At 36.7% G+C, this 56,792-nt stretch overlaps 1 protein-coding gene across 1 annotated transcript; it reads left to right on the plus strand.

Annotated features, from left to right (window-relative positions):
- Positions 1-605: 605 nt before the first annotated feature.
- LOC140237046 (putative ferric-chelate reductase 1) lies at positions 606-47,414 on the plus strand. The gene is made up of 12 exons (XM_072316987.1): positions 606-727; positions 2,097-2,279; positions 2,960-3,061; positions 4,465-4,624; positions 5,792-5,902; positions 9,293-9,408; positions 10,921-11,032; positions 11,718-11,808; positions 17,859-17,917; positions 19,524-19,679; positions 21,185-21,261; positions 47,299-47,414. Exons 1-12 carry the CDS (start codon positions 626-628, stop codon positions 47,389-47,391), a joined length of 1,362 nt encoding a protein of 453 aa, XP_072173088.1. The 5' UTR covers positions 606-625; the 3' UTR covers positions 47,392-47,414.
- The last annotated feature ends 9,378 nt before the right edge of the window (positions 47,415-56,792 follow it).

The raw sequence follows: 56,792 nt of genomic DNA on the forward strand, positions 1-56,792 counted from the left end.
TAAAGGAGTCTTGATATGTGTCATTCCGAGTGATAGGCAAAGATTCCAATATCTCACCAATATATTGGAAGAAAATATACCCCAAGTGATGTAAAAAATCAGTGCGGTGAACTTTAATGGAGTGTGTTGTTTACATGGTGAATGACAAAGCAATATTTCTCAAAGATGACAAAGCAAAATTTCTCTCTCCCTCTCTTTAAAAAAAAAAAAAATAACACACTCCTGAATGAAGACTTTAAGTGCTTCCAAAATATGAGACAGAACCCAGGCGTGAAAATATATTTCATAATGTTTGAATTTTTAAAAATCTATCCTCTCACCTCCATGATACTACCAACTTCTATATCTTGACTTGCAAAGACAACATGAATTCTAAAACCCGCGAAAATATCTTCACATTTTTATCTGCACAATTTGAATGGGTTGGCAGGTGTGCAGCTCGAATTCAAGAACCCATCAATATTTTTTGAGCCGCTCAACGCGAAAAATTAAGCACACAAAAATATGGATGTTTACAGTATACAGTATGTATATCTCATGATTGTGCATTCATGCGTGTCTTTATCATATGTTGGTCTGTTTGTGTTTCCCTACTCAGATGAGGGTTGAGATAAAGACCTTTGACATGAAACACGTGCGAGTGTTCCTCCTCCACCTCAGCGTCCTTCTGGTCATCCAGCTGGTCATCGCTCATGGTCAGGAGGATGCCAACGATGGCAGTATATCGGTAAGGAGTCTCACAGCATGTCGGTCTTGACCTCTTGTACCTTTCCCTTGAGCCATCAAATCCCATAAACCACGTTCGTGGTGTTTATTTGGTGCTATATCTTTTATAATGATTTTGATTATTGTTGCTTTTTGGTAGCTTTAGAGTGGAAAATGAACAGATTGAAACAATTTTTTTTTTTTACTCTTTGTTGTGTATAAAAAATTTCCTTTTGCAATTGTAGGATTTCAAAAAGCCTCGTAATTGCTGAATTTATAAATGAACCTTAAATTCGCAATGTGTTTTAAAAAGTTTGATATCCACTTTTGTTATTTGGCATTTTTTCTTATTTTGAAGGTTGAATGAATCTTCTCAGTTTTGTCTAATTGTTCTTTGATGAAGGATATGCAGGGAAATTAAGAGGTGCCTAATTGAAATCATTTGACAAGATGGTAATTTCTGTTTGGAAAATTCCCCAGGATTTGATTGCCTAATATTGCACATGTTTTTTTAAATCACACTGTCCAGTGGTATCATGGCTTTTCCATTTATCTGATCTTCATGCTCTCCTTCCATATTCTCTTGACGATGATGATGATGATGCTGATTGTGATGATGAAGATGATAAGAAACAGTGAAAATGACGATAATGACAATAATAAATGACTTTATCCATTGTTTGTGCATTGCATCATTTGGATTGATAGCAATAGGCATAATAACAGTATTGATAAAAGTTACAATAATCTTTACTCAGTGCTGTGTTGCTGTATTGTAATGCTCAATGTGCTGTAAAATAGGAGTTTAAAAGATATTATCTTTCTACCCAAGTGCAATTTACTCCATGGTGAAGTAAACATCAATGAGACAGAGTGATGGATGTTTCATTTAGAGTTGGACCTAAAATAAAAACATTTGTTACAGGTCTACACATAACAGATAAGGTGAGTTGATGATATCATTACCACACATTACATCTGTGTATTTGTCTTCAAAATCTAAAATCATCTTATGGGGGAGAACTCCATATGTGATGCTCGTTAACATCCTCACAAGATTGTGAAATAAAAACAAAGTTTCGAACAGTAAGACAATGTTACTATATAATGTTCCTCCAGTTTCACACAATGTTTTCCACAGTCTTAACTCTTTGAAATCTTTGGCTGAGATGTGCAGAAACTGATTATTAACCCATTTAAGACTAGTCTGGAGTGTATACTCAGGTAGGTGTTTGTAATGGGAAATGCAGGTTGTAGCAAAATCAGCCCATCCTCTACGGGTTAAAGAATCTGTATACTAGAGTAAATTTGATGTGTAGTATGTTTACTGCCTGTCTATGTCCCTGTCTCTCTCTGTTTCTCTCAATCCTTTGTATCATCTCTTGTGATAGGATCCTTTCAGTGAAGAAGGCTGCAATGAAATACGGGGCTGCTTCTTCTGTGACGATTCGGCCGGAACAAGGGTATCCTGGATCCCCGATCCGGAAGAGAATGCCATCAATTTTACCCTCTGGGGGAGTGTGGAGGGCAATTCTGGGTATGTGGCCGTTGGCATCACTACTACTAAAAACATGGTGAGTATATTTGTACACCTTAGAGGTTTATTACTGTGCTTAAAGTGATATTTTTCAGTGACAACTTCACGCCAGGGATGTCCTGTCACTGTGTTGTTATTTGGTGATTAGGGATGTCTTGTCACTCTGTTGTTATTTGGTGATTAGGTTTGAAATGCACAAACAGATATACTGCCTTCTTATGACATGCTGTCATGTCTAAGATTTGATTAAATTCTCATACAGTGAATCAAATGCCCAATCCATTCTCAGAATCAATTGGTGAGTAATTCTGTTAATGAGACAGAATTACTGGCAGTGTTTGGCACATAACCTGTCATGTCTTTTATTTATCCCGCAAAACCTGACCATATTTTAATTAGACAGTCCACTCATGTGTTGTAACAATGCATCAGTCTGAATTGAAGACCAAGGTGACGCAATTAGACTTGAGGGATAAGGAAATCTGTATTCTATGATAGTGACCATACTTTCTAAACATCGGTGTCAATTGGGGAAGAAATTGCTCTGGCAAGAATGTGCCAACTTGGCCAGTAAGAGCAGTTAAGTTTCAACAGCTACAGATATATAGCAGACAAAATATGTCCAGTCAATCCTGATGGGAGTCATTGATTTGTTTCTTTGGAATGGAAAGGAAAGGTTCTCTTATTGTCTCTGTCCCCCACTATGACTTCATGTAGTTGAGTGGTGATGTCTATGCGTGCACCTTGGATGCAGGGACCGCATCCTTTGAGCGATACTGGACGCCTGCTGTGGGAAGGGGTGCAGAACCACGTACATTGGTAAGTCATTTCCAGCATACGAGTGGCATTTTTGGTAGTATGCCTTTTACCCGCCCTATTTTTGCCATCTTTTGTGGCACAAGACTTCCTAGGACTGGGCGTATCCAGTTCACATGGGCATGCCCTCTTTCTGAGCCGATTTGCGAAACCCTTGTTTACTACGTGTAGCCTACGTACTTTGCAACTCTGTGCTAGACCTCCACAGGTAGCCCTTTTCAGCTTTAAGTTTGTGCTTAACCAGTTCCACAATCAATTTTGAAATCCCTGTAGACTTTATACACAAGCCACCAGGTTTTTGTAAAGAACGGGTGAACAAAAGGGGCAAGTAAGCAAGGGATTTGCTTGTCATGTGTGAGGGTGTGTGTGTGTGTGTGTGTGCGTGTGTGTGTGTTATCCATCATGAAATTGTCTGTTTTGTGTCATCCATAAGCTGTTTACACTTGTGTCTTCAGATCCATCTTCAGATTTTGACCAAAATTGTCATGAATCGTTTGTTGAGGTAGAGTAAGCATTGTTGTTCAAATGGTCCAGGCGACCCTGTGAGGTCCAAAAGGTCCCAAACTGTGAACCATTCTTTCCCAGATCAAGAAGTAGTTTGTTTGTTTGGTTTTTTTTTTTTCCTGAAGTTCAAGTTTGTGGGCTCTTTTGAAGTTTGAACTTGTGTGCGTAGGATTTGCACTTATCAAGTTTTTTAACAAAGTTCTGATTTTGCCTTTTGATTTTATATGTTACTTTGTTTTGATGCTGAATGGCCCAAGTGAGGTATTGCAGTCATTCATGTCTGCCAATACTTGTGCAACTTGTGTAAACTGTTTCATGTTTTCATCATCTTTTTGAAATCTGGTGCCCTGGATTTTGATCAAACTTGGCAGGAATCATCAATGGGTGAAAAATTATAATGTGGACAAATTGTGGTAGTGCCCAATTAGTTTGAAGGCATAAACCCTTGTTGGTCATAAAGGAGTCTGCGCCAAAACTACTACATGCACCACTGGCAATGTCCCTAAGGCCCTGTACTGTAGCCTCTCTTTGGGAGAGGCTGCTATGCCAGAGGTGCATGTAGAAGTCTTGGCACAGACTCCTTTACAACCAACAGGGGTTTGTAGTGTCTGCAAAAATATAGTGCCCAATAGAGTGCCAAATATGGGCCCCATGGAGGCCAAAATATGCCAAATAAGCTGTTTAGAAATTGCTTTCAGTATAACAGGTCTGCGCTGTAGATGTATTGTGCTAATAATTTGGTGTGACTTGCAACTGAGATTAGAGGCATAAAGTCCTTGGTAGCATCATTTTCAAAGATGTTGGAAAATATCAAAGGTACTGTTTGTTCTATCATTTTGCTGTCTATCAAAATGATTTTTGAATCTCTTCTTTCGTGTCCCATCTCTTCTCTTGCCTGACAGAAAGGAGTTCCCGACTATCAGGCAGAGGTAGTTGATGGGGAACTCCGATGCCAGTTTCGCCGCGTCATGTCTCTGAATGATGGGGACGCAGAATTTTATGACGTTAGCGGGAACGAAAACATATCCTATCTCATCATGGCTAAAGCCAACTCGTTTTCAGGTACATCTGATCTTTGTAACATTTTGCCAACTTTACACAGATGCAACTTCAGCAACTGTGCACCTCGTGCTTTTCACTGAGTAGCAAAACTGCATGCTCCAATGTTAATAATCATTATGATAAAGATTATGATAATTATGATGATAATAATAATAATAATAATAATAATAATAATAATAATGATAATGTTAATAATAATGATAATAATAATAATAATAATAAAAATAGTAATAGTAATAGTATTGATAACAATACTACTACTGCTAGTACTGCTACTACTGATAATAATAATGATAATGACACACACTTATGTGACGCCATCTATCTAGTACAACTTTTCTGAGGTGCATTGTGAAGAAAGAGGAGAAAAAAGCACAAAAAACAAAACAAAGCAAATGTTAAATGCTGCATTGCTGTCAACTCCTGAAGAATTACACCCGACCAACTTTGTGTGTAATCTTTGGTTTACACATGCGGCTTTGGCATGATCAGAGCTAACTTTGTTCACACACAAAAGAAATCTCCTGTGGGAGAGTGATGTAAGTGATATACTATCATGTGATCATGTTTATCACACCTACAAAGATTCTTGCCATCTGATTGGTTAACTACTCATCACTTGACATGCAGTTAAAAGTACCGTTTCTCGCTGTCGCTGTTGAGTGTGCAATTTTTGTCGTCCAGTTTTAGATATTGAACTCTGACGTTATCAACAATGTTTATCCATAATGGTTTCTTATCAAACTTGTAGTTTTGCACCATCAGACACCTCTGACATCACAATATACAAACTTCTGCAGCATACTTTTAATCAGTAAACAAGCATGTGCTCAATTACTTGACTGATCACTTCCTTGTACAACTGTGCTAGAATACAATTGTTTGCCTTTCATGAAAACCAAAAGTTGTCATTTCTGTACTATACTTAACAAGCTGCGTAGATCATGTTCGTTGACGATCAAGATTTTGGAGTCTGTGAAAGATGAGGTGCTGTATTCAACAAGGCAAAGCCTCAAATAGAGCGCCTCATCTGTCACCTCGTGCGAAATCTAGTACCATCGCACTTGTGAAAATTCCCTTTTAGAATGATATCCACTGGTATTTGACAAAACTTACATATTATTTTTCTTAAAAATTTCTTGTTTTATTTCTCTTCTTGATGTACAGGGAGTATTGGGTTCCATCAAAATTTCTATTGTGTATCGGAAGACCTTGTCTTAGCGAATTCCACCTCCGCTGAAGCAGAGGAAGAAAGTCCAGTTCTGATGCAAATCCACGGTAAGCAAGCTCCTTTAGGGGTCAAAGGTCAGGAGGAAAGAGTTATGAGTCGTCAATCTATCCCCCCATTCAGATGGTAGAAAAATCTCTCTTGTAATCATTCTTGTAATCCGGAGTAAGGGGAATCATGGTTGTAATCAAGATGTTTCTTGCATCTGAAAGCAAATTATTGTAGTCATGATTCTAGAATCTCAATTTGCAAATCAATGTCCGCAGGTGGTTTTAAGCTCACCTGAGCCAAAGGCTCAAGTGAGCTATTGCGATCGTTCTTCGTCTAGCGTCCGGCGTCCATCGTGCGTGAACTTTTTACATTTTTATCTTCTTGAAAACCCCATGACCCATTTTCACCAAACTTGGCAAGTAGCATCCACTGGGGATTTGGATCTCAATTTGTTAAAATGGGAACCATGCCCCATCCAGGGGGCCCCCAGGGGGGCTCAAACCCTCCAAATTAAGGAATCTTTAAAAATCTTCTTTAAAACCAGAAATGATAGATCTAAGTTAATACTAAGAGTTAGTACATTGATGACATTAGTTTCAAGTTTGTTCATGGCAGAATCAGGGGTGCCCCCCACCCTTCCTTTGGGGGGTGGGGAGGACCAAATGGGGCCTAAATTGTACATTTCCATCTTCTTCTTGAAAACTTCTTGATGGATTTTAACCAAACTTGGCAGGTAGCATCCCTAGGGGTTAGGATCTCAATTTTTTTTTTTTAAATGGCCACAATGCCCCACCCCGTCGACCCCCAAGGTGGTGTAAACCCCCCTAAATTAAGGTATCTTTAAAAATCTTCTTCTCTAGAACCACAAATGATAGAGCTAAGTTAATACTAAGAGTTAGTACATTGATGACAGTAGTTTCAAATTTATTCATGGCGGAATCAGGGGTGCCCCCCTTGGGACCCAGGGGAGGGGGTGGGGAGGGGTCCAAATGGGGCCTAAATTGTACATTTTCATCTTCTTCTTCAGAACCCAATGACCCATTTTCACTAAACTTGGCAGGTAGCATCCCTAGGGGCACAGGATCTTAATTTGTTCAAATGGGCACCACCTGGAGGGTCCCAAGGAACCCAAACCTCCCAAAATTAAGGATTCTTAAAAACCTTCTCTAGAATCAGAAGTGATAGAGCTAAGTTAATACTATGAGTTAGTACATTAATGACTGTAGTTTCAAGTTTGTTCATAGCAGATCCAGGGGTGCCCGACTTGCGGGCAGGGGGAGGTCCAAATTGGGGCCTAAATTGTACATATTTATCTTCTTCTTGAAAATCTCATGATGGATGTGCACCAAACTTGGTAGGTAGCATCCCTAGTCTCACTTTGTTAAAATCATGCTCCGCCAAGGGAGGCCCCGGGGGGCCCAATCCCCCCAAAATTAAGGAATCTTTTAAAAAGTGCTCTTCTAGAACCTGAAGTGATAGAGCTAAAATTGATACTATGAGTGGGGGGGGGGGGGGTCCGAATTTGGGCCCTACTCATCTTCTACTGGAGAATGCCTGGTCAAATTTTTGTAGAGCTGTGTGTAAAATTTTTAGATTAGTGACTGCGTGAAAGGTGAACTTGCGATACTCGGGATGATCCTGTCGTAAAGCATGACTGCTAAATCAGGATTGAGGAGATGGAGCTTATTGAGACCCTATTTTTATTTCCGCCCACAGAGTGCATGAACCGTAATGCGATCTGTCTGCCCTGCACGAGCTAGTGTGCGCTTTGCGAGTTTGATTGACTGGTCAGGATGCTTGTTCCTCTGAAGCACAAATCAAGATAACAATCACGATTCATAAACATGATTACAACATAGATGTTTCTTTCCTTTGAAAGAGCTTTTTCTTTTTGTGTTCAAGCATATGAATGTTCCATAACTCAGTGATTATTTATGATTACAAGAGAGATAGACTGTATTTCTATCATCTGAAAGAGCTCTTCATTGTGCTATACAGGTGCTCTCTTTCATTTGAATCCTATTTTGGTTGTATACTATTATATAATTCTCCTGGAGAATTATCATAAACATCTTAATCACTTAAAGATAATAAAAAGTTTTGGTACGTCAAAAGTTTCCCTGAATTTCCGTGTTTCAGGTTAAAGTATCTATCATATAACTAACACTGTGAGACTTACTCGCCCCAAAGTGCTCTCATTTCTTAGTAATCATGCAATTAACTGCGACCAGTAGCCCCATACGCATAGCGACCAGCAGCCCCATACGCATAGCGTAATGGGGCTTCGCATTGTAGCATCCAGGATCATGACAGATTTAGTATCTCGGGCAAATATCAACTTAAAATCCACAAAATTCTTCAATTTGAAGACTTACCAATTAAGTTGAAGTCTTGAAAACAGGCTTCGGGCAACGTTTGGTTCTGCCAATAGTCCCTTTCTGTTCGAATTGATGACTGAAAGTGACTCTGTCGAGAGGACCGTGGGAGAGCTACATACACTGATTACTACGGCCAGCGCATACGCACACATCACATGCGAACAAATTTCAAATCCATGAACGGATAAGATGTTTGTGTGCGCATGCGCTGGCCGTCAATTCAGTGTACGTAGCTCTCCCAAGGTCCTCTCGACCGAGTCACATTCAGTCATCAATTCGAACAGAAAGGGACTATTGGCAAAACCAAACGTTGCCCAAAGCCTGTTTTCAATACTTCAACTTAACTGGTAAGTCTTTAAATTGAAGAAATTTTTGGATTTTAAGTTGATATTTACCCGCGATACTAAATCTGTCATGATCCTGTAAGCTACAATGCGAAGCCCCATTTAGCTATGCGTATGGGGCTGCTGGTTGCAGTTAGCTACACAGTATGCGTATGGGGCTGCACGCTGCTGGTCGCAGTGATATTCGCACAATACGTGTACTACCTCGCCGCCGCCGTACGGCGGCGGCTCTGGTACGAAACCATTATTGCACGATTACTAAGACATGAGAGCACTTTGGGGCGAGTAAGTCTCGCAGTGTTAGTTATATGAAAGGTACTTTAACCTGAAACACAAACTAAGACAAGGAAATTCAGGGAAACTTTTGAGGTAATACCAAAACTATATATTATCTTTAATCTATGGTTGATCCTCGAAATGGCAACACAAATTATTAGATTTGGTTCAGTGTTTCTGTCGTAAATTGGCAATGTAATTTTTTCCTGAATTTGTGCACACTAAATCTAGTCAATTCCATCTAATCTTTCCCCAGTAAAGATTATACAATTCAAATTTTAGAGTTGCCTATTTAATTGGGACAAAATAGTAAGTTAGGCAGCAGAATTACTCCAGAAATTGATAGCAAAGGTTGAATTTCAGTGGTGCCCAGACCGTCTCATGGCCATGGACATATAAGGACAAGTGTGTTATCTGAATTCTCATCTTGTTGAACCAATGTACAATGTAGGTTGCCTCATGATCATTGCCTGGATGGGGTTTGCTAGCATCGGCATCACGGTAGCTCGCTTCTTCAAGCCGATGTGGCCCAATAGCACACTCTGTGGAGAGAAGGTCTGGTTTTCGGTAAGTTCCATCCGCTAGCCACAATTCCTTTGTACAGCCATACACTGCATTGTCCTTGTTCTTGTTTTTGTTTGTTTTTTCCTTGTTAGAGTATCCTAAATGCAATCTCAGTGTAAAGGCTGTTGTACTATAGCAGCTTCTGTTATCGTAAGACAGGCCCATTGAATATGACAGTGACTGTCCAGTGTGTTACCCGGCAACATGACATTTGCTCCTGCAGCAGTTGCTCCTGTCTTATCATCTCCCAGGACTTAGGGTTAGGGTTGGGGTTGTGATAGATTTTAAGGTTTAGTTTGATGTCATAATTAGGATTATGGTCAGGATCATGTTCGTGGGTAGAATTTATGCTTGTCTTAGCATGTAGATATTGCGTGGGAGCAATTGTCGCAGGAGCTTATGTCATTAAACTGTTTACCCCAAAGAAGTTATATGCCAGTTAGTTTCTAGAGTGCTTACTTGCATATATCCTGTACAATTCCTCTGTGAGTGCACGTAATGAGCGCTAGGCTTGTCCCCCTTGGCGGACAGTATACAAATGACGCACAGGTCTGAGTGCGTCAGTCGGAATTGTGTGCATAAGGTAACTATGGAATGCTTAACCCACGAGGCGAAGCCGAGAGTGTTTAGGCTCAATTCCATAGTTACCACATGCACACTATATATTCCGACGTACGCAAAGATGTCTGCATCATCTGTGTTATAGAATGGGTAATTTTCTTGCCAAAAATCCATTTTTCCATCATGTTACTTGATGACAAATCTGGATGCCTTTCCTTTTGGCTTGCCATAGACGAGATCCCGAAAATCATGCATCCAGCATTTAATGGATGCATGATTTTTTAGCCAATAGGTGTCTCATACTGAGTGCGTGAACGCTTGCTTAGTGCGCGAACCTTTGTTACAAGTGCACATACTCTTCCTAAAAGTGCACGATAACATGTTTACCACTGTGACTCAGCGTGCGGCCAGTACAAAATCAATACATAGCTCTCGACCAATGAGATCGCAGGATTCTCGCTACCCATTCTAGCTGATCACTAGCAGCCAAAGAGCAGTCAGTACGTCCTCTACAATTGTTTTGTGAACGTGCAGAGCGAAGTCCGTCACGATTAGAAGGACACTTTCATGTCTTCTTGTGATCACAGAAATGTTGCATAGTCCGCCCTCTATAGGTAGTGAGTATATAACTTCATTAGTTTGCCCAGACAGCATCCTGTGGTTGTTTGTGCACTGCTGCCTGCATGGGGAATGTGGTTATCTTATGATAAATTTCAAGATTAAAGGAGATTAAAGAGGATTAAAAAGCTCCTGTCATATTACAGCCACCCAGAATGCATTACAAACAAGGGTTGTCAACCTGTGGCCTTGATGATGGTGAGTAAGAATTCAATTGTAGCATAAGTTTCACATGTACCTTCCTTGTCATTAACCCAGTTTGAGATGACTCTTTCAGAGGTTTGGGCGAGCTTGACTCACTCCATTTCACAAATCTGAAAATATTGCTCACGACAGATACATCGGACCTGTATGTTGTCTGCATTTGGGCTCTTCATTATGGGCTTCATCATCATCTTTGTCCACGTAGGAGGTATCATAGGTCGGAATGAGGAGGTGGGTAGACTCTGTTCTTTTCTTCTTATTCTTTTTTTTTTTTAACCATCAGTGCTGGAAGTTTTGTGAAATAAAATGCTGGCTGAATTCATAAAGTCCACTTATGTGAGAAGAAATTCAGAGCAACAAAATTGTGGTTTGGTATTTGGCAGTCTTTTGTCCCCACCCCCCCCCAAAAAAAAAAAAAATGTATAGACATGTATATATATATGCCAATTAAGAATACAATTCACCAATGAACTTCAGTACAGATGTCTCTATATCCATGCCATCCTTTGTAGACAAGTTCTCATGCAGTTTGAAAGCAATCAGAAAAGAATTCTCTCGATAAAAGTTGAGTTCCAGTGACTGCTCATAAATGATTATCTGATATTTCCATTTATGCGACTAAATTACAAGACAGCAAAAACTATCTCCATTACATGGTTGAATTTGTAAGAAACAATTAAAACTATTTCCATCTTGAAGTTGAATTGCAACTTTTAAGACAACTGTTTAGTTATTTTGTTCTTTTAATGCCATGAATAATGGCAAAACTTACATTAAATGACTTACACTGTACCCCAAATGGGGAGATATAAATTTGCATCATATGTTATCATTTTGACAAATGCTATCTTTGAGGTCATGCAATTCCACTACTTCTTGTCATACCAATGCCTAACGCTTTCCATCTTGTCTTCAGCCCACACGGACAGTCGCCCACACTATCTGTGGCATTCTGGCCACTGCCTGTGGTGTAATCAACCCCATCATGGCCATATTCAGACCCCACCCTGGCACTGAATAGTAAGTCAATCTCACAAGCACATAGTTATGCTTTAGAACATATTTAGGATGCCTGAATAGTTATTTTTTCATCTAGGGCACATTCTCCATGTACATGTACTTAGTATCAAGTATATTCAGAAGTAGCACTAACTGATTGAATGGTACTGCCAGGCAAGCCCTTAATGTTTGGTATATGACAGATAGACCATAAACGATCATGACAATTACTTTCATCTCTAAAAGTCCTTCTACCTTTAACATTTGTACAGTATTTTACCTCATTGATGTTCTGTAGTGATACATTACTCAATGAGTATCATTAAAACACAAGTACAGACAAAAGTCACACAAAACTGTGTAATCCTTGATAAATTCTATGAACACCATTAATCATATCTTGGCTTTCTCTTTATAGAAATCATAGCCATGCTATAGATATTTCATTAACATAATGTGTTTAAAGTAGAAAGATGAATGAAAGTCTTCCTTGGCTTACTAAAAATGACACAGTATCTTTACCAGGACAGTTGACTGCAGTGTAAAGAAATTAGATAGTGAGAACATTAGATTTTACATGTAATTTCATATTATTCTGTCTTGCAATTTATGTCATTGATTATAAAAGTAGAAGAGTACTCAAGAGAGTGCATTGGCGGCAAGCACACCTGTGATAAACTATTAGAAATACTCAGCAGCGCTTCACTTTCTATCATATCATGGTTATTTGAGTGAAGATATAATGGTTACATATGCAGCCAGTGTATAGACAAGAAGTAGTTTCAATAGTCCTGTACCTAGTTTGGTCAGAGTTAGGATCAAGCAAACAAGAAATCTAGAGCATTAGAGCAAATTGTGAATGATTGATGTCGCCCAGTATTGTAATTTGATGATATTTCTAAAATGTATGATGATCAACTTAGTTCTCGAAAGGCTTGCTTTTCAATTCTTCTATTTCTAAAATGTATGATGATCAACTTAGTTCTTGAAAGGCTTGCTTTTCAATTCTTCTATTTCTAAAATGTATGATGATCAACTTAGTTCTTGAAAGGCTTGCTTTTCAATTCTTCTATTTCTAAAATGTATGATGATCAACTTAGTTCTTGAAACGCTTGCTTTTCAATTCTTCTATTTCTAAAATGTATGATGATCAACTTAGTTCTTGAAAGGCTTGCTTTTCAGTTCTTCTATTTCTAAAATGTATGACGATCAACTTAGTTCTTGAAAGGCTTGCTGTTCAATTCTTCTGTTTCTAAAATGTATGATGATCAACTTAGTTCTTGAAAGGCTTGCTTTTCAATTCTTCTATTTCTAAAATGTATGATGATCAACTTAGTACTTGAAAGGCTTGCTTTTCAATTCTTCTATTTCTAAAATGTATGATGATCAACTTAGTTCTTGAAAGGCTTGCTTTTCAATTCTTCTATTTCTAAAATGTATGATGATCAACTTAGTTCTCGAAAGGCTTGCTTTTCAATTCTTCTATTTCTAAAATGTATGATGATCAACTAAGTTCTTGAAAGGCTTGCTTTTCAATTCTTCTATTTCTAAAATGTATGATGATCAACTTAGTTCTTGAAAGGCTTGCTTTTCAATTCTTCTATTTCTAAAATGTATGATGATCAACTTAGTTCTTGAAAGGCTTGCTTTTCAATTCTTCTATTTCTAAAATGTATGATGATCAACTTAGTACTTGAAAGGCTTGCTTTTCAGTTCTTCTATTTCTAAAATGTATGATGATCAACTTAGTTCTTGAAAGGCTTGCTTTTCAATTCTATTTCTAAAATGTATGATGATCAACTTAGTTCTTGAAAGGCTTGCTTTTCAATTCTTCTATTTCTAAAATGTATGATGATCAACTTAGTTCTCGAAAGGCTTGCTTTTCAATTCTTCTATTTCTAAAATGTATGATGATCAACTTAGTTCTTGAAAGGCTTGCTTTTCAATTCTTCTATTTCTAAAATGTATGATGATGAACTTAGTTCTTGAAAGGCTTGCTTTTCAATTCTTCTATTTCTAAAATGTATGATGATCAACTTAGTTCTTGAAAGGCTTGCTTTTCAATTCTGCTATTTCTAAAATGTATGATGATCAATTTAGTTCTTGAAAGGCTTGCTTTTCAATTGTTCTATTTCTAAAATGTATGATGATGAACTTAGTTCTTGAAAGGCTTGCTTTTCAATTCTTCTATTTCTAAAATGTATGATGATCAACTTAGTTCTTGAAAGGCTTGCTTTTCAATTCTTCTATTTCTAAAATGTATGATGATCAACTTAGTTCTTGAAAGGCTTGCTTTTCAATTCTTCTATTTCTAAAATGTATGATGATGAACTTAGTTCTTGAAAGGCTTGCTTTTCAATTCTTCTATTTCTAAAATGTATGATGATCAACTTAGTTCTTGAAAGGCTTGCTTTTCAATTCTTCTATTTCTAAAATGTATGATGATCAACTTAGTTCTTGAAAGGCTTGCTTTTCAATTCTTCTATTTCTAAAATGTATGATGATCAACTTAGTTCTTGAAAGGCTTGCTTTTCAATTCTTCTATTTCTAAAATGTATGATGATCAATTTAGTTCTTGAAAGGCTTGCTTTTCAATTGTTCTATTTCTAAAATGTATGATGATCAACTTAGTTCTTGAAAGGCTTGCTTTTCAATTCTTCTATTTCTAAAATGTATGATGATCAACTTAGTTCTTGAAAGGCTTGCTTTTCAATTCTTCTATTTCTAAAATGTATGATGATCAACTTAGTTCTTGAAAGGCTTGCTTTTCAATTCTTCTATTTCTAAAATGTATGATGATGAACCTAGTTCTTGAAAGGCTTGCTTTTCAATTCTTCTATTTCTAAAATGTATGATGATCAACTTAGTTCTTGAAAGGCTTGCTTTTCAATTCTTCTATTTCTAAAATGTATGATGATCAACTTAGTTCTTGAAAGGCTTGCTTTTCAATTCTTCTATTTCTAAAATGTATGATGATCAACTTAGTTCTTGAAAGGCTTGCTTTTCAATTCTTCTATTTCTAAAATGTATGATGATCAATTTAGTTCTTGAAAGGCTTGCTTTTCAATTGTTCTATTTCTAAAATGTATGATGATCAACTTAGTTCTTGAAAGGCTTGCTTTTCAATTCTTCTATTTCTAAAATTTATGATGATCAACTTAGTTCTCGAAAGGCTTGCTTTTCAATTCTTCTATTTCTAAAATATATGATGATCAACTTAGTTAGTTTGAAAGGCTTGCTTTTCAATTCTTCTATTTCTAAAATGTATGATGATGAACTTAGTTCTTGAAAGGCTTGCTTTTCAATTCTTCTATTTCTAAAATGTATGATGATCAACTTAGTTCTTGAAAGGCTTGCTTTTCAATTCTTTTTCTAAAATGTATGATGATCAATTTAGTTCTTGAAAGGCTTGCTTTTCAATTGTTCTATTTCTAAAATGTATAATGATGAACTTAGTTCTTGAAAGGCTTGCTTTTCAATTCTTCTATTTCTAAAATGTATGATGATCAACTTAGTTCTTGAAAGGCTTGCTTTTCAATTCTTCTATTTCTAAAATGTATGATGATCAACTTAGTTCTTGAAAGGCTTGCTTTTCAATTCTTCTATTTCTAAAATGTATGATGATCAACTTAGTTCTTGAAAGGCTTGCTTTTCAATTCTTCTATTTCTAAAATGTATGATGATCAACTTAGTACTTGAAAGGCTTGCTTTTCAGTTCTTCTATTTCTAAAATGTATGATGATCAACTTAGTTCTTGAAAGGCTTGCTTTTCAATTCTATTTCTAAAATGTATGATGATCAACTTAGTTCTTGAAAGGCTTGCTTTTCAATTCTTCTATTTCTAAAATGTATGATGATCAACTTAGTTCTCGAAAGGCTTGCTTTTCAATTCTTCTATTTCTAAAATGTATGATGATCAACTTAGTTCTTGAAAGGCTTGCTTTTCAATTCTTCTATTTCTAAAATGTATGATGATGAACTTAGTTCTTGAAAGGCTTGCTTTTCAATTCTTCTATTTCTAAAATGTATGATGATCAACTTAGTTCTTGAAAGGCTTGCTTTTCAATTCTTCTATTTCTAAAATGTATGATGATCAATTTAGTTCTTGAAAGGCTTGCTTTTCAATTGTTCTATTTCTAAAATGTATGATGATGAACTTAGTTCTTGAAAGGCTTGCTTTTCAATTCTTCTATTTCTAAAATGTATGATGATCAACTTAGTTCTTGAAAGGCTTGCTTTTCAATTCTTCTATTTCTAAAATGTATGATGATCAACTTAGTTCTTGAAAGGCTTGCTTTTCAATTCTTCTATTTCTAAAATGTATGATGATGAACTTAGTTCTTGAAAGGCTTGCTTTTCAATTCTTCTATTTCTAAAATGTATGATGATCAACTTAGTTCTTGAAAGGCTTGCTTTTCAATTCTTCTATTTCTAAAATGTATGATGATCAACTTAGTTCTTGAAAGGCTTGCTTTTCAATTCTTCTATTTCTAAAATGTATGATGATGAACTTAGTTCTTGAAAGGCTTGCTTTTCAATTCTTCTATTTCTAAAATGTATGATGATCAATTTAGTTCTTGAAAGGCTTGCTTTTCAATTGTTCTATTTCTAAAATGTATGATGATCAACTTAGTTCTTGAAAGGCTTGCTTTTCAATTCTTCTATTTCTAAAATGTATGATGATCAACTTAGTTCTTGAAAGGCTTGCTTTTCAATTCTTCTATTTCTAAAATGTATGATGATCAACTTAGTTCTTGAAAGGCTTGCTTTTCAATTCTTCTATTTCTAAAATGTATGATGATGAACTTAGTTCTTGAAAGGCTTGCTTTTCAATTCTTCTATTTCTAAAATGTATGATGATGAACTTAGTTCTTGAAAGGCTTGCTTTTCAATTCTTCTATTTCTAAAATGTATGATGATCAACTTAGTTCTTGAAAGGCTTGCTTTTCAATTCTTCTATTTCTAAAATGTATGATGATGAACTTAGTTCTTGAAAGGCTTGCTTTTCAATTCTTCTATTTCTAAAATGTATGATGATGAACTTAGTTCTCAAAAGGCTTGCTTTTCAATTCTTCTATTTCTAAAATGTGTGATGATCAACTTAGTTCTCGAAAGGCTTGCTTTTCAATTCTTCTATTTCTAAAATGTATGAAGATCAGCTTAGTACTTGAAAGGCTTGCTTTTCAATTCTCCTATTTCTAAAATGTATGATGATCAACTTAGTTCTTTAAAGGCTTGCTTTTCAATTCTTCTATTTCTAAAATGAATGATGATCAACTTAGTTCTTGAAAGGCTTGCTTTTCAATTCTTCTATTTCTAAAATGTATGATGATCAACTTAGTTCTTGAAAGGCTTGCTTTTCAATTCTTCTATTTCTAAAATGTATGATGATCAATGTAGTTCTTGAAAGGCTTTTCAATTCTTCTATTTCTAAAATGTATGATGATCAACTTAGTTCTTGAAAGGCTTGCTGTTCAATTCTTCTATTTCTAAAATGTATGATGATCAACTTAGTTCTTGAAAGGCTTGCTTTTCAATTCTTTTATTTTGCAAGGCTTGGCTTCCTAATACCTCCTCTGTCATCCCCCTCCCCAAAGAGAGAGAGAGAGAGAGAGAGAGAGAGAGGGGGGGGGGGGGGGGAATGAGAGAAATGCAGAACAGTTTGATTGTCTTTAAAGGCATAATTTACCATTCGCAGATGAAACAAAAACCCAGCAATAATGCTTTCAAATAGTTCTAAAATGTGAGTTCGGGGTAGAAACAACCACTGTAAAAATTTGAATCTGTATGATTGATGTTTAGTGTTGTTGAATACACAAAATGTGAACAATAGTTATAATAAGATGTTCTCAGACTAAACCGTCTACAGTTACGGTTTGTTGAGAAAAATGCTCACATCTCCTTATATTTTCGGCTTTATTGCAAAAATGTGATATGGTAGGGATGTTTTGTGATACAACAGACCTACACATAGGCATCAAATGTGATATCTTGAACATATTTGAAATCACTGCTCCCAAAGGTAAACTGGACCCTTAACATGAATAATTTTGTGTTTTCTGCCCATACAGTCGACCAATCTTCAACTGGGCCCATTGGGCTGTAGGTCTATTGGGATACTGTCTTGCAAGTAAGTATGATTCCCAAGTTTGAACTGGATCAACTCTCTCGATACAAACAGTAATGGTAGTAAAGCATACAAAAGATTAACAAATAACACAAAATCTGGTTAAACAGTATTTGTAAGTTTTCTTCCTTTTTCTTAAGACTAAACAGAAAAAGATTTTGATGTGTTAAATCCTGGTATTTCAATGATCACTCATAAAGTTGACTTGTTAAAGGGGATGGCTAGTAACTGACCAGTGGAAATGCTGAGGGATGATTGTTCCAATCCTTGTGGGATTCATTTAAGAGTACATTATATATTTATTGTGTGAAAATTATTTGCTTCAGAATGGTCTCATATTCAAGTAATGTGTAGTTTAATGTTGTGTCACTGTACAGGCATGCTAACCTGGAACCATTAAACTGCACAGTACTTGAATATGAGACCATTCTGAAGCAAATAATTTTCACACAAAATTAGAGATATAATGTACTCTTAAATAAATCCCACAAGAATTGGAACAATCATCCCCAGCATTTCCACTGATTCCCACTGATCAGTTACTAGCCATCCCCTTTAAGCCAAGGGCATAAGTTTCGTTGGCACCAAAAGAGAGCAAAGTAATAATGACAGAACAGCACACAGTTGACTTGAAGGTCAAATAGAGCTGTTGGTACTGTAATAAATATTGAAATTAAAGTATCATATTTTAGCCTGTGCCCATGACTTTCTCTCTTAAAGTCTAATAGTAGTAAAATATTGTACAAAGGATTCTTAAAAAAAAAAATGAATATGCCAGGCAATTATTTGAATTATGACAAGAGTGAAAGGGGAAAGTGAGGATCATTAAAGGTCACTGAACTTTTGACCAAAACTTTGGTTTGCATCATAAAGTCAGCTCGCAAAGTTCAATAGGAATATGATTTGATGTGCTGTAATGAGAAAAATAAAAACAGTAAAAACATACTCCCTGTCATGAATGCAGCCTCCTTGCAGCGTTAAAGTACGATGTTGATTGTGGTAAAGGACCCTTTGACTCTGGTTTGTTTGGTTGCTGTAGTAGGGAGTCAACAGTGATCAAGTTTAGTTATATTCACATGGTATTCTTTAAGGTAAAAATAAGCTCAAAGATTCAATCCTCTATGTGCAGCTCATAGTTTAACTCTGGAGCTGCTCTCGAAAGTTAGCAATCTGACAAGATATTTAGGGTTTACGCTTTGTTCACAAAGGGATGTTGCCACATGTAGTTTAGTAATGTGTGGACACAATAATCAACAAACTCAAAGTTAGCTTGACAATCACATGCTCTGTATAGTAACAAATTATTATGTTTATTGCTAGCACTGCATGTATGTATTTCTTCCAGTTCTGTGGTTTAATCATTGAGTGGGACGCTGTCTTGAAAATTCACTCTGTCAGATTAGATGTGGACATGTGTCGTACATGCAGTTTAAAACTACGAAATAATCATCAAAGTTTAAAACTTCAAAGATTATAAGCTTCGTGTGAATGGAACTGTTAATTGCACCTGGAGAGTACTATCTTCATTCTCATCCCACAACATTTGTGAAGAAAGATGTCACATTTGACTGCTAAAACTTTTGAATCTGTCCCTTGTTTCCCTTCTCAGTCACAACGATTGGTCTAGCCTTGGCTCCTATTGAAGATTCAACCATCCTCCCGGGGCTAGAGACTTACACCTTCTGGATCCTCATTGCCTATATTGGCTTCTACACTCTCCTCTGGATCTTGTTTGAGATCCTTCGCTGTGTCTCTGACAGTGCAGGTGTGTTCCTTTTCTCTCTCTCTCACTTGATTACCCAGTTCATACTGGCAAAAGTTTTCTTTCTTCCTTGGCCTTAAACTGTTTCAAGATTGTCTCATACTACTATATTCGCCGAATATTTCGCGAGGTTTTTATTTTCGCGAATTTTGTGGGTCAGGTGTTATTCGCGAAATTAAAGATAATATAAAGTTTTGGTACCTCAAAAGTTTCCCTGAATTTCCTTGTCTTAATTTGTGTTTCAGGTTAAAGTACCTTTCATATAACTAACACTGAGATTTACTCTCCCCAAAGTGCTCTCATGTCTGAGTAATCATGCAATAATGGTTTCGTACCAGAGCCGCTGTATGGCGGCGGCGAGGTAGTACACGTATTGTACGAAACCATTATTGCATGATAACTGCGACCAGCAGCGTGCAGCCCCATACGCACAGCTAACTGCGACCAGCAGCCCCATACGCATAGCGTAATGGGGCTTCACATTGTAGCATTCAGGATCATGACAGATTTAGTATTGCGGGTAAATATCAACTTAAAATCCAAAAATTTCTTCAATTTAAAGACTTACCAGTTAAGTTGAAGCATTGAAAACAGGCTTCGGGCAACGTTTGGTTCTGCCAATAGTCCCTTTCTGTTCGAATTGATGACTGAATGTGACTCGGTCGAGAGGACCTTGGGAGAGCTACATAGACTGAATACTACGGCCAGCGCATGCGCACACAAACATGTTATCCGTTCATGGATTTGAAATTTGTGCGCAATTTAGACTCGTGAAATATATGGCGTATAAAGTAACTGTGAAGGGACTTGATTAACAGAGTAAGGCAATCTGATTTTGATTTTGATGGGAAGTGATTGGTTGTTTAGGTGATTCATGCTGTTTAAGGCTCAGTGTAAAACATACTGCACATTCGAAGCAGATGAAAACAGATATCCAGGGTCATGCTGTGGGATGCAGTGCAGTTGCCCCACCATATGCTGACAAACTTCTGCACATCACGTACAGTGCTCGGGTAAATATCTTCATTTGAAATGGTGTTTACGTGGCACCTGCTACAAAGACAGAATTTGTTGCTGCAACAGGTAGTCAAATGGACATGTAGGCAGCATGAATAAAACTAGCAGGCCTTTTTCAGGAATGGTTGAAATTATTTAAAGTGAGTCAGTCTAGCTGTGTTGCTGCTGTGATTCATTCATTTATTCAATCCGATTTACATTGATACTCATCAAAGACTAACAGTTTGAGTTTACATAAAATTGACATACATGTAGAAATGAAATATAACTGTGAAGTTCAGAACAGCTTAGCAACATTGTAAGCATTCACTCTGAAAGACAAATAAGGATTACTTTATCAAGACAAACTTCTGTGTTCATTATTCGTTTTCTTCTTCTTGTTGCTGTTGTTGCAGAAAATATACTTGATGGGATAAAGTATCTAGGGAGAAATTAAATCAAATGGCTTCATTGTTATTATTGTTATTGTCCATTGTCTTCTGACCCTAAAGGTCGTTCCGATGACATTCCCCTGAGCGGTAAGGACGCTGGCCCCCCAGAGCCAGCCGATGCCTCAGAGAATCCTTCTGTAAGTACCCAGCACTCTCTCTCTCTCTCTATCTCTCTTCTTCCAACTCTTGCCTACAGCTAGTGTTTCTTGGTGAACGATGGCTTTGTAGGGGAGTAGTTAGTCGATTGCATCACTCTTTTACCATGTGTGGGACTCTATGGGTGCAAGTAGAGGTAGTGGTTGTAGTCATTATAGCTTAGATGGCTTTGATGTCATGTGGTTAGGACTCCCTCTATAGTTGTAATGGAGGAAAAGACACTTATCTGGTGTCACACTGATTCATTCATGTATACTTAAGCATGCTTATGGCTTTGGTGTCACTGGTATGTATACTGTGGGTCTGTTTGGTTGATTAGTGCATGAGATATTTTTTTTTTTTTACTCTCTATACTAGTGGAACATTGGGAATAATTTTCAGTCAGGATTTTTTTTTTTCACACAAACATTCAGCGTACGTTGGCCTCTTTGTGCTAGTTTTTTTTTTTTTATTTGTGCATGTACAGTGTATGTGCAGCTTCCTGATGATTGTTGGACATTTACACCTCTGTATATCAATACAGGTTTTGTGTATTTCAACTTTTAACAATTGTATGGCATCTTTCTTTTCACGATAAGTTCCTTATCCCGTAGTGTTTACAGTAACACCACACATCACCAATATGATTTACACTGGAGCTCGATCATAAACAAATTTTGGGGTACTTTTTGTGTGATACTTGTTTTAGCTTTTATGGTTCATTTCAGGAGACTTCTATCTGGTTATGTGTTCCTTATCTAGGTAATCTTCTCACACATGATATCAGGGTCTGAATGATAGTCTAATTTCATGGTCTTAATGTCTGGATTGCATGTAAAGTTTGATATTCTTTCTACAGTTTTGTGAAATCCATTTAGGTCACCTATGTCTCACCATATTTGGTTGATCATTTTCTGTTGGAATATATTTCAACACTTCTTTATACTGTGGGATACATTACAGAAACAGCATCCCAAAACTCACATACATGTGAACAGCATAATATGATGAATGATGATATTACACCATCATACATCATTCCAATATATACCATGTACAATTCTAAATGTGGTCATGTCTGTTTAACTTTCTTAATTCACTTGATCTCACCTGTTAACATTCTCTGTTGATGGTAGCTTTAACACACGTGCTTCTTCACAGCATAATATTGATTCCCTCTCTCTTGCTTGGCCCATGGTAATACTTTTTGTTTGGGATTGCTTACCAGGGGCGGATCCAGGGAGGACCGCAACCGGCGCACAACCCCCCCCCCCCTTTATTTTTCGTTGAAACAAAAGAAATAAAAAGAGAAAAATGGGGGGAGGGGTGCGTGCGCCCCCCTTTAATTTTGTAAACACGCCCCCTCTTTACGGAATTCCTGGATCCGCCCCTGCTTACTAATGCACATATGTACAATTATTAATCGGACTCCATGCCATCTCTATCCCACACTGATCTCAAAACCATAATGATAATGACAGTCCAAAGTGAAGTACATTCAGTTGTTTTTGGTCTCAATCCTCCCCCCCCCCCCCAATCCTTTGTAGCCAAGCTGTAAATTTGTGATAAAGTAATGGTATGGAAGTAGAAATGCAATGTGTATCAATATGGAGTAGGTTGACTTAGTGGATAAATAGAAATTTTCATTGTATGGTGTGACAAAAAGATCCTCATCGTCACATAAATATCCATAGCGTCAATCTTTATCTTTAGCTAGTATATGTTAAAGCATTATGTTTTGTGTGTGTGTGTGTGTGTTTGTGTGTGTGTGTGTGTATAGTGGCGTTGGTTTATTGTGAATATATGCCAAAATTATAATCACTTGTCTCTATTTGTCTGCCTTGGCTAAAATCATACGTTTTGTTGAATTTGCAGAAATCCTCCTCCCTATGATTTCTTGCAAATTCACTGGAAACAACAGAGTGAATTTCACATCAGAAAATCCTGCTATCAGTCCTTGTGCACTCACTGTACTGCATAATCATTTGTTTGAGCAGGAGATAAAGAACATGTATGCACCCATCCATCCAACATTAGCTGTGGTCAAACTCAGTATTTTATTTTCTCATAACTACCACACACATGTATGTGCTGACTGAACTGATCTAAGTACTTTATGTTTGTTTGTTTGTTGTTGTTGTTTTTTTAAGATGTGGCTGTTCCAAGTGAAAGTTTACCTTGGAGTAAAATTTAGCCATCAGAATTAAGATTTTGTAACATAAAAGTGAAAGTTCAGAGAAGCTTTGAATACCGGTACATTCAGAATATTAAACTGCATAACCAAACTACAATGCAGCATTTTTCCAGGTACATGATGATGTACATCTGGTCTAAAGACATGAACAAAACAGACAATAACGACAAGAAAGAATGGCACAAACACAGATATATACAAAGTCTTATTTTCCTATGAATGTCTGGACCGGTATATCATGTGCACAGCATGTACGGCATGCATGCAACTAGAATGGATGGTGTTGCATGAGGCGAGGGAGGGTCTTGGGATTATCGATCGTACCTTGTATGAGAAATGAGATGATGCCCTGGTACAGCACGTTGAAATTTCTTTTGTTTTAATCTAGTATGTGAATACTCGAGTGTAGTCGTAGAGGAAATGAAGTTAATGTGTTGTCGTTTTTTTCCCCCGCTGTAATTTACAAGGTTGTGACTATTAAAATTAATGTCATATTTTACCACATGCTCATAGTATTCCAGCTGTTAATCTCTAATGGATACACAAATCAACTGATATATTTCTTTCCTGTATATAACTTTATTATTTCTTATCTCCTCATACTCTAATGTACAAATGGTATAGTTCGAAATAATCATGGAGAATCTGCACTCTGATTTTAATTGTGATTAATTTAGTATTTAATGAAAAGAGTGATCACAAATTTATTAAATGTTCAAGTCATTCCACTATGGCACTATACTCATTTTTTCACTTATGTGCAGAAGGTCAAACAGCATAGAAAGGTATACAGATGTAGTTTGTGCTCTCCAATCAAAATAAAAGTTGCACTACAATTGTTGGTGGTATGGCATGGACGTTTAACATGTGATCCCTCAAATTGATTTTAGCAATTCTTGAGGGTTCCCCCCACCCCCATGAGTATGTGTGCATAATATTATGAATAGAATGTTGCACTCTTTGGGATATTTTGTATATTGTACCTTACAGTAATGTACAGTGTACTTTAACTTCCCCAGGCATTTCAGTAGGCTTTTGATGATCTTTGTTCTTTTTTTTTGTGCTTTCTCTGGCTTTGCTTATTTTCCCTTCACTCCTGCTTCTTGTTCCTGTAGAGAAGTTTCTGCCACCCTGAATCACCCTTCCAGACCACACAAGAGGTGCAGTACCGACTCCAGCTCGAATTCAGAATGGATCAAAACACTTGGGCCGCTCTCAGTCAATTAAGATTCTTTCTGTCTTCGTCTAATCTGATATTTAACCACTCTTTGCACTTTGACCAGATACATTCTATTGGTACATTCTAATAATCATGTTGTCAATCATCTTTCTGAATTCCGGGGCTGAATGCACTTCTGTGGCCTGTTTTTTTTTTTTTTCTCCTTCTTCTTCTTCCTTTTTCCCACCTTTAGCACATTTGTTTCATCCTTTCTTGAAGCATTTTGCAAACTTGTTATAAAGTAATTAAATGACTGAGCTTCAACCAACCTTAAAATTGTAGAGGGCAAGCTTTCATCCTCTCCTGAGGACTTTCTCAAGCCTTATGCAGTGTTGTCTTGCTGGCGCCGTTGGAAACCAGCAGAACCTTGAACGAGAGACTCAAGGAACACAAAAGGGCACTGAGACTAAACAATCCATCACACTCGGCGATAGCTGAGCACTCTTACAACACAGGACACAACATTGAATGGGATGAGGCACGTATCATTGACTTTGAAAGCAACTGGTTAAAAAGAAACATAAAGGAAGCACTTTGGATCAGAAGGGTCAATCCAGCTCTCAACAGAGACTCGGGCTATACCCTTTCACCAATATATGGTCCAGTGATTAATAAAGACAGGCAACGGCGCCAGCAAGACAACACTGCATAAGGCTTGAGAAAGTCCTCAGGAGAGGACGAAAGCTTGCCCTCTACAATTTTAAGGTTGGTCGAAGCTCAGTCATTTAATTATTCATCATCCCCAGCCGATGAGAGTTTTTAGTATCATTGTTATAAAGTTTCTTTTCATAGTTTTTTTTTCCTTTTGCGCATTGGCTCACAAATGTGTGATGTCATAAATCTCAAAGTATTAAAGATCTGATTTTTTCTATCCACTAAGGCAGCATTACGGGTGTGAGATTTCAAAGTGCCCTTTCTAATCGAAACCTAGTGTTGACCCATTCATTATGAATGCATATCTGTACCAATTTAGTTGCTGTTGTGTGGTGAAATTGAAGGTCGTACGTTGTGTCTCTGCACCAACATTAGGAGAACAGGATTTATTAAAATGAATATAAAGAAAGGGGGAAAAAAGAGACTGCATATTTTTGTTTAAGATTTAAAAAAAAGACCAACAACAACAAAGGAGATTAAAGCAAATTTGATATATTCCACAGTATTCCAAAGTACCATGGAGATTAAAGGGAGACACAAGCTAAACTTTCATTGTTGTGTATATTTTTCTCTCACAGCACTTTATGATTGTTAATACTTTGTCAACATAATAGGATGCCTTTACTCAATGCCATGAACATTTGTCTCTTGATATTAGAATAAAGGAATCCTACAGTTTCCTTCTTTTCATCAAGAAGATACTTTGGGCCACAGATACACATCAAGCACTATGTTTTCTCATGTAAAATACATGTCTGTATAGTTATATCGAAAAAAAAAATATAGTTGCTCACTAGATAAACAATGATTTCATTAGATATGGTAAACTGGTCAGAAGTCATGGGGCATTGCTTTCCTCAATCTCTCTAATGCTGGACTTTGGACTTTTGTATTTATTCACAATCCATCATGGTGCATTCACAAGAACTCATGTCATGAAAAAGTGTGGTTGTTGAGCCTACAGTGTACTTGGGGCAGTGTCACTTTAAGTGCCACCAGTTCTCAGTGAAGTACATGCCATGCAACTGATGCTGAAGAAAAACGAGATGCCAGCTCATATCACATCTTTCCATCAAACATTTTTTTACCAGCAGTGGTGGGAGCTGATTATCGATTGATAATAAAATCATCCTCTCTTTCTCTTTAGCGTTGGAGTGCCCAACCTTTCGTCTTAACTCTCACTTGAAGCCAGGAATGTTCAGTCTGTTCTAAAGCCCTTGTATCATATATCACCTCATATTAAAGACCATTTGTTTTGGCTGTGTGCACTATGTCTATTACATGGGTGTTAATCCAGGGATGGATGTATGTAATCACAGGGATTTAGGTACAACCATTTGATTGTATTTTTCCCCTTTATTATATATTTTTAAACATTTGGATTTTTGTTGTCTCTTCTTTCCCTGCGCTGCCCTCTTGCTGACCTCTAGATAAATTTTTTATTCCCCGATGTCCAGCAACATCAGACGACGAGAGAGGTGCAGTAACCCAGAACTCACTCTTACTATCAGTATTCATGCGATGCTAACCCCATTTTACATGACTCCACTTTTTTTGTGACATTGGAAAGGTTGAACATTTAACCCACCCTCTGCCGTTACTGCATCTTTCCGTTTTTTCTGTCTCCCTGTGGGGGGTCATTAAAGTGCTGTAGCTTTGCTCTCGCTCTTTTTCGGCATCGTGAGATCGAGGCCATCGCCAAAGTGCTACTGACTAAAAGACCTGTACTCATGTTTGCTGTCAATTTCTATAGGGATGTTTTAGACAGGTTTTAATTTAATGGGGCAATTAGCAGACCATATTTACCTACAAGTATATGTGAATATTTACTTGGTCACATGAACATGCAAAAGAAGAGAGAGTTGCATCACAAAAGAAAGGATTAATAAAAAAAAAGATACGCATCTTTGTGTTGCCTGCTTCTCAATTGAATAAAACACTCAACTTAAGCAGTTGATTTAAAAAAAAAAAAATGTGCCACGTGCTTCATTGTGTTTGGGTTCAAGAATTTTGGCATTTACATTTCTTTTTCTCACTTATGCACAATTCTTCACTTTAATTGTGGTCGTAATATTTGCAAAAATAAGAAATGCACATGCTCTTAAAATGTGTTCATTTTCATCTTTGCACTTCACCAAAAGTTCAAAGCAAAGAAACAAAAACTTTTGCACAAAATGATTAATTTTGAACAAGTCACAATATTAAGGCTGCTCTGTTTGCACTGAATGCATTGCATAATTAGATAGTCAGCAACATCAGAGCAATTTGTCAAAAAATATAAAAAATGCAATATTCAGTTTTATCACCTTATGTCAAATTTTGTGTGCTAGAGAGATGAATTGGGAGGCTAAGCCAGCACCACTTATGATAACAAATTGTAGATATAACCATTTCTAGCATCCAACTGCACATGATGATTAGAAGGCAAGTTGACTTGGCAGCTATAATATTTTGTAATTATTTGCAGAAATACTGTACGAGCTGAAATTTTCGCGGTGGTTTTATTTTCGCGAATTTCGCGAATCGCCTTTGAATCGCGAAAATAACAATGTGCAAATAACTAAGTTCAGTTAGACCCTCGCAACCGCGAAATTAACAACACTCGAAAATGTCCTCGAAGTACCAATTCGCGAAAATATCTGTACGCGAAAATTTCAGCTCGTACAGTAGTGTAAAATGCCATTTTGTATTTTCCACATTTCCATAGGTTTTCACAAGTCACAAAAGGCAATTGAATATATGCAAACTGCATGCAAATGCTCATGGAACCCCAAAACAACAGATAGAAGCTTTTGTATTGTGATTATTATAATTATGTCATATCCAAGATTTGGGACTTCATGAAGTGAGAGAGGGCCTATATGAAATTTTGCACAAAATTGCTGCAGCATTTTGATCACAAAACCTAATTTTGACTTGTTGATTCTCCTTGGAAATTGAGATTTCAGCAATGAAGAGATGCACTGTAAAAGTGGATATTTTCGCTCGACTAATTTTTCGCGCTTGGCCGGGCAAGAAGAGTTTCACATGTTTTCAATTCCGCGGAATCAGGACATTACGCACAGGAACATTATGGCAAGCAAAAATATTCACGTGCTTTCATTTTCGCGCTAGTTTCTGGTTGCGCGAAATGCGTGAAAATTTCAACACCGCAAAAATTTCCACTTTTACAGTATGCACATCTCTAGATACAGCACTTAGAGAAAGAAAGAGTGTTAGAGATTAAAATCTGCATACTTCATGGTACAGAGCTTTGATAGAAATACGTATTGAACAAGATCGCAAGAAATTGCAGGTGATGATTTGATTTGCTCTGCAGAAGATTTTCCACCACATACAGGGTTGCATAGAAACTTGTTATGAGCGATCTTGTGTTTAATGTTACAAAAAAAAAAAAAAGAAAGAAGAAAACTTCAGGCATTTCTGCTGTGCTTATGTTATGATATCTCATGAGTATATCATATACTCAGGGGATTTGTTTGTGTTGTGTTTTTATTTTCCAAACATACAAAGTACAATGTGTATTTAGATTCAGTGACACTGAATTATTTGTGCAATGTGTCATTAAATTTTGTAGCACGTTTGACAATCCCTCTGCTGATAATTTGTGTGTGTCAGGTTAATTCCTTGTACCAGCTTCTCAAGAAGTGCATTCTAGAATATTTTATGATGACACACCAGAGTAAAACTATCAGGAAACATGAAAAGGATTTCACCGAATTTCATTTTTCAAAGACATTTGAAGAGCACTTGACCTAGTTATTCCTGAAGCCATTGAGATGATATTAGCCTTTATATCTCAGTGACTAGTCAACAAAGAGTTCTCATAAAATATTTAATTTTTCATTCTCTGAACTGACATCAGTATCAAGGAAATAGTCTCAATTCTATCTGGAAGTGTGAACATCTTGCATTGTACATTTAAGCTGGGCCATGTTGCATAAAAGTTAAGATCAAATACATCAAAATCAAAAGATAAATCATAAGTTTAAATAACTCAACTCAGTTCTGATTGTCTCATACTGGACAGATGTTGGATTTTCTGACTTCAATTCGATTGCAAACATAATAAATTACTGGGTATTAAAAGTATTCTCTATAGCGAGACTGCAGAGTTACAGCAAAACATATACTGGGTATTAAAAGCATTCTTTACAGCGAGACTGCAGAGTTACAGCACTTATTTTGCCTGCATTTTGCCCTTCTGATTCCCCCTTCTTTTATCCTTTTTCTTGAATTCCTGGCTTTTCTTGTTGAACCTGTTGTTTTGAAGACCTTTGAGCAACTTTCAGAAATAGCAGTTACCATGGTAACCAGGAGAAACCCTGAAAGATTGTTGTTGCCATGGTAGTTACTCTTAAAGCAAGTTCCACAATCACAGTAGATCTGCATTGCCATTGAGTCATGGTTTGATGTTTGTTTTCTAGAGAAAATCCAATGGCTCACTGTGTGTTGCTTACTGTAAAACAAGGAATTTTTGCATGCGTGAAACTTTTGTGAATTTTGTGAGGAGCCGAGATTTGCGAAAGTAAAGTGCACACGAAAATTTTTGTCTACACAATGCATTCAATCATGTACGATGCTGTACACTGTACAAGTAAATTGACTTGTGGAGCTGTTTTACAATTTAGTAAAGTGCACATCCAGCATTGTATGTTTTCATCGACCAGCAGCTAGTGTGTGTTCAGCAAATCCTGACAGTATTACAAGTACATGAGTTACATGTTTATACTCCTAGTTTTTTCATGGTCGACAATTCACAGAAGTTTCATGCTGCGAAAAGGGCTGTCAGCTCCAAGTTTCATAGTGTGAATGTTTCTGGTTTGGTAATACATCTGATTCTTTCCTTTCATTCAGTTCAAACATTTCACTGTTCGTCTTATTTTTCCCCTTTCTATCTCTCCGTAACCCATCATATTTTAACTGTATGTTCTCATGGATTGTAAGGGAGACATGATTGTAACTCAAAGCCCAGGCATTGTGCCGAGGGCTGTCGTTTTGTCCAAACCCTGCTCCCTGCCCCCCCCCCCCCCCATCCACTCTCTCTCTCCACCTTCAGCACGTGTGTCACAATGACGGGACAAATTTTTATTCTACGCTAGGAAAGCTTTTATGTGTTGCACGTGCGTTTGTCTGTACACTTATACACACATACATGTAGCACATAACTATAAATGAAGAGTTTGTTTGCAAAAACCAATAAGTCCATTTTTAAAGATTTTGAAGTACGGTCTCTGTCATAAAGTACAAAATAATACCTTTTAAATGATATATTGGTCACTACATATCAAGGTACATTTTTGAAGTTATGGTCAAAAGAAGCAAAAATTTTCTTATTATTCTCTTTATTTTTATTGACCTTTAATCGCAAATATCTCCATTTGGCACATATGGACTTATCGATTTTTGCGAACAACCTTTTCAAATATTCTTTTATACATATGTACAGATTCTGCACATGGATACACATATCATATACATACACACAACTGTGCATATTCACATGATATATGCATACAATTGTAGGCCTACATTAACACATGCATATGTTAACACACATTCACACAACAAAATATATTACTCCTACATACATATTACATATATTCATCGGTTCTCACACACCGTAAGTATCTACAGTGTATCTAACTTAACTGTTTATTTGCTTGCCTGACTGACTTCTTACACATTCAAAATACTGTGACTGCATCCTGTATAAGCTGTTATGTAGTATTTGCATGGTATTTAATCTACAGAATTACAGGAGGTATTTGTGTACATTCCAGGGCATGTAGCCACAAGAATTTTCCAGTTTGTTTGGAAGGTTTTTGATTTGCATTTTGATATTTGCATTTATTTTTGTAAATACTTTTTGTGAGCCAATAATAGTGTGTGTTGTTGCCTATTTCTCTGTGTTTGAGGAGGAGGAGGAAGAGAATTGTGTTTTGTGTTTTTTAGCCAGCTTCATTTCTTGTTCATTGAAATGCTAAAAAGAGATTTGCTGGTTTGTTTGGAGAAGGGAGATGGTCTTATATGATGACATAAATGGTATCCCGGGGTACCAAATAAAAATCAGCCATTTTGTTGAATTATTCTTTTTTTTTTTAAAGGTTGTACCCTGGGTGCCAAAAAGAGGAAATTATTTTGGTGCTGGAGCTAGCACGCGCTAGCCACTGCACTGCACTACACTAAAGCACACGCTAGTGGTAGCACAGCGTGCCATGCATGCATATTATGCAGCTGTCATTTGTATGACGCACCTCTTGACCCCCGGGATAGGTGCGTCAAAGTACCAATGTGCGTCATACCTTTTAGGTACCATGACGTACCCTCCGTCACAAAAAGTGACCCACCTCTATGAGACATTGACGCATTAACCAGTCAAAATGGTGACGCACCTCTTCGTGAAAATGACTGACCCTTGACGCACATGTTATTCGCAGTACGTGCCAGACTGGAATGCTGCAGAGCTCTGTGTGCGCTCCCGCAATTCGCTGCCTGCGAACTGTGTACACCGAACGGAACTTCGCCCGCGTGAATCCCTGTCGCCTACGGACCCTGGATGTTTACTTCAATCGCCGTGGTACTGTATCCCCATGATTGTGTGGGCGGCTGGGGAGCGTTAGTATAGTAGCTTAGCTGCACACTGTAGCCAGCTGCCACTACACTCCAGTACCCTGTTTCGATTCGAATCGGGGTAGAAGCGTTCCGTTGTGCAATGTCTGCTTCTTTTTCTCTTCTTCATCCGCTTGTCCCTTGCCTCCCAAGTATGAAATGATTTTTAGAGTGTTGTGTGTGTTTTTTGTAACGTTATTGCATCATTTTTCTGCAAGGAAGAGGTGAGTTTCTGTTCGTGTATTGATGTGCACTGCAGTATGTGCAGGTGAAAAGCGTTCGAACTGTCTTTCCCGAGTATCGTGGAAGCTCGATGTATTTCTCGGCCTATCAAAGGAGATCTCATACAACAGAATACTTATAACAAACTATTTTCCGGTCAAAATGAATTGATTTCCTTTGTTTTGTATCGTTTATTGACTTGATCCTAAGGATCTGGTCGCAATACCGAGTTTCCAATGTGTATTTATTTTCACCTTATTTTCGCGTAGCTTTCGGTGCTGTAAACTGTTGCTAGGGCCTAAGCCTACTACTAAACTTAACCGTTCTCCACTGTCGTTTCTCACACATCGTTTGGTACGATTTCTTCCATTTTATATCACTTTATCCGTTCCCTTTATACTTTGAAGTATTTGACGTCATTCTTTCAAGTGTCTCGCACTGCTATTTTCTTAACGGCGATTTCTCCGCTTTGCTGCAATACTTTTTTCGAATCGAAGCGACAAAGTTTGATACCAGCCGCTGTAGTGTGCCGTGTGTTGTCTTTTCTAAATATTTGTGTTGTTGGGAGGTGTTGATACTTTGTATTTGTTATTTATTTTTCTTAATGTTGATAGGAAAAGGCTATAATGGTCTGAGTGATGTCTGATGGTGATGATGATAACTATGCTGGTGTAAAAAGACGGCTTACTGTGAATGCTGTGAGCGTACGTGCCGTTCGTTCCATTTTACTTTCCCTCTTATTCTTCTTTCCCCCTTACTCTTCTTTTCCTTTCCAAGAATGATAAAAAAAAAAGAAATTACATACACCTCACAACAAAATAGAACCACGTGCTACCAACCTTCGTAAAGTGAAATCTAAATGTTCAATATCAGCAAAGAATAAGGGGAAAGCACGAATGACAATAAATTAGAGCGAAGAGATTGTTTTACATGCAGTCTCTTCGGCTCGAAGAAACTTGACACCCCACCCCTCTCCCCTTGTGGAAATTTCCACAAAAGCAGGTGCCACACCCAGGTGCGTGCCAGACGGAAGAATGCGCGCACTGGAATAAACAGCGTGTAAATATCATGGAAATATCGATCGAAGAACCAGCTCATTAGTTGAATTAAAGGAATCATTGCAAAGATATCGTGATTCTATAGCCTTTCTTTTGGCGCATAGTAGGAAACATCAAACAGTCGAATATAATGTACTTGATCGAATATCTTATGTTCCCTGAACAATAAAAAAAAAGATCGATTAATCAGTCAATTAAAAATGCAACTGAGCCAGAAATACTTAAAAGGTCTCGTATGCCCAGAGAAATTCACTACGAGTAGGTTCAATGAGATGCAGTCATCACCTGGTTAGACAACAAAATCATGACAATTAATTTCAGTTCACGCTCATGATAACTGCTTATTACTTATCAAAGTTTTTGCTATCAACATTCGTTCGTAGGTGTTTTTTGTTTGTTTTGTATGTTTTTCCTCGTGAAAGACGTAATGATTTCTTCGTATCGAACGTAGACTGCATGTTTACCGTTTATCCAAACAGTAGGCGCCTAGGCGTACTTTCTGAATATATTCAGAAATTTCTATCAACATTTTAAATATATTACAAGACTCCCAAATACCAGTTGAAAAAAATGAAGAAATCGAATTTTTTAGATATGAACAAAAAAAAAAAATGCGTAGGAAAAAACCACTTCAACCTCGAATGACTTCGAATTTCTCTAAACCGTTCCCTAGTTCATGGACATCCCATAGAAACGCGTGTTTTGATATACACGTTGCTATGGCAAACCAGGGAGGTGGAATCTTCCACCTCCCTGGGCAAACTATCTAGTTTCGCGAAACTACGGCCTGGCCACAGTAATTTTTTCCGTAACCTCCCGCCTCCACTTCCCCGATTCGAAAACAGCTTGATTGAAGCCCCTGCCTATTTAAACACGAACCTTATTAAACCCAAGTTAGGTACATGGTTTATATGGCTAGTGTTTAAATAGAATTTACTATTTTAAGTTAATGCAGGTTTTAATAGACTCTCAGTAATGTTAGTTCCATAATCGTTTGCATGTGTTTTGGGGCCTGGCCTCTGCCATGCCTCGCCTTCTGTATACGTATGTACGCGTGTACTGTATGTATACATGTACCACATGGTCGACATCACGCACGTGGTTTTGCTGCAGGTTCCACGGTCGACGGTCGATGCTACACAACTACAGTGAATGCGATTGAAGGGTAGCGAGCTTCGCGATGCCGCGGGCTGTATGTGATGATTTTAATCACAAATCGTGTTTGGTAGTGTGGTTTTGGAGCAAATTTGTACTCAAACTTTCTGAAAAGACCTTTAGTCTGACATCAGATAGAAAAAGAAGACATACGAGAATGAAGTGAGTATCAGTATGTTATAATAAAACTGATTGAAAATTGTGTCATTTTCGCGTTTCCAGGAGCCGGTGAATTCGGCCGACTCGCGATCGCGAGTTTGTTTTATTCTGTTACGGAGGGATACCATGCCCCATGCAAGAAGCCTCGCAAAATTACATGACGGTCCCATTAACGAACCTTTTGACACACTCTGGTTAAATGACCGACTATGATGCACATAATAGGTCAGTATTGTGACGGACATTTTGCTCCCGTGACGGCACCACGCGTCATCAAATTGGTGGTACTTGACGCGACCATGACGCACATTTCCCGGGGGTCAAGAGGTGCGTCATACAAATGACAGCTGCATTAGTATAACATGCAGTGCCATGGGAATGACTATGTACATGCACACACAGTGCATGCATTTTTCTCTGGCTGTCCTCAAGTGGACGTGAGGTGGCGCTACACAACGCGGTAACCCGGGGTACTACGGTACCTTGGGGTAACGCGTGATGCATCATATGCTGAAATAGTGATACAATGTTTAGGCTGAGGCTGCAGAAAGATTTCTCTGTATTGAAGGCATCTCTGTATTGAAGGCATCAAGCACACCAGGGATTATATAACACGGTATGACAGTGTGTGATCAGGGTCAACGGCAGTGACATCATGATGTTTTAAACTGTTCTATCTTAAAGTGTGACTGTTGCATTTAAACATGAAAAGGATACATAATACACTTTGTAGAGGTGTTTGTGTATGGAGAAGTATTTCCCTGAGAGTAGGACAAGGTTATCTAAAGTTGTCATCCCAGATTTATCGTGTCATGAGACTAGAGAGTGGGTGATTAAGGAAGATATTGTCAATGTTTTTTGTTTTACATAGATTTGAGCAATTATTCCTTCAAGAATCATAAGTTATTTGGTTGTATGTGGTAAGTCACTGTCACTGGGCCTTCATCTTGCCTTCAGAAATGACCAAAAGTTTAGACTATGTTCAGGGTAAGATGAGGTGTCTTTTCAGAAAGTAAGAGGATCATATACCTGGTAGGCCTCCATTTTTGTTGGGCTCCATGTTTCTGATAACAGAGGTCAAAGGTTGAGATCAAATGCCAACATTTTTTTCCTCATGAAATGCGTAACTCCAAAAACACCAAAAAAGTTACTATGATACGGGAAGTTACAATCATGATACAAAGCGACATTGTAGAATTTCTCCAAGGGGATGAGGCTTGCTGTTTATGGAATAAAGGGTCTTTTAAAGGGAAATATCAGCAGAACATCACTGGCTACTACAGTATATGGGGAAAAATGCAAACAAACAGATCAGACATGTCACTTTAAAGGGAGCCAATTGAAAAAGGACAGGCTTCAGCATGGTTGTGCCTGCAAGCTTCTGATATTGTATGTCCATGGTTTTCTACTTGAATATAATTCTATCTTCTTCATTAAAAAAAAAAAGAAAAAAAAAGATATATATATATATATATATATATATATATATATATATATATATATATGCCAATTTGAGATTCAAGATTTACATTCATTGAAGGTAGTGTACATACTCCTTTATTATTATACAGTGGACTTGTGTCAGGAGAAAGACTTTTGGACCAGTGACATCACTTGTTTACATGGAAATTTATGATATCGGGGTTTAAAGACGGTCGGATTCAAAGAAAGTTTGAACTATGGGGCAAGAGATGAAAATATAGTGTAAGTCAATCGCGCATATAATGTCGAATAATTTGAAAGTCATTGAAAATAAAAAGGTCCCAATTTACATTCACAGCCCTTAATGTGTTATTCATCTATATACTGATCAGAAGTTGAATATTTCCTTAGTCATTTTCCCCCTCAGTGCTTTCACAATCAACTGACAAGAGATGACTGTTCTCTGTTAAATGCCGGGTCTTCTTTCTAGTACAGAGTCTGTTGTGTTTCAGTCTGTCTGTATGTTTGTCTGTATGTCTCTCTCTCTCCCAAATATTGCAGGAATTCAGTTATGATCCCATTCCACACCAGATCACAAGACAGGTCTGAGAATTTGATTTAAATTTGATCGCAGATTAATACCCAGTGTCAAACTCCCCAAACTTCCCACATTGTGCTCAGTCTGTCTGCCCTCACAGGTTATAAAGGCTGACCCTGCCCACCGCTGGATTAACTCATATTACCTCGTAATTCTTGTAGTCTAATTGTTTGAACGGTAGTTGTAGCTTTCTCTGAAATTCTTCAGAAGTATCTTAATTTTGTTTCTCACTCACTGTCCATCTCTGTGTTGTCCTTTTTGTCTGTCCTATCTATCTTTGTTTTTCTGTCAGTGACTATTACTGTGATGTTGAGGGGTTTCACACTCACAAAGAACTTTATTATAGTTATAATGTCATGTTTCTGAAAGATTGTTCCTAGACTTAGAAGGGATTACAGAGAAATGAGTCTCTTTGCTGAATGCAAACAACATTCTGTACAATAGCCATGTCGCAAACACCATGACTTGTCTAATCAAATGAGCAACTATCAATATGCAACATGCAGGAATATGTACATGTACACACACATCATGGCAAAAGTGAATATAGAACTACTTTGAAGTCCACCTCTTGCACCAAAACATTCAGAAATACAACTTTGAACCAGAATCTTCTTAATTTGATCGAACACCTTTGGACCACAATTGACCACAGTGATCTGAGAGGCTTCAGTCCAGGTTTACATTCAGGACCACCATCGATTGCTTCTTAGACATGACATGTATTCAGGAATACAATGTTAACAAATAGTTGTTTGAGTGTGAAAGCCCCCATTGTTACATCTACCTCCCTCTTCACACAAAGATTCTATCATGACCGTGTGTTTAGCTGATCCCTCATCTAAGCATCTCTAGTGAAGTTTGTTTATCCTGCAGCCTTTGACATAAAGTAACCTCCAAGAGGTGAAATATTTTGTATGTACTTGGTTCCTAAAAGCAATAGGATCAGTTTAAATTGCCCCTTATTTTTATGCAGTTACATAATTATTCAGAAAAGGTTCAAAGAGGTTGAAAGGAGCAAAGATGGATGAAAAGGGCAATTAGTCAATTTACAGGTAAATTGTCAGTTCCTTTCTTTTGGAGGTGATGGAGAAATATGCAGCGCTCTGCAGCAATTAGGAAATAAAGTACCCTGTTTCTTACAGCCAAACCTTGTTAGAGTCAGAGAGGATTATATTTTGTTGTATTTTTATAAGAACTACTCATTCCAAGACAAAATCTGTTGAAGGCTGGGAGAGTCTGCAAAGAACATGAAGTAATCTCATCCTCACTCCAGGTTGCTCTTTCTAATACCAGATCTACTTCTTCCCAACACTCCCTGGCATTAGCAGACATGAGTCATTGACTGATTTCCCAACCCCTTCTCAGATCCTCTCTCTTTATACCGGTATCTCTTCCTTCTCCTGCTCCTACTTTCTGCGTGTCAAAGCTTCCCTCCTCTGCTTCTATGTTGCCTTGAAAACGAATCCAGCGGTCCCCAAACTGCAAGAAATGTGGCAGCAAATGATAGGAGTGCTCTAACCTTGCATGATTCAAATGTGGAATGCAAAGTTTTAGGCCTTTTGCAATTTGATGTATGAATATTTAGAAGTTAACTCACAAAATATATATGAAATGTATTTGCTACTTTAAACATGGCTAGGGCTTGACTATATCCCAAAGTACATGTACCTAATTTTCATAATTAACTTTATACTTTCATCAAGTTCTTGAAAACTTTTGACCAAACTTAGGAGGAATCATCAAGGGGGAAGGGAATCATAGTTTGTCTGAAAGGGGGGGGGGGGAGAGCAAGATCCTAAATTAGGATAGTGTTGCACAAGGGGCATGCAGCCACCCCCCCCCCCCACACCCACACACACACACACACAAAAAAAAATAATAATAATGAAAATAATAAATAAAAATAAATAAATAAATAAATAAAAAATAAAAATGAAATAGTGATAAGAATTCTAAAAATGGGGAAAAATGGAATAGTTTGCCTCAGGTAGAGTTACATGAAGGCAAAGTCAAATAGGGCCTATACTGCTCAATTGAGTGCTAGGCCCATAGGTTCAGTTGTTTGAATGTGAAATTATACAACTGTGAACATAGTAGAATTAGGCATCCTTTAGGGGGTACTCGCAAGTAGGCCAGTCAGATGAGATTACTGTTGCCAAAGAGATTACCATAGATGGAATGACTTCTGAGTGGGAGATATAAAAATGTTTTTTGAAAGAAACATCTTACACAGAATGCTGTCAAACATGGCAACACCTTTCAGTACAATGTACATTCTATCTACAAAATCGCACATTGCTTCAAATATTTGATCAGGCAAACATGATTTGTGGAATTACCAAGTACACCATACTTGAACTTGTTGGGAATCCCCCATTGCTTTACAGACTAGGAGGCATAAAAGGAAATAATTGTGTATGATTAACAATCTCATGCATGTCCTGTGTAGTAACTTTGTACAGATGCATTTGATGTTTCGTCTTTCCCGTAGCTAGTTCTCCCGCATGAAGTGAATGTAATGATTTGCTATGCAAATGATATTCAATACCTCTGTCATGTGGTATATGCTCTTGTTTAAGAGAGGAATCCCTAGCTATGGTTTTATTTGTTTGTTTGCTTTTTGTAGAATACAGTATAGAGCATGATAATATGAGAGAATTGTATTATGATGTCGCTGTCAGTTATACCAAATATTATTTGAGTGTGTAATGTATGTGGATTTCAGACATGATGTGATGTAAAGTCTACACAAATGAGTAAGAGGTATGGATTGTAAGAATGGGCAGCCAGAGTATAGGTTCAATGATTCAAACCAACCTAATACAACCTGTGCAGTACATACAGTCTGAATAACAATGTGAAATGTGCTGTATTACTATGAATCAAATTATGTATTAGCCTACCAGAGTCGAGGACTCAAGGTAGAGAATAGAAATTGTTCATTGCAGTGTCACTGGTAACCCAGTTTGGCACTCACAGCAGTTTCAAGTTAAGATGGAACCAAAGATTAAAATTGACATTTCTAACTTGAGATATGTGTCCCATATGTTGACCCTAAAGTGGGGCCATCAAGCAATGCTTCATAGCTCTAAAGCACTGATGGTAGATTTAACATCTCAAGGTGAAGTAAGATGCTCAAATGTTTTGTGCTTACTGGTAGATCTATTCATTTAGAAGAGAAACAGTTCTGGGGATGAAATTTGATGAAATCAACCTTGCTAATATTTCTTTAAAAACGTTCTAATCAGACTTTAAAAGAATCATCCTTAGTGGTAGGCAAAAACAGGAGGTATGCAAAAGGTATTTGTTATCCTTTTGTGTGCCTTAGGGCATTGCTACCCAAGGCTGAAACACTCAAAATTTCAGTCATCATCTTTTTATTCTATTCAATAAAATCAGTGTGTGGGTAGTTAGTTGTAAGATTTTGTTAGGCCCCTGAAGAGGTAGTTATACTTCAGATACCAACCTACCATCACATGTCATCACAGGGAAGTTGTGTGAAGGTTGAAATTGATTTGAAGCTAAGAGGAGTATCGACCCCACCCCAAGCTCTTGATCATTAAAAAAAAAGGAGAAAGTTTTAAAGAAGATAAAAACATACAATAGCCAAGGTAGTTGTTTGCCATTGATGCATGCAAAAATCTGCTGTGATGCATTGATATGGTATATTTAGTTCCATGTATCAAAAGCTGAGCAGTGTCATGAAACTTTATAAAGCCAAAAGTGTGTTTTTTTTTCCATTTCTTTTTGTCCATTTCTTCCCATTTCTTTTTGTCAAACTGTCATTTGTTGGTGACAGCCTGGCATTGTTCTTGGTGTTCTTGGCAAGCATGCAAACAGTGTCCTTCTCACCCTCTGTGTCTATATTAATCCACTTTGTCCCCTTTTTTCCAGCTGGGTGTGGCTGCGGCCCGTTTCTTCCAAGAGAGGCACATCTTTTTGATGGAGAAGGAGGTTGGGAAATGAAGATTGCGACCATAGCTATTAAAACATCCCTCGCACATACCCATGCTGCATGTCAATTTTATGCTCAAGCAAAGACCGCAATGGTCATACGGGCTTGATCATTTGGATACATACTCTTTTTTTCTGCATTTCTTTTTCAATTTTGTCTTTATTGCATTGTTTTTTCATGGTACTCTCAACACCCTCACAACAAAGTGTATTCAGCAGCATCTCCTGATGTCAGAGTCTTGTGACATATGCCATCATCGTCCCAGATCAGTCACATCTCATGTAATCATCAACTGAAGAAGTAACTGGATGTGCGGCAGTGGACTTACTAGGATTTATAAATCACTATAAGTTAGGCTTGATACTATCGGTGTCCCGGGGCCCCAGAAATAGATGTTGGGCCAACACTTTTTGAGAAATAATATGTTTTGGCGGCTGGATCGGGCCACCACAAACATGTCTTATTTTAAAATATCATATTGGTCACAATATGTTTGTAGTGACCACTCAGGGAAAGTCGATGGGAAATGTTTGCCACAGAGAGACAGGTGGGAAAACCTGGTGCATAGGGGAAATAACGTCAAAAGTAGGAAAAAAAAAATGGAATGCATCCAAAACAAGCTGCAAGCATAAATCCTAACCAAGCTAATTGTGTCAGAACTTTCCAATACCATTGCATTGAATGCAAAGCAAGTTTTTGAAATGAAATTAAATGTCATTCCCCTTGCTCATAGAGCATGCTTGTTTGATTTTGATTTTTTTTACTTTCCACGTCTGTTTGAAAAGGCTTGTTTACCGTGTATGCAGCGCTTCAAAATTCCATCAATGCTTAGAGCATGTGACATTCTAACCATTTACCATTGAGTAAAAACTCATAGTTCAAAGGTCAATTGTAAGTTCTTGGTAACAAGGTGTAAAATAAGCATGCCAATTACCATACAGCAGGTCAAGTATACACAAAAGAATGTATATTTTTTAACAGATCTATAAAGAAGTCTATTAACTGCATCAAGGACTTGCAAAAAAAAAAGAAAAGAAAAACAGTGACATCAATACAACTTCTTCCATACGGATACTTATATTGCATGGAAAATATTTTTGTATAGTATATAGAGCAAATGCTGTATTTAAGGAGTCTGCTAGCATTGCATTTAAACTGCATGTTTGGGTGAATATGAAGCACATCATGTGAATATTGCCAAAGGAACATGAACATGTTTTACTATTTGATATATTTTTCGGGTTTATACAGCTAAGAGATAATGATCACTTATGATTTACACCCAGACAATAGTCACTGAAAGAAAGTTTCTTGAAGAAAAAAAGTGTAGATGCTTTAATGTGTATATGCATGCAATCCATAGCGATGCAAACAATCCAAGTATGGGCATTTCACATGATTTTTGCATGTAAATGCAGTGCTGAACAGTTAGTGATATGATTGTATTAACCACTTTACTATTTGATTTTAAACAGAAACATGAAGGATGATATGTCACAACCTCTTCATGCATTCACAATGGTCACAAAGTCGGCACAGTTTTTCCCACACATATTATTGGGTCTAGAGACATAGCTGTCATGATCATCTGCAAACCACTCTGTACTGACACCAGTTTCTTTTCTGCATCACCAGTGTATACAGTAGGCTAGAAAAGATGAATTTCCCCCTAACATCATCTCAGTTTTGTGATTACTATATGAACCTCGGCATCTGCATTGTGTGTTTGCCATCCTCACTAATGTTGTCAAAAGTTGCAAGTGTCATATGGGAGACATCTGTCCAGGGTCATTTTTGTATAGTGTCACACAAACCAAATAGAGATAATTTAGTTGGTGCATTGTCAACTACAGATGTGGGAAAGCCTTGATCATGGCATCCTCCAACCCCCTCTGATGCTGTGTGATGTCCTTTGGGGCCTTTTGGCACTCTCTGATGTTCTGTGATACCCTCTGATGGCATTTGACATCCATTGAAGTCCTCTGATGGCCTTTTATTCAATTTCATTAACTTTGGTGCCCGTTGACATCCTCTGGGACCTTTCAAACCTTGTGATTCTGTTTGATGCTATTTGATGCCTTTTGATGGATGACCTTTGATGCCCCTCAATACCTTTGATGTACTTTGATACCCTTGGATGCCCTTTGATGCCACTTGATACCCTTTGATGTCCTTGATGTCCTTGCATGCCCTTTAATTCCCTTTGATGCCATTTGATACCCTTGGATGCCCTTTGATGCAATTTGATGCCCTTTGATGCCATTTGATGCCCTTTGATGCCCTTTGATGCCATTTCATGCCCTTTGATGCCCTTTGATGCCATTTGATCCCCGTTGATACCCTTGGATGCCCTTGGATGCCATTTGATGCCCTTTGATACCCTTGGATGCCCTTTGATGTCCTTGATATCCTTGATGCCCTTTGATGTCATTTGATGCCCTTGGATGCCCTTGGATGCCATTTGATGCCATCTGGTGCCCTTTGATACTTTTGATGTCCTTTGATGTCATTTGATACCCTTTGATACCTTTGATGTCCGTTGATGTCCTTTGATGCCCCTTGATGCCATTTGATACCCTAGGATGCCCTTGGATGCCATTTAATTCCCTTTGATACCTTTGAAACCCTCTGATGTCTTTTGATGTCCTTTGATGCTCTTGATACTCTTTGATACCCTTTGATTCCCTGTGATGTGCTTTGATACCCTTCAATGCCCTTTGACGCCTTTGACACCCACTGATATCATTTGATGCCTGTTGATGATATTTTATATTCACGGGAGTGCTTTGATGTCCTTTGATGCTATTTGATTCCTGTTGGTGCCTTTTGATGCCCATAATGCCATTTAATGCCAGTCAATGCCCCATTTAATGCCAGTCAATGCCCTTTGACACCCTCTGATGCCTGCTGAAGTCCTTTGATACCTTTTGAAGCCCTCTGGTGCCCCTTTAATGCTGTTGACACCTTCTGATATCGTTTGGTGCCATGTGAAGCCATTTGACACCCCTTTGGATGCCCTTTGATGTTCTTGAACACATTTGATGCCGCCATTTATTGCAATTTGATTCTCTTTGGCTGAGGCTTACATGATTTGCCACTCACTGTGAAGCAATCTTCTTCCAGAATAAGCACTAGCTCATCAACAGACCACTATTATACTTATTTAATATTAATGTCAGTATGTCAGAACGAGTGAGTGAGCCACTTTTTAGGACTAGTAACACTCACCCCAGAAAGGTTTTCAATAAGTAGCAAACTGCAAATCACCAAATCATAAACATACAATCTTTTGTTACACAGTGTACCGAGGCCATTCACTGAAGTTAACCATCAAAACATCATCTTTGCGGGTACCCTCTGGAAGCTGGTTACCATCTCTTGTCTGTATACTTGGTGTACTGTACCAGAGAATTCTTTGGAAATCTCATCTGTATTTGTCATTCTAACTGTGGGGATAGATTCTTACCCTTACCTTGGACAGATTAAACTGAGTCAACATGTCATTTCAGTTGAGGAAGCCAATCACACATTCAGTTTGGAATCTCATCTTGACCACATCATTCTGCTGGCACGCAAAGTTTGATGTCGCCCATTTTATCATGGATTGAGATGGCATGCAAGATTGGTATCAAGCTGATTGCATGTCATTTGTTTTTGCACATTTATAGGCACACCTATTGCTGCAAATTTGCTCCTTCGGTCATTTCATATTTTGAAATGTAAAGACGAAAGTTTGATCCATGTAGCACAATGATACACTGCTCTTCATGTTACCACATGTTAAACATTTGCATGCTGCTGTACATGGGTAATTTTTCATTGAAGTGTTGAATTTTTTTTTCTTTTTACAAGAATGTTGGGTTAATGCCCTCATTTTGTTGGTGTTTTAACACCTTTTGATTTTCATCATATGCAGTTATCCATTATCTTTTCTTTGATGTGGGAGACTTTTCAAATTATTTTGAATTTTGTGCGATTTGTTTCAATCAGTCTCATGCTAGGCTGCATTTCTGGTTTACCATCCCAAAGACACTTTTTGTTTTTTTGCTTTTTTTTTAATGGGAATCGACATGATGATTCAGTTTTCTGATTAAAATCATGTTTTTTTCTTTTGTGACAGAAATCCTTTGAAATGAAGCTGTGATATCATCTAGTACAGATTTACCTTTTCTGTGTCTCTATTTTTTTTAAGTCTCCTTTAAATTTTCACATTTATTTTTTTTAGTCTCCTTTAAATTTTCACATTTTTTTTTTTTTTTATGAGGTGACACTTGATATGGAATTCCATCTGAGACTGCCAGCTCTAAACATGTACAGATGAATTTGTTTTAGCAAATATGTCTTAGCTGTCAATCTGATTAGCTTCTTTTCTGATTCATGCCTTTTCTTATTGTATTGCAGTAAATGCATTCATCTTCATTTTTTTTTTATTTGATATTCATATTTGTCTCGATTCCTTATCTAATTTGGTATGGCTATCTGTCAATAAGTTGTGAGCATTTGTAGGAGTGTGTGAGCATTTGTAGGAGTGTGAAAGTTTGAAGTCAACAGCAGCTGCAAATTTCATGGAGCAAATAATGCACACTTTGAACAACAGCACAGTTCAGTTAGCTCAGTATGCATTCAGAAACAGATAGCCATAGATCAGACTGATTCAAGTTCTTACAATTACCTTCAACTCTCTACAAATGGAATTTGGATGAATGGCTATCGCTTGTAAGACTTTAAAGGACAAGTTCACCTTCATTAACATAAGGATTGAGAGAATGTAGCAATATTAGTAGAACGCATCATTGAAAGTTTGAGGAAAATTGGACAATCCGTTCAAAAGTTATGAATTTTTGAAGTTTTTGTGCAGTAACCGCTGGATGAGAAGACTACTGCAGTGTATGATGTCACATGCGTACAACAATATAAGGAAAATATGAAGAGAATTTCACAAAATTTCATCTTATGAAAAAAGTACACATTCCCTTGACTCGTTACTAACATATGTTATGGGTAATATTATTCCCATTGCCTTTAGAAAGAGGCAAGTCAAGTGCTCTTTTATTATGCGAAAAAAGTGAAAATATGTTGAATTTTCTTTACATTTTCTATATACTGTTGTACTCATATGACATCATGAGCCTTAGTAGTCTCCTCATCCAGCGGTTCCAACACAAAAGTTTTAAAAATTCATAACTTTTGCATCGATCGTCCAATTTTCCTCAAACTTTCACTGATGTGTTCTACTAATATTGCTGCATTCTCTCAATCCTTATGTTAATGAAGGTGAACTTGTCCTTTAATAAGATGAGATGATGACTGTACCTCCTTTAATTCATACCTTACCACCTCTTCCATTTCCAGTTTGCATTATTATCATCATTATCATCATCATCATCATCATCATCATCATCTTTGTGGTTTTCATCTCACATCTTTCGTTGGCTGAAAGGGAAATGAACCCCAAAGATGCATTGGTTTGAGTGAATGCAGCAATATTACTTAGATTGTAGTAGAACACATCAGTGAAAGTTTGAGGAAAGTTGGACAATCTGTTCAAAAGTTATACATTTTTAAAATTTTGGTGCAGCCTTCCCTGGATTAGAAGACTACCACAGTTTGTGACATCATGTGTGAAGAACAATGTAAAGACAATAGAAATAAAATTCAACATATTTTCACTCTTCAAGCATAATGAAAGAGCATTTATCTCAGTCACCCCTTTCAGAAAGCAGGGGGAATAATACTACCCTTAACATGAGTGACATTAAAAAAAAAAAAAAATGTTGAATCATTTACTCAATCCACATGTTTATTTCGGTGTTACTCCTCACTTCCATGGGGTTTTTATGCATGAGTTATGTAACTATTCACCATAACCTCAGTTCTCAATTAAAGTAATATTGGTTAGATTTATTTCTTGTCATGCAAAGATTGCTTGAGGAAATTTATTGAAAATATATTACCAGGAAAATTAGATAAACAAAGTGACATTAACTTCAAGGGGATTTATATGTACATGCTAGTCTAATGTATTTCAGATGTTCATGGCAATTCAACAATCCATTTACTACTAATCTCTCTAATAAGCAAAATGGCAGCTGAATTTAACATTTCCTTTGTTATCAAACTTGTAACGGTTCACTGTGTTTTGCAGAAGTGTGGAGTGAAGCCACGTCAAATTCTTCTTACCATCCAGCCTCTCCTTGCCTGACATCATGCACTTCATTTTCATGTTTTACAACAAATTAACCATCATGACATCACATTAGCACATTTTGTATTTGAATTTTTCTTATTTGTGTTTGTGATTTTGTTAATTTTGTTTTTAATGAATTAGTTAAGCTTTAATGCAATGTACTCAGTGAAGGTTAAAATTGTGAGAGTAAACCTTGTATCATTTTCTTCCTATTTGATTTTGGAAACTCTTATTTAATCTCAATCTCTGAACCAACTTTGACAACAAAAATGTGAATGCTTGCCTGAGAAATCATACATTTTCATAAAAAGTAATATTCATATTGACATTGTCATAAAATATTATGCATGTAGTCTTTATTTGATTTTTTTTTTTTTTTTGCAGTTACAAAAGGTCTGTGTGCAACTTCAGCATTATTTTTTTTTTTGACAAGTCACTGCAAACTTAACAAGGATATTACCATTACATCATGCTCAATAAATACCAACTGCTGATAGAAGAACTATCATAATAATGGAAGTAGCCACAACGGTTACATCTTTGGTTGACATACCAATTCTCATACCCCTTTTTTATTTTGATCTTTATCTTTGTTCCTCAGGGCGCCACTATTAAGTCCATCCTCCTCTTCATCTACACCTTTGGCACCATCTTTGTGGTCGCCTTCCTCATCATCGTCATAGTGATCCTCTGAGCAGTAACTGATGATGCCCAGGAGGAATGAGACAAGCATAAAGCCCCAACCAACAGTGAGCAGTACTCTAACAGTCATCTGTTTTTCACTATTTGGAGCAGTCTAATGTTACTGTGATTGCTTGTTCCTCTTAGCCCGGTCTGTCTCCAAATAATATAGCAAAGCAAGAAGTAAAGATGCGTGAAATAAAACTGGAAGTCACTTTTGTTTTTTGTTTTAATCTTAGAAAACAGACAGGGAGTTTGAAATCTGAGATGCAAATATTTTTTAGTACTATTACTAGGTTTATATGTCCTTTCCTAGCATATGAACATGGTAAGGTCATCCATATATTATCTCTTCCAATTGCAAAAGCCAAGTGAAGACTTGCTTGCCAACTCCACAGGGAAATATGAATCTCTCCATTCTGTGTTTGTTAACATCGATCAAGTCACATCAGTGAATGACGTAAAGCATTTCTCAGGTTTCGTAAAAATTTCAAGTGATGATGTGAGTCATTCCTCTGTATTTCAAAAAGAAAGCAAACATGTTCTGAGAAAAATAGACCAGTGATGAAATTTTCTGTAAAATGGTACAAATTTGTCTCCATTTTGGGGGAGAATACCCCAAATGCCTTCTTTGTGTGCCTTACATCTGTCTAGACGGTGACATCCATTGTCTGTCTTTTTTCCTGGATCATTATTGTGTCAAGCTTGTGTTACTTGTAGCTATTAACATTAGCATTTTATAAGAGGATTTGGAAACTCTACAATGGAAACACACAATGATAAATATGCACAACAAATTGATCAATTTAAGATTTTTTTTTTTCAGCTCTATCAAACAATAACGTAGACGATGCTAACAATGAATAATAAAATCATCACCAAAAGATACAAATTATACCAAACCACATTCCTTTGGTACGTAATGGGTTAATGTGAACCAGAGAGGATAGATGCCGGTAAAAATGATACATTTTTTTTCTAGACTTTTATTCCAATTGTTTGAAATTAAATAGGTCACAGCAAGGCATCTATACTTCATACGGTGTTGTGCATGGAAAGATTACACTGTATCTGGTATGCACACAGTGCATAGTCATCGCTAGAGTTTACACATGGTATACTTCATGTAAAAATGTGTTATTGAGAGCTATATGCTTTCAGTATTCTAAAATAAACAGCAAAGTTTATTACAAAGTTATTGAGAAAGTTAAGTTAGGATGATTAAGTAGAGATTTTGAAGGAGAATACTGATTCCATTGTGGGACTTCAAATCTTTTGTTGTGATTCAATTAACATTAGTTTTGGTCGTCTCATGGCAAAGTTGTCAAGTTTTCTTTTTTCTTCAACTGTTTGCCATATGTCTCTTACATACAAAGTCTGATATTCAAGATGCGACAATGATTATTTTGTATAATTTGTTCTACAAATATCAAATCAGGTGTTCTCTTTTTTTCATGTCTTTGCATTGACTCTGTTGTTAAAGTATTTGTTTACTTGGGTTTACTTGTTTTCTGTTTACTTTGTTATCAAATTTTTGGCCCTTTTTTTTTCAAATGTGTTAAAACAAAAGACTGATATATATAGATAAGTGAATCATATATTTTGCATGTAGTTACTTCTTTGTTGAAACTATACTTATTGTCATGATACAATTAAAATACATATAATAGAGTATTATAGTAGATATTTGTTAAAAACAGAGGTTTGTATGAGTATGGCGTATGCTGCCATTTTGTAGGAAATGTTCATAGTTAAGCACAGATATACAGAGTTTAAAACATGAATAGAGTCTAAGAGTATGTAATATGGAGTGCAAGGACTCAGTCTTTCTTGCATTCCTGAATTCATAATGAAAGTTGATGTACTATATCTCCATTGCACTGGACTTGATGAATATATTCGTGTAATGTGTTTGTATTTTTTCACTTCTTGCATGATATCGTTGTGGAGTGGTATTAAATGAACACTGTTCTAATAGGTGTAGTCAGATTTCTAATGGTAACCAAAGTTCTTTCATTGTAACAACCAGAGATGAATGGAAGAAACAAGTTTCCTAATGTTTTTCTCTTCATTTCTTCCTTTCACCAGATCGTAGAGAAATTTTGTAGATTTCAGATGTGAGTTCGAGCAAAGTAATATATCCCCAAATATCTGTCTCTTGCAGATTGTAAAAAGTAGAATATATGATTATATTAAAAGTCTACAGTGAACGTTCATGTGCAAGTGATAGTGATGGTACCACAGTGTTTTCACATGTCATCCAAAGTGAGTTCACAGTAGGAATTGTGAGTCGTAATCTGCTCGATTTCTTATAACATGCCATTTCAGGGTTGTGGGGGGGGGGGGAACATACATACCAGTATTGATAAGAAATGTAGTTTAGTACTAAATGGACAGGAAAAATTATCCTCCATTCATTTCAACAAATTGAAGCATATGTTGACTGATGAAATGAATTTATATTTTCCTCTTTGAGTTTTGTAAAGTAGAAGATGTGAGTGGATCTCTTTACGGTATTTTGCACAGAAATGCACTGGTAGAACTTGCAGTCTCATTAGTATTGAACTGTTTGTGCAGCCTGAAATATGTCATTTTCTGGTGTTTTCGTCAATTGTTTAAATTCTATCTGTTGCTTTCTCTTCTCTCTTTATCATAGTCTGATGTTTGTTACTTTGTTTTTTACATCACCCATGTGATTGCCTAAGGTTGGCATTTGATCATTGTATTTAGATGGTAAAACTTGATCACAAGAAAAAAGATTGTGTCTGTGGATAGGAAAATGGATTCTTTCTTTAAAAATTTTTCCCTATGAAATATTTTGATTTACAGAACCAACTCTGTTTTTGCAGTTTTTACTGATTGTGTTTGAAAGTATAAATATTTATGATTCCATGTTTTGTTCACCAATGTACTATGTCCTATCTAGTGCAATTCATGTTCATATTGTCTTTCTGTTTTCTACCCCATCCTGAAACTTTTTGAAGAGTCTGACTAGAAACCTGTACATGCTGGAATTTTTCCACGTAGGTGTAGAAGTTTGACTATGATTCGAAAATGGTTGAATTTTGCATAATGTAGATTTTTTTCCCCTCCAGCACTTGTGACCTCTAGAATGTCATAAACTTTAAAACATTAATTTGTGGTACTCTAATGAAGGTAATGTTCTGATGGAGTATGAAAAAATGGTCTGAAACCTACAAAATGGACAGACAAGTTCCCAAGAATTTTTTTCAGTAAGTTCTGTCCCAGTAAAGATGAGATGACATACTAGAGTGACCCTTCACAATGGTCACATTATGTTTTGTACGTTTTTCCTTTGCAAAAACAAAACTTGTCTACCATTTGCAGATGAAACAAAACCCGGCTGTAGTGCTTCAAAATAGTTTTGAAAGGTGAGCTAGGGATAGAACCTACCAATGTAAAAATTTGAATCAGTATACTGGTAGGCAATGTTAAGTATTGTAAGATAGACTAAATGTGAACAGTAGTTATAACATTGTTATACCTTCTACAGTTATGGTTTAGTGAGAAAAATAGTGATATCTCGGTAAATTTTAGGCTTTATTGCAAAAACAAATTATATGGTGGAATCTTTTGTGATACACCTGACCTACACATATGCATTGAATCCTGATAACTCGAGCATTTTTTGAATCACTGCCCCCAAAGGTAAACAGTACCTTTAGTTTTGATGCTGCCCAAAGGAGGAGAGATAAAATCTCATTCATATGCAAACTGCATGTACTATGCATGTTACATTGGGTTCATATGTGTGTTTTAGGAGTATAGAATGTGCGTCATCTCCACTAGACCATTGAGCTTCCGCCCGACAGCAAGTGTTGGTTCTAATCCTCATAACATGCAGAAAGTACTGCATAGTTATTCAAATTCATGAATTTTGATATAAGGAAGAAATATTTTAACTGAAATGTAAACATTATTGGAGAGCGTGGAAATATAGACAAAGCAAAATCAACCAGAATTTGGCGTATCATGATAGCTCCAGGGGTTTTTTTCCTCTCTTTCTCTCTTAAACCGCACAAAGGAATTACTGTACTGCAATTATATATATGCTACTTGGAATGCCCGTGCTTGATTTATGTGAAATCCTCTGGCAGAAAAGTTTGTTTTTCTTACTCAGAAACTTGCAGAACATCCGCAAACAATGTGGCGAAAGTCTATTTATGCAGTTATTTCTGTTATTTGCACAAATCCAAACTTTTTTCCCTATTGCAAGTTGGATCACAGTTGAAATAAGCAGCAAGATACATTACTGTTTATTGTAGAAGCCTACATAAATGGTGAGTTTGTGAGTCATTCAACTTTTATATCAATTGATATACATAATATGCATTTCGTAAAAAGAAAAAAGAAGACTATATCTTTACTGATGCAGATAATTTAATCTTTCTGAAATTTACATGATGAAACATGACTTGTCATGTTGTGTCATTGGGCATTATGTTAGCTTTCCTGGCAGCTCATAGTTCAAAGATTGTTCTGTTTCAAGTGCATTTCAGTGTGTAGATTTATTGTGTGACCACTTTACTGGTACACTTCATGTTGTGAAGGTAGAGTGTAGAGTATGAGTTGTCTTTAAAGATCCGCTTAGCAGCATATGGGTTACAAATAAACTACACTGTAATTATCAATACCATTAATACCAAGTGGTAGTACCTGATTGTAACGATATAAAAACTAAACATTGTGACCAGCTGGGGATAGATAGACCAAAAACTCTCTCCACTATGACACATATTTTTGCTAAATTTTGTCTAATTTTCCCTTTATACGCGATCTTTGCGTAACGGTTGATTATGTCCACTATGAACTAAGAGATATCAATGGGATATGAGATAGAGACAAGGGGAGGATGAGGATTACAGACGAGAGTGGTAGTGTACGAGTGTACCCCTTGCAAATGTGTCATGCAGGTACCTGTATGAGATGTTTCTGTATGTTGTACAAGTCGGGTCACCATGGGCGCCAGTAGATTAGTAGTCATTGCCTACTGGGAACCCTCTTGCATTTTGTTGTTTAGAATTTCCTCTCATTTTATTTCATCTTCTTGTAGTCTGTATAAAATTTTGGTTTTGTCAGTCTTTGAAATGCAACAAGGTGTGCAGCTCTGATTCATTTTATATTGAAAATGTATTTACATAATTTGATCAAATCTCAGCACAAGCAGAGTGAATGCATTTTTTGCATTTTTTTTGCATTTTGTATCAGAAGCATGGCATGACCATTGTCTTTGAATGTATTTAAAAAAAAAGAGAGAAATGAATTTAGAAAAGAAGGAATTAATATGTTTTGTATTCACTGGTAGAATGTAGTCATAATTTCTCATATGGAATAAACTTTTTCCTTATACAATGCCTGATGTGTTATTTGTGTGCAAAGCTCTGTTTATTTTGGTATGACATATTATTGACACTGCATGTGGTTAGTAAAATGGAATCTTTGAAAACTACCGTTTGAAATAACCATGAAGCTACCCAGAAAAAAAAAAAAAAAACCCAATTGAATAAATTGAATTGAATAAGAAAAAACAAAAACGAGGAAAACTGACAGATAATAATAATAATAATAATAAAACATTACATTTGTAATGTACTTAATACAATGTTTCTAAGCGAAATCTATCAAGGAGCTTGCATTAACAGAGATAATCTTTGTAGTCGGTATAAAATTACCTTCTATTTATCAGTGGTTTACTGCCCTGAGATAATCATTACATGATAACCAATGATTACACAATCAGTTTTCTAACACATATATGCAAATTTTCAGTAAATATTGCAGGGATTGTAACTCTTGTATATTCCTTTTCCCATAATGTCCACATGATTAGCAATGACATGAATTTGAAATTGAATCAGTCAGTAAATTATCTGGTCACTGTGGAACCACATGGTTTGTGTATTCCACACTAGGAGTGTAAAGACAAAAATTCTTTTTTTAGTGCAATGATGGCTACATTTTATGCCCCTCAAACTGAGAGGATAAGTGTGAAAGGGATGGAATACTTTTGGTTGAGATCGGGGTTCAGATTCTTATTTTTTCTGAGATAATTAGAAACCACTTCTGAAACATTTAAGAGAATACAACTCTTCAAGGAATTCAGTTTTGAATAGGATGAGATATTAAGAACACATAGTAAAACAAAGTAGTTCTAATAAAAAGGTGGGTCCCACATTTTATTAAAACCTTCTTTTTTGACTGGATATCTCGGTCATTTCAAAATAAATTTTATCAAAAAAAACTTTGACTTCCTCCTAGAATTGTATGCTCTTTCATATTTCATAGGAGGTTTGTCATTATTTTGAAAAAACAAAACAAAACATGGAAACTTGAAGTTGAGCCCAATCTCAACTAAAACTGTGCCATCCCTTTTAATCTAAGGTTTTCAGATTCTGGCACAGTTCTTGTCATTCTTTCCCACTATCTGTTCTTTTATTGAGATAAAAGAAGCATTATGAACTGCACTGACCCCATAAATAAATAAATAAAATAAAATAAAATAAATAAATAAATAAATAAATAAATAAATAAATAAATAAATAAATAAATGAATAAATGAATAAATAAATAAATAAATAAATAAATAAATAAATAAATAAATAAATAAATAAATTATACACACACATTGTACTAATGTGTATGTCTCCATGATGTGGGAAGATGTAATGAGAAGTGCAATATTGAAAGTATGATGGACAAAATAGGACACGTTAAAACCAGTGGTGTTGCTTTTACATGTAAATTCACATTTATTCATATATCTTTGATATCACTATTTGTAATATTTTGAATAGTTTTTTTTTTTTTTTTCCGGTCACATACAGTGTACACTCAGCCTGCTTGACATGAACTGACCACACACCTGAGTTGTCATTTATTTTCTCAGATTTCTGTCAGAATCCTCTCAGAATTGTGATTTTTTTTTTTCATGTTTTTTGTTTTACATGGATGAATCTATTCACTTGGCATAAAACACCATTGTTTGAAACATTGTACAATGCTTTATGAAACATACAAAATACATACATGGCTAGATCATTAATATATAAAAGGACTTGGTGCACTGAGGAATAGATAAGAAATATGTGTCAGATTTGCAGCTGGGCAAAGTCACTGTGTGGGGTTAGGTCACTAGAGAGGTATTACCATCAAAAAATTTAAATTATGGTTCCAGATACTTTTCCAAGCTCTGGAGTTCTCTACTGTGGAAAGATAATGTCTTACAAGCAAAAGATGGAAAAAAGTCCAGGATGTCTCTTGTGAATAGATTCCTTACATGAGGTTAAATTGATATGCCAGATAACTTCATGACCACATCACAAAAATTTGACACGTCCAAATATGTGCCATGTACAAGCCCATCATGATAATCTATGTTTCCTTACATACTGCATACCTATAACAATACCGAATTCTTAAAATTTCATATGTCGTCGGTTGAGAATGATAAGGGCGTTAAGTTGCCACTAAACCCATAGTGTTCACGACCACTTAACGCCCTTCTCATTCTCAACAGACAATGTGATCCCAATGACGAAGGGAAATGACATACCCTAGTCCTATACTCGACAAAATATATTGGGCCTTAAAAATATCAGGTGGCTTGACAATGTATGCTACGTTCCAGCAGGTCACAATTTTAGGTATTAACAATGTACTCATTGTAGGAACAACAAATTTTGCAAGCGTAGAATACATGGACATTCATTCTTAAAGACACAAGAAATGTTTGATTCAAATGGACTGACCGATCCTATTTTTTACAATCGACCTTCTAACAGAGCAATCCAATAGAAAACACTGCTTATGGTTAATACACCCTGTGGTGAAGGTTTGCACGTCAACAAATTTCATAGATCAAAATGACCCACTGCACGATACAAACAGTCACTGGGTTAAAAATTGCAAATCTGAGGACGGCCACTCCTCTTGATAAATGTTTTCATAGCAGCATATCTCTGTCAACAAACCTGCCCTCAAAACCACCAAACAAGTCATAATCTTTAATACACACATCACTGTGAATGTTCTCCCTGGCAAATTTCATCCACTCCCTATTTCCCTTAGTAGACTTATCAGGTACACTTAAAATGGTGCCGCCACTAGACATAGTTGTCTGGGCAAATAAAGCTACCTGTTTGACAAGGATAGTGGATGGACATTTGTCTGTTCAAAGCATGGGGCAGCTGCCCAACACCTAATGGGCAAGCGAGAGATGTAAATTATGCAGGGATGACAACCTTACAAATTAGAGAACTGAAGTATTCTGAGGGCTAAAAATGTGCTCTTTTTTTTTTTTTTTGGTGGGAACAGTATTTTACCCTTCCGGCAATAGACATGTAGTAATACAATTTGAGAAAAACAGTATTTTCTATGAACCTGCAGTATTTTTGGCAAACAAAACCAGTACCAAATACTGCAGAAAAGTAAGAGTTGGCATCACTGTGCATGATTTGTAATGCCCTGCAGGGTGTATGCCATGTTACTTTGTTCATACACAGGATATGCCATTTTTCCTGATTGGTTCATTCTTCCTAAAAAGCACATTGACACTATCCATGATTGTGAAATGCTATTGACATATTATTATCAGCCTCACTATCAATTTGGCATTAAAAATATCTTTGTGATCTAAGGCCTGCCGTGATACATGCTTCATGAATTACTGCATTCATGTAACACAGTGATGATTAATTGAATGTTGAGCATAACCTCCCAGGAAAGTTATCATTTCAAGCTAAAAACAGGCTCTTTCCTCTCCGTTGACCTCTATAACATTTTGGATTTGAGGTGAGCCACCTTTTTCAACAACACCTATTTTATCTGAATAAAAGCACAAAGCACTTGAAACTAAAATCCTGACAGAAGAATGGATAGGATTGGAAAAGGAAGTGAGGATCATGCTGAAAATCGACTCACACTTAGCAAAATCAAATTTGTATATTCCCCATCAATTTACAAAGGAGCACTCAAGCTTGGCTACTAATCACTGATGAAGTCAAGTCAACCAAATATACACAAAAATATGTCTGTATACCATCTGTACTGTTTTAGGTCTTAGCCAATTAAACAAACACAACCATGGCACACATCTTTGGTTATACATTTTCAAATCAAGTACACTAAATGCAGATTCATATAAAAGTAATCAAGTCCTATGTTTTGACAAATAGTCCAATGTAGTTCAGATCTTTCGAAATAAACAGCATATGACACAGATAATGGTATTGCTACCTCTTCTTTCTACAAAGTGAAGTTTGTACTCAATTATTGTAAGCTTCCATTGGAACCTTCAGAGTCTCGACCCTAGGATAACAAAAAATTAAATGATAAAAATAACACTGCTCATTGTTTAGAACGTGATTCTGCCAGTTGTCGTAAAAGTTTATTTGG

Source organism: Diadema setosum, chromosome 13 (genome assembly GCF_964275005.1).
Source record: "Diadema setosum chromosome 13, eeDiaSeto1, whole genome shotgun sequence".
Lineage (NCBI taxonomy): Eukaryota > Metazoa > Echinodermata > Echinoidea > Diadematoida > Diadematidae > Diadema > Diadema setosum.

Coding starts and splice junctions, on each gene's coding strand:
- LOC140237046 (XM_072316987.1), top strand. CDS start 626: ATGAAACACGTGCGAGTGTTCCTCCTCCACCTCAGCGTCCTTCTGGTC. Junction 3,062..4,464: donor GTGCAGAACCACGTACATTG/GTAAGTCATTTC, acceptor CTTGCCTGACAG/AAAGGAGTTCCCGACTATCA. Junction 5,903..9,292: donor AGTTCTGATGCAAATCCACG/GTAAGCAAGCTC, acceptor TGTACAATGTAG/GTTGCCTCATGATCATTGCC.